Source organism: Setaria viridis, chromosome 1, assembly GCF_005286985.2.
Source record: "Setaria viridis chromosome 1, Setaria_viridis_v4.0, whole genome shotgun sequence".
NCBI lineage: Eukaryota > Viridiplantae > Streptophyta > Magnoliopsida > Poales > Poaceae > Setaria > Setaria viridis.
The window spans coordinates 8,171,811-8,230,969 of record NC_048263.2 but is presented as its reverse complement, the minus strand read 5'-3'; the positions used below and the strand labels follow the sequence as shown (position 1 = coordinate 8,230,969).

At 45.6% G+C, this 59,159-nt stretch overlaps 8 protein-coding genes, 1 non-coding gene and 1 pseudogene across 12 annotated transcripts; 8 read left to right on the top strand and 2 right to left on the bottom strand.

Annotated features, from left to right (window-relative positions):
- Nucleotides 1–2,651: 2,651 nt before the first annotated feature.
- LOC117852558 (protein NLP6) lies at nucleotides 2,652–5,711 on the bottom strand. 2 transcript variants are annotated; one of them, XM_034734724.2, is made up of 5 exons: nucleotides 5,477–5,711; nucleotides 4,835–5,376; nucleotides 4,559–4,603; nucleotides 3,545–4,451; nucleotides 2,652–3,391 (listed from the first exon to the last, which is right to left on the bottom strand). In XM_034734724.2, the coding sequence occupies exons 1-5, from the start codon at nucleotides 5,580–5,582 to the stop codon at nucleotides 2,742–2,744; spliced, it is 2,250 nt and encodes a 749-aa protein (XP_034590615.1). In that variant the 5' UTR covers nucleotides 5,583–5,711; the 3' UTR covers nucleotides 2,652–2,741. The 2 variants fall into 2 exon arrangements, with proteins under 2 accessions (XP_034590615.1, XP_034590691.1); XM_034734800.2 differs by having other exon boundaries at nucleotides 3,545–4,358.
- A 2,307-nt stretch (nucleotides 5,712–8,018) lies between these two features.
- LOC117852681 (protein STRUBBELIG-RECEPTOR FAMILY 1) lies at nucleotides 8,019–12,825 on the top strand. Of its 2 annotated transcripts, XM_034734918.2 has the most exons (15): nucleotides 8,019–8,714; nucleotides 8,819–8,970; nucleotides 9,084–9,213; nucleotides 9,335–9,406; nucleotides 9,499–9,564; nucleotides 9,666–9,737; nucleotides 9,827–9,892; nucleotides 10,255–10,320; nucleotides 10,424–10,863; nucleotides 10,949–11,223; nucleotides 11,317–11,591; nucleotides 11,713–11,836; nucleotides 11,923–12,071; nucleotides 12,161–12,317; nucleotides 12,455–12,825. In XM_034734918.2, the coding sequence occupies exons 2-15, from the start codon at nucleotides 8,853–8,855 to the stop codon at nucleotides 12,560–12,562; spliced, it is 2,118 nt and encodes a 705-aa protein (XP_034590809.1). In that variant the 5' UTR covers nucleotides 8,019–8,714; nucleotides 8,819–8,852; the 3' UTR covers nucleotides 12,563–12,825. The 2 variants fall into 2 exon arrangements, with proteins under 2 accessions (XP_034590809.1, XP_034590886.1); XM_034734995.2 differs by lacking the exon at nucleotides 8,019–8,714 and having other exon boundaries at nucleotides 8,730–8,970.
- LOC117841759 (U1 spliceosomal RNA) lies at nucleotides 8,025–8,171 on the top strand (annotated as a pseudogene).
- A 4,295-nt stretch (nucleotides 12,826–17,120) lies between the features above and the next one.
- Nucleotides 17,121–27,856, top strand: LOC117848038 (uncharacterized). The gene is made up of 21 exons (XM_034729342.2): nucleotides 17,121–18,228; nucleotides 18,796–19,103; nucleotides 19,206–19,273; nucleotides 19,506–19,593; nucleotides 19,696–19,877; nucleotides 20,150–20,286; nucleotides 20,370–20,436; nucleotides 20,613–20,724; nucleotides 20,876–20,987; nucleotides 21,874–21,949; nucleotides 22,041–22,223; nucleotides 22,610–22,770; nucleotides 23,535–23,637; nucleotides 23,969–24,173; nucleotides 24,242–24,528; nucleotides 24,615–24,736; nucleotides 24,827–24,971; nucleotides 25,694–25,786; nucleotides 26,552–26,625; nucleotides 27,085–27,138; nucleotides 27,223–27,856. The coding sequence occupies exons 1-21, from the start codon at nucleotides 17,207–17,209 to the stop codon at nucleotides 27,530–27,532; spliced, it is 3,909 nt and encodes a 1,302-aa protein (XP_034585233.1). The 5' UTR covers nucleotides 17,121–17,206; the 3' UTR covers nucleotides 27,533–27,856.
- A 751-nt stretch (nucleotides 27,857–28,607) lies between these two features.
- On the top strand, nucleotides 28,608–33,196 carry LOC117841721 (uncharacterized). Its single transcript, XM_034722199.2, has 8 exons — nucleotides 28,608–28,820; nucleotides 29,054–29,142; nucleotides 29,867–29,972; nucleotides 30,799–30,987; nucleotides 31,224–31,694; nucleotides 31,815–31,898; nucleotides 31,979–32,071; nucleotides 32,840–33,196. The coding sequence occupies exons 2-7, from the start codon at nucleotides 29,092–29,094 to the stop codon at nucleotides 32,044–32,046; spliced, it is 969 nt and encodes a 322-aa protein (XP_034578090.1). The 5' UTR covers nucleotides 28,608–28,820; nucleotides 29,054–29,091; the 3' UTR covers nucleotides 32,047–32,071; nucleotides 32,840–33,196.
- A 213-nt stretch (nucleotides 33,197–33,409) lies between these two features.
- Nucleotides 33,410–34,759, bottom strand: LOC117841722 (large ribosomal subunit protein uL3c). The gene is made up of 2 exons (XM_034722200.2): nucleotides 34,177–34,759; nucleotides 33,410–33,826 (listed from the first exon to the last, which is right to left on the bottom strand). Exons 1-2 carry the CDS (start codon nucleotides 34,685–34,687, stop codon nucleotides 33,537–33,539), a joined length of 801 nt encoding a protein of 266 aa, XP_034578091.1. The 5' UTR covers nucleotides 34,688–34,759; the 3' UTR covers nucleotides 33,410–33,536.
- Nucleotides 34,760–34,857: 98 nt separating this feature from the next.
- On the top strand, nucleotides 34,858–39,806 carry LOC117841719 (spliceosome-associated protein 130 A). Its single transcript, XM_034722198.2, has 3 exons — nucleotides 34,858–38,049; nucleotides 38,541–39,032; nucleotides 39,277–39,806. The coding sequence occupies exons 1-3, from the start codon at nucleotides 34,987–34,989 to the stop codon at nucleotides 39,412–39,414; spliced, it is 3,693 nt and encodes a 1,230-aa protein (XP_034578089.1). The 5' UTR covers nucleotides 34,858–34,986; the 3' UTR covers nucleotides 39,415–39,806.
- Nucleotides 39,807–39,947: 141 nt separating this feature from the next.
- LOC117853586 (uncharacterized) lies at nucleotides 39,948–41,473 on the top strand (the record flags this gene model as incomplete). The annotated part of the gene is made up of 3 exons (XR_011897327.1): nucleotides 39,948–40,894; nucleotides 40,959–41,047; nucleotides 41,331–41,473. It is a non-coding gene; the product is annotated as an uncharacterized protein (transcript).
- Nucleotides 41,474–43,496: 2,023 nt separating this feature from the next.
- Nucleotides 43,497–44,384, top strand: LOC117853577 (uncharacterized). The gene has a single exon (XM_072290854.1). The coding sequence runs from the start codon at nucleotides 43,568–43,570 to the stop codon at nucleotides 44,315–44,317; it is 750 nt and encodes a 249-aa protein (XP_072146955.1). The 5' UTR covers nucleotides 43,497–43,567; the 3' UTR covers nucleotides 44,318–44,384.
- Nucleotides 44,385–47,378: 2,994 nt separating this feature from the next.
- Nucleotides 47,379–52,944, top strand: LOC117866813 (uncharacterized). 2 transcript variants are annotated; one of them, XM_034751098.2, is made up of 8 exons: nucleotides 47,393–47,656; nucleotides 47,950–48,055; nucleotides 48,177–48,320; nucleotides 49,111–49,193; nucleotides 51,487–51,592; nucleotides 51,711–51,848; nucleotides 52,353–52,437; nucleotides 52,666–52,944. In XM_034751098.2, the coding sequence occupies exons 1-8, from the start codon at nucleotides 47,592–47,594 to the stop codon at nucleotides 52,668–52,670; spliced, it is 732 nt and encodes a 243-aa protein (XP_034606989.1). In that variant the 5' UTR covers nucleotides 47,393–47,591; the 3' UTR covers nucleotides 52,671–52,944. The 2 variants fall into 2 exon arrangements, with proteins under 2 accessions (XP_034606997.1, XP_034606989.1); XM_034751106.2 differs by lacking the exons at nucleotides 51,487–51,592; nucleotides 51,711–51,848 and having other exon boundaries at nucleotides 47,379–47,656.
- The last annotated feature ends 6,215 nt before the right edge of the window (nucleotides 52,945–59,159 follow it).

Here is a 59,159-nt window from a genome sequence, read left to right as displayed (position 1 = left end):
GAATAGTAATTTGGGATGGAGGGAGTACTACTCAGTGGTATATAGTATTTATAATTTTTTTCCGAAATATATAGTATCTATAAGGTATAATTGTTCATTATTATATATAATTGTTCATTATTATAGATAATTTAGTAATTATTATATTGTAAGATGTGATATTTCAAATGGAATGGAACTTGTGTCAAAAATAAAAATTATAGTGATGTTATTTGCATTTTTTACCCTAATGCCCTTATACTACCTATACTACTCGTGTATACTACCCATATCACAGGTGAAGATTTTAGTAGTATGTAATTAATCTTAACCATCGTATGTTTTCATACTAGTTCTTTTCGAAAATTAATATAGCATAGATAGATTGTGTACCGTAAAAGAACTCACGTAACTAGCGCAGAACCAGTCTTTTAATTTATAGCGTATTCGAAAGCGAGCTTGCCTAACAAAACATTCAAACTGATATGGCTTGAAGTCGAAGAAATTGTAGCCAGCATCACACCTCTGGCCAAACTCCAGAGGTAAACATTTTCTGTATACTAGGTTGGCATGGCTGAGATAAACATGTTTTTTCCTCTCACAGTATAGGAACAAAAGTCTGTTAAATTTTTTCACGCAATCAACAATAACAATAACAATATAGACTTTCAGTCCCAAATAAGTTGGGTAGGCTAGAGTTGAAACTCAACAAGAGTCACAAAGCAGGATTCTGGCACATGAATAGCTCCAAGCACTTCTATTCAAGGCTAAATCTTGGGTATATTTCATCTCTTCAAATCACCTTTTGTTGCCTCTTCCGATGTCAATTTTGATTTTCATCTGCCTCTCTTCACATTACTGTCATGCCTTAAGAGTTCCACTATGCACCGGTGCCTCTGGAGATCTTCGTTGGACATCACATTACTGTCACGCCTTAGAGTTCCACAATGCACCGGTGCCTCCGGAGACCATAGTTGGACATTACATTGTCATGTGTCTGCTATTGTCCCCGTTGTCTCTTTTGCTTAGTTCTTGCGCAGTGTGCTGATGCATGTTTCCACATAGAATGTGCAAATTATGGATGTTCCCAGGGTGAGGCAGTGTGCATGGAGTATCCAGGTGACTACGCAAGATTCTCTGCGACTCTGAAGATAAGACCTGGAAGGTTAGTTTTATCAGTTTTTTTTTCATGCTGGTAAGTTCAGTTCTTCACGTAGATAAACTCGTGTGCCTTCATGTAAATTAACTGATTGTGTGCCCCCTGAAGGTACGAGATCAGGTTCTTGGTTGGATGGGGCCTGGAGATTGTCACCTGAATATCCCATCGCTGCCAAGGGGATGACGCAGAAGTATAGAACAATGCTCTAGATGTGGAGTAGCATATTTTCCTCCTCTTCTAGCATATCTGCCTGCCAAGTGCCAAGCAAGAAATCAGTATTTTGTGCAAAGCAAGCCTCCAGTTGCATCAGTTTGTTCTTTACTGTAACACACACACGACTAGTACTAGATCACACTGACCAATTCTTTTAGTGCCCTGGGTCTATACCATCTAAACAACTACAACAGTATGTATGCTCCAGCTTTTGGCTTGAATTTTTCCGAGGTCCAGTGGCGACACGGATCAGTGAAAGCTCTACAAAATGCTTGTAAGGAACATTGTACTACTGAAAAACTGAGCATTGGTTCTAACCCTTAGTACCGGTTAGTTTTTGACCTGATACTGATGTGAGCATTAGTATCTGATCTAATGGCTAGTTCCTCAGGAGCCCCCTGTGACCCCCTTTAGTACCGGTTGGGGGCTCCAACCGGTACAAAAGGTCACCTATTAGTATCGGGTGGAGCCTCCACCCGGTACTAATATACCTAAGGGCTTTTAGTACCGGGTAAAGCCACCACCCGGTACTAATTTTCCTCCTATAAATCAGGCGTCTTCTTCCTCCTGCCCAAGCTATTTCCTCCAGCTCGGGCTTCATCCATTCATAGCGAAATAGGGGAGGTGCTACCGGATTTTTGACCATTTCGTGAGGATTTCACTCATTCAAATGTTCTAAAGGTTAGAAACTTCATCCTCCCTTGATACATGGTTAGTATACTAAGTTTTATGCTTTAGAGTTAGAGTAAATTGTGATTTTTAGAATAAGATACAATGGAGAAATTTTTTATTTATATGTGTGTGTTATTTAGAGCTCATATTTATGATTTTTAGAATAAGCTACAATTTTTTGGATGATATGTTTCGTATTAGTCAAAGAAATTGATATGAGGTTAGAGGAATAATTTCATAGTTTACTCCTTTACAAATATAAGCTTAATAAATTATGGGAAAAATATAATTTGTTCATATTTTAGTCATTTACAAATATGAGCGAGATAAATTGTGGTACATAAAGATAATAAGATGAAATAGAGGTATGCAATTAGTCATTTTTAGAATAAGCTATAATGGAGAAACTTTTCATTTATATGTTATGTTCGAGCTAATTAAATTGTGAGGAAAAAATATAATGGGTTCATAGTTTAGTTATTTGCAAATATGAGCTAAATTAATTGTGATACATAGAGATAGCTTCTGCTGTTGGAGATAATGGTGATGGTGAGGGCGATTATCGTTCCTCTCGCGATAAGGAGAAAACCATAGTTGGTCCTCATGATAAGCTGAAGAAAAGAACACGTAGAAGAGAGTAATGCTTCGTTATTTGCAAAGATATCATAAAGATGTTAGGGCGGTCAAGCGCCAAGGGCCAAGGCTCTATTTTCTGTGACTAATCTGAGCTGCCACAGGAGCTGCCATCGATTTCAGCCAACTCCTGCACCATCAACCTGATCACCGGCTGAGCCGCACCGGAGCCAGACGATGTTGACGTTCCCGACAATGCCGGGACGACGTCGAGGCACTCCTGGAAGTCGGCGTCGCAGGACAAGAGCACCCACTCGTTGTCATCGTCCAGGTACTTGACGTCGAACTCGCTGGCCTCCAGCCCCAGCCTCTTAGCCACCTCCCGCTTCACCGTCGCTACGCCTGCAGAGCTTGGCACCCTGAACCTGATGATGTCCCCTTTGTAGCTGGCCTTGACCGTCACCACGCCAGCGTCCACGCCATGCAAAGGCGTGCGCAATGCGGCGTCCCTGGGAGGAGGCGGCGGCGCATGGCATGAGCCTTGGGAGGAGGCCACTCCCAGAGCACTTGATAGGCATGGCAGGGCATGATCACCACGAGCAGTAGCCACAGCTGGAGCTTGGTGAGAAGCAGTGGCAGCAGGAGTAGAAGCAGCCATGGGGTTTGATGAGCCTGGCACCGACTCAAAGACGCGCTTGATCTTGTCAAGAGAACGGTTCGCCTTGGCGATCTTGCGGAATGGCCATCTGGAGATGCCGTGCTGCCTGCAGATGCGCTTCATTGTTGTCGGACAAACTGCACAAGAACAGAGACATGTTACCTGAGTACCTGACTCATGATCCAACATTCAGTCATAAACAATGTTCATGTTAATGTTCATGACAATGCATGTTTGCGCTTAAATAGTCGAGGAATTCATAGCTGTTCTTGAGACAAGAATTGCCTTACCACCAAGGCTCCTCGCGGCATCTTTCAGGCTCCCTGAGAAGTACCGTTGCAGTACCTCCAAACTGACAGTTTTTTCATTCTTTCTTTTGGTCTTCTTTTTCTTCTCGCCAACTTGTGATCTTGGATCCTCGCCTCCATTTTGATCACCACTGTTCATCTTGGGTGCTTCAATGTCAGCAGTACCCACAGCAGCTGCCAGATGTAGACCCTCCTCATCTGAATCCCTCTCATCTCCTCCATGATCGTTCAGCTCAAACTCAGGGGCATCAGCCATGATCACAGGATCAGGTCGGAGCACGCAATCACCATCTGCATCGATCTCAAAAGACAAATCCTCCAACCCACTTATCACAGTCGCCTTCAGATGGCCATTGCCAAAGTGTTCCGTGATGGTGGCCGCGATGGCGTCCGCCGCCGCCTTCTGCTCTGTGCCGTCTCTGCAGTCCAGCGGGAGGAAGAACTCCAGCACGCACCCTTCCCGGCTGCTGTCATCCATGGACGCGTCGTCGCCATCGCGGCGCAGCTGCACGCAGACGGCGAGGCAGCCGGCGAGGCCGCAGAAGCGCGCGTGGTGCGCGAGCGGGTACACGTCCATGGAGTACTTGGTGACGTCGGCGCAGAAGCGGGGCCCGCGCGCCGCGGCGGCTTCCTCGACGACCCCGCCGCGACCGGGACGCAGGTGGTGCTCGACGCAGTCCTCGCGGAAGCCAAGAAGCCTTTGATCTGCGTCGGCGAGGTAGAACGGCGTGCCGGCCGCCGTCAGGGAGGCGTGGTCGTCCGTGCTGGAGCTGCAACGCTTGCATCTCACCCAGGCCTGCGCTAATGGCAGCTTGTGAGCTTCACCCACTGTGGTCAAGATGTCTGAAACTTCGGACATTGCCATCTCAGCAGCATCGTCGTTGCAGACCTGGTTCGTGAGAAATGACATTGGATTGGATCAGTCGATGGGCATGGCATGACTGTGACAGCAAATGTTTTCAACTTTGCTTAAATTTCATGTGATCGCATTCGCACCTCGGGTGCGGGGCGGCAGATCTCTGAACCTCTCAACGCCACTTCCTGCATTTGCATTTGGTATATACAGTAAACAACAAGTTCGGAAAGCGAGTCATATTTTTCAGAAACTACAAAGGAAATTGTGCCGTGTTTGATCGCGTTGATTCTTCCAGAGGTTTGTGATGTTCATTGGAGTTGGAGGTCGTTGAACATTTCATGCAATAGTGTTTGCATCTTGCAGCAACCAGGAAAGTTGATGTGCAGATGAAGAGCTGGAGCAGAGGAGTAGCTCACCTGGAGGGCCTTGGAGAGCTTGTCGACCTCGTCGGCGAAGCGGATCCTGGGCGAGGTGGTGACCAGCTCGATGACGGCGACGCAGGATCCCGTGGCGGGTTCGAGGATGGGCAGCGCGAGGGCGGCCTGGATGTCGTAGATGAGCGCGTAGCTGATGCGCGCGTACTCGCCGGTGCCGTAGTACTGCACGTTGGGCGTCCACTCTGGCGCGCCGGCGTCGAACACCCGCCCCGGCAGGCCGCGCTCCCCGGGCACGCCGGCGCCGCCGACGGGGAAGGCGTGCGTCAGCGAGACGGTCCGGTACTGGAACAGCCGGTGGCACTGCGGCGGCGCCAGCACGAAAGGCTGGCCGCGGGTGGCCAGCACCCGGCGCCCCCCGTCCCGCGCCGGCGCCCACACCTGCACCAGCGCGCCGCCGCCATCCCCCGCCGCCTCCTTGTAGATCCTCAGCGCCCGCGCGATCCGCTCCTTCACCGCGCCGCCGCCGCCAACCTCCTTCCCCTCCGCTCCTCCGCCGCCGCTCCTGCTCCGGTCACTCGCACCTGCACACCCACGCACGGATCCAGCGAAGCAGCCATGATCAGGCAGACGTTACCTCAAACACCAACCAATCCACTACAAGAGCAACACCGCGACGCTCACATGGATCGCTTCCCCGGCCGTGGCCGTCGTCGCCGCGGTCGAGGCGGAAGTCGAAGCGCTGGAGCACGCCGTCCACATCCACCTCCACCTCCATCCCGACCACCATGCCCAAGCCGATCAACCCCGCAGCCGCATGCACCGCGCCGCAGCAACGTCGAGCCGCAGCTTCCCACCCAAATCCTACTACTCTCCAATCAATTCAACCACCCCGCATCACCACCGAGCAGGTCAGCGTCGGGGCTTCCAGCTTGTTTACTCGCAACTCGCAAGTGGGGGGCGCCAGCTGGCGGGCCGCCATTGGAGGCCCGCGCGGGGATCCACGGAATATGCCGGTTGGGGGTTGGGTTTGGACCGGACCGGGCTAATCCGCAGCTAAACTAATCCCTTGGGCGATTAAACAAGCTTATCTTCGTGCCACTCCGGCTTTGGACTTTTGCAATTTGCATCTCACATCTTGTTGCATTGGGGTGCTGGAGCAAGTACGATAAAAAAAACTCTTTGGATTATTTTGGTATATTATATAATTATTATAAAAAAAGAACGACCACGACAAAGGTGACTAGGCTAGTGTGTTTCTCTTATAGGAAAGAAGAACCAACAAGGTAAGAATAGGTTGGCGCTCACTACTCAACAGACACAAGTACATGCCTGTTGAGTAAAAAGAATACTTCAATGTAGATCTTCTATTCGGATTGAGTTCTTTTCTCTTCATATTTAAAGTAATACTTCTTCCATTCCATAATTTTTACTATGCACCTAGTGTAGATCTAGATGCATAATAATATTTATGAATATGGAAAAACAAAAACGACCTACAATTTGAGGGAATTTTTTTTCATAAGGATTTGGAACTCGGAAGTGATTGGGTGTGGATAGTACCTTTGAAGTAGGTGGGGGGGAAATGTTGTGCCATTAGCCATCAAATTGAGTTTGTCGTGGAAGAGGAGCTGCACTTGGTTTTGAAATGCGGTTAGACGAATTTGAGTAAGCGCAACGTTAGCACTTGACAGGGATTAAAACAGGTATGGGTCCACGTCAGACCTTGCACTCTGTGCTCAAACGCGGACAGGTACAGCACGGCGCTCACATACCCTGGATGGCGGGACAAGTTCGTCACAGCTTCGGTGCGTGGATAGACTCGGGTCGGGTCGACATGAGCGGCGGGCAAAGCGCTTTTCAGATCGTTATCGCTGCCATTTCAGTTTCAGCGGCGCATCCTAGTCAGTTCTCATTGGCTTTTTGAACAGACCAGTAGCCAGCTATAGGTTGTAACCCAACTGCTAATGCACATGACAAGTCCTCTTTTGCCTTTTATATGAGATGGTACCGGGTGAAACACTTTCAGATGTTTTCTCCCCCCATCCAGTACTAAACCAATATAACAGACGTACACACACACGAACTTCAAGATTCAAATTTTTATTTTTTATCAATAAATAGTCTTGAATAATGTAAATTTTGTTTTTATAAATAATATCATTGGATTGAATTAAAAAATATGTGGTTATTATTTTCATGCTATAAACACTACTAGTATGCGATGAATTACGAGTAAAAACTATTTTTGAAGAGCGTACCAAGCCAGACCACAAGCAGCTTCAACAATGCTACTTACCTAGTTATGAGATGCCAACATAAAACTACTACATATGAAGCATGAAGCGTCCGTATTTATTACATGCGAATCATACTGTTTTGAAGAACTCCAATAGATTGGGGCACACATCATTATAAACACATGTGTGTAATCCTTCCCTATAAGTGTCTTCGAGAGATCCACATTGATCTATATGAATACACATATATAACCGTATCTAATGGTGTAACAAGAAACTCAAATTTTACCTTATTAGGGGGAGGAGAGCGTTAAAATTTTCAAAAATGTAGTTAAAATTTGAATTTTGTAGTGGAAATTTGCATGGTTAGGGGAGGGGGTCTTGTCTCTTGCGTCCCACTGCCACGGTATGTTCATATAAGTATCTCCAAGAGACTCGACAAATAGTATTATTAATTTTAAAATAAATAAAAATACTAACCGAGTGAGTTTACAGATAGCATAAAATATTCTATCGTAGACGCTCCTATTTTGAGATGGACGAGCTATTCTTAACAAGATCACGTAATTTATGTTCTCGATTTGTTGAATGACCGTGAAACCACCGAATGCAGCACGCCAGCACCACCACTACCTTTCTAGAATGCATAGATACATTGAATTAAACTTGGTTTGGCCCATCTACTGGCAACTTGGTCTGCCCATCACACAGCCTGAAGTCTATCCACAGATGGCCAGATGGGCCACCGCTCGAAGCTTTCTTTTGGTCAGCCCAGCGAAAAACTTACCAGGCTTGGCCCATATTCTGGCAACTTGGTCGGCCCATGCTTTACCCAGCGCAGCCACGCTCCACTCCGCGGAATCCAACGGAAGCGCGACGCTGCGGTTTCTCCCTGGACTCTGGAGCGCACAGTTTAGTCCCACCTCGGCGCCGCAACCAGACGCGCGCGGGCGAAGCGCCTACATAACAGAGCCCCTGGCCAACGTTGCAACATACTTACCTGGACGGGGTCGATGGGCGATCATCAAGGCCCATGGCCTAGATCAGTGGCCCACATTGCACTTGGTGGGTGCGCTGGTCTACCATCTCCCCAAGTGGGAGAGTGGACGTCATAATTTGTGGTAGAGTGGACGTCCGCGCGGCCCCCGCCAATCCTAAGAAATTAAGTTTTGGTCCTTGAACGTGGAAGGTCACTTCGATTTGGCCCTTTTGTATAATAATAGAAGTTCAGAGGAATTGTTTGTCATTCTTGGGGTATATGTCGTTTTGGAGCACTGCCTTGGGCCCTAGTTGCACCTTTCTTTGTTCCTTCTCGGCGGCCCAAGCAGATTTGAACCAGAAAGACTCTGGGCCGAAAGAAGAAATCTGCGTCGGACCTGTTTTTTTTTTTTGTCCTCTCCGAGGGGGGTTTGCTTGCAACGCCGAGCAGTCAACGGGTAGCTCACCGGCCGGAGCTTGACTCTGCATAACTAGATTGTATTACACTTCATCACCATGCTCACCTGCTGATCAGGATCACATCATAGTTTAGTCCACTCCGTTGCCGAGACAATCTCGCAAAAGCAATGCAAGTGTGCAGCCAGCGACATGTTTCCTCCACAAGCTTGGAAAACCTGGGTCTGAGCCAGCTCATACCTCCGTCTCAGCAGCCATCACTCAGACACCCTTCCTGCTCATGTTCGGTAAGAAGATTCGCTCTCACATATGCCATCACCTGGGCAGCTTGATCATTCGCTACCATTGCTGCCGACACCTACGCCTGAACTTCTCCGTCTGCTTCCTGCAGCTCCGTGCTCTGAAGTTCTGAACTCACACGCCCAATGCGCTGCAGCAGAGAACACCTGGGAGTGACGCTATGGCTCGCCTTCTGCTTGCTGCGGCTGCACGCGTTCCAGTTCCCCATACCCTTCCTCGAACCCTACACGAGCCAGCAAGACGGTGAGAGGAACCGTCAATCTCGCCTCCATCTTTGATTTGAGTGAGGTTTCTCTGCCGTTTTTTTTTCTTGCATTGTGCAGAGGCCAATTTCTGTCAGAATTTTGGAAATGCAGTTGATGCCATCAACGATCTGTACGCGGCACTAGGCTCGCCGGACCTCGACGGCTGGACGGAGGTAGGAGGAGACCCCTGCAAAGAAGCATGGAAAGGAGTGCAGTGCGATGGCCCGAACGTAACCGCGATGTAATACTGCAGTTATCTCCACTGAATACTGATGATGCTCTTCATGAACGAAAATCTTGCATCTGTGCTTTGGTTTGTGAATTTGTTCATGTCCTGATTGTTTTGAGTGCCAACCTGACAGAGAGCTCCAAGGTGCAGGCTTGGGAGGGAAGCTGAGCCGGACACTAGGAGACCTCACTGCCCTCACACTATTGTGAGCATTCATGCACTTTTTTCACTATCTTCTACTACTAGTTCGTCTTTTATTTTGCTTTGATCATCCTGTAATCGTCGCCGCCACAACAGAGACCTGAGCAACAACCAAATCGGCGGCACCATACCACAGAGCTTACCACCTGCACTTACACAACTGTGAGAGAGAACTCTGAATTTTTCCTTCAGTATCATCAGCAGACCGCCAGACCCTATGGTGTGCAGCTCACAGATGTTTACTCTTTGATCCTGTTTTGCAGAGATCTTTCTTCAAATAGCCTCAGCGGCGAACTTCCGGATTCCATGGCAAAGCTAAGCTCACTGTCAACATTGTAAGTACCATCCTTATACAGACCTTTTACTTTTGGCTGACTGTGCAGAAGTGAGTTTTCTGAATTTTCTACGTGTTTGCAACTTGCAGACATGTGCAGAACAATCAGCTATCTGGGACACTCGATGTGCTAAAAGATCTTCCCCTGACAGACCTGTAATTTCTTCATCACATTTGCACTCAGGCCTTGTTTAGTTGCCCGACAAATCAAAATCACTGCGCCAGCACTGTAGCATACTGTAGCGTTTTATTTGTATTTGTGAATTATTGTCCAAATATTGACTAATTAGGCTCAAAAGATTCGTCTCGCAAAGTACAACCAAACTGTGCAATTAGTTTTTGATTTTGTCTGCATTCAGTACTCCATGCATGTACCGTAAGTTTGATGTGATGGGGAATCTTCTTTTTGCATAGTGCCAAAGTTGGGATTTTGGAGTAACTAAGCAGGGCCTCAAACGTCTTTAGTTCCTTTCTGTCAAATAAAAACTGCACACTAGCACTGACACTGAAATTTGCAGGAACGTAGAGAATAATCAATTCTCAGGGTCAATCCCAGAAAAGCTTCTCTCTATCCTCAAATTCCTGTAAGACATTCATCATTTACTTTGACAAAACTACCTCCACATGTCTATCACAGGTACAATTCACTGCCTGTCTGACAAAACTTGCCTACTTGATTCCCTGCAGAAGAGATGGCAACAAATTCAACATACCACCGATCCCCGGCTTTTCTCCAACTCCGCCGCCGCCGCCACCTGTACCATCCACATCACCTCCTTCTCCTCCAATTCCTCCTAAGCATGTGCCAGAATCAGCTGCACCACAAGAACCTCCGGTCCTTTCTGGTTCACACCCTCCCATATATGTGATTCCAGCTACTCCACAGGATGCCCCTCAGAGACACAACAACAAGGTGTCACCGGCGAAAGCCGCCGGGTTCAGTATCCTCGCCGCCGGTTCAGTGAGCATTACTGTGGTTGCAATCGTGTTAACGGTATCGAGATGGCGCCAGAAGAGAACTCTCCGTGTAGGATTCCTTAGAGGAGTTGAGATGAGCACGCCGGGTTGGGTGAGGGAGCCTCCTAGAGTGGGTGCAGTTGCCAGACCAGAGAGAGAACGCCATTCAGGTACACAAAAAAGGGCATAACTGTCATTTCATATGCACTTGTGCAGTCTCACTCAATGTTTTTTTCTATCCGATGATTACTGAAGGTGCTGAAGAGAAGATTCATTGGCCTCCGAGAGATTATGTTAAGGCGGCAGGATCCTCGATACACCCATCATTCAAGAACAGCAACAAGGACATCACTGTGTCAGACTCAGATACGAATGTTCAGGGAAGTTCAGAAGGCCAACCTCAGCAATTTCCTTTCACATTCTTTACTGTTGCATCCTTGCAGCAACACACCAACAGTTTCAACGATAAGAATCTGATCAGGGAGACCTGTTTCGGCAAAATTTATTTAGCAGATCACCCAGGAAGCAAGGTAACCTTAACTGCAAAAACACTAATTCTGATGCCAGTTTCTTCGCTCCTGATTGTGACATTCTCGCCTGAACCATCTCTCTGTATTCTCTAGTTTTCAGTACTGAAGCTTGACGGTGGCACCACGAACATGCCGGTGGCCGAATTCCTGAAGATTGTTCAGGGCATCTCCGAGCTCCGGCACCCGAACGTCGAAGAACTTGTAGGGTGCTGCGTGGATCACGGCCAGAGACTACTCGTCTACAAGCACTTCAGCGACAACACCCTCGACGACATGATGCGTTTCGAGCACCGGGCGTCTGACGCAGCTGAGACGCTTCCCTGGGATGCCCGGGTAGCTGTCGCTCTCGAAGCTGCAACAGCGCTGGAGTATGTCGTGCCAAGATCATCTCATCTCGTGCTTGCTATTTTGCTGTTAATGTGTTAATGAATCCAAGTGTTATGCTGATGAATTTGTGCCTGATCGAAAAATTTTGATGTTCTTTCCAAGGTATCTTCATGAGGGGAGCCACAAGCAGGTGGTTCACCGGCATTTCAGGCCAGAACACATCCTCGTCGACGGCGAGCTCCGGGTGTCTATCTCCGGAGTTGGCCTTGCTCCATTTGTGCCTCAGGTAGTAGTAATCTGGAAAAAAAAATTCAGACAGGAGGTCGGTTTCTTGAGTTCCATCATGTCTGTTGATGACTGTTGTCTGCTCAGCTTCAGATGTCAGACTACTGCAGCGGCGCGCTGAGCTACGAGCCGCCGGAAGCGGCGGACCCCGCCGCGGCGTGGACGGCCAAGGGCGACGTCTACAGCTTCGGCGTAGTGATGCTGCAGCTCCTCACCGGGCGCAAGCCCTACGACAGGTAAACTCTCCTCGATCCGTGGCGTCGCCTGCCGCCGGCGTTCAGCACGAAGAGCTAGCTAATCGATGCGTTGTGCGTGCGCTGTGCAGGTCCCGGGCGCGGGGCGAGCGGCACCTGGTGCCGTGGGCGAGCCCGCGGCTGCACGACCTCGCCGCGCTGGGCAAGATGGCCGACCCGCGCCTCGGCGGCGCGCCGCCGGTCAGGTCGCTGTCGCGCTTCGCCGACATCGTCGGTCGGTGCGTTCAGGTGAGCCGTCCATCGCAAACCCCCCTATCTGCGCACGCGCGTGCGCCTCAACGCGGCGCGCGGCGCGGCCGATCGATGGATACTGACGTGTGAGCTTCGTCTGCTTGGCACGGCGTGGCGTCGCATGGCGTTCGCAGCAAGAGGCGGAGTTCCGGCCCGCCATGTCGCAGGTGGCGCAGGACCTGCGGCGCGCGCTGGAGGAAGCGCGCGGCGGGGCGGGGAGCGGCGGCGCTGCACAAGTTTAGCTAGCTGCTGTGCTCACCGATCGGCTCGCTCGGCAGCTTCATGGGTACGGTGGGTGGAATGGAAGTGCACGGTGGTGCATCATGGCAGTTAGCTGACGCGATGCAAGCATGATTGTAATCGCGTAGTAAATTGATTGTGTTCTTCACTTTTGTAAAGATTAAGTGATAGCAAAGCGGGCAAAATTGAGCATTTTCACCATAACAATTATGTAGCATATTTCACATGTCATGCCATTGCTATACATGATTCGTTTTGATTGCAACTGTTTTGTCATGAGTTCATAATTATGCCCACCCCACCTAGAACAATTAAGAGAGAGATGAGCAAGAGATTAGTCCAAAATTATTTGGTGCTCATGTCTTCAAAATGTTCTCGCTAAACACTGTTGATTTTACATCCCCATTTTGGCACCCTTTGTCCCTAAAACATTCATTTCCCTGTGAAGACATGAAGGTGGCATCAAGGTGTAGAGCACACCACTCGCAAAGAAAAGGTGTAGAGTAGATCTCAGCAAACTACGAACCGCCCGATCAAAAGCCCGGTTTCTTTTAGACTAAAATATCTACCCAAACCCATCCATAACCCTATCGGGCCAACAAAATCGGGTCCAATTTGGACCGTGCTTAGGACCTTCTACGTCATATTTTATAGTACAAATATAATTGATTTCATTATTCAGGTTGGGCTCGAGCTAGCCTGATTTTTTTGGCTGCCACCAAATTCAGCACCACCAAGGTACTAAATAGCATTCGTAGCGAACGCAATAGCATGTTTGGACTTAGCGGCCGCTATTGTCCGCTATTGCTCATGTTAGTCCGCTATTCGCTATATTTACAGTTCAAGTGACATACGAATATAAATCAAATGGTAATAATAATGTTTAAAATGGTTATTTAGGTAATGGCGAAGAGCTATTGGATGAAAAATGAAATTTTTTATTTATTGATATGGAAATTTAATGTTAATATATATCCATACATCTTAATTATACCTATTTATTTGTGATTCTTACCATGTTTCATGTAATGGCTAACTTAAAACTATAACTTTTTATAAGTAAACTTGATGTTAATATTCATATATGCTCTAAGCTTGTGACTATTTTTTTGAATTCCACTATTTGGACTTAGCGTCCGCTATAGCACCCGTTATCCGCGATCCGCTACACCGACACTAATCCGCTACCATACCGTTAAATGCTATTTAGTACCTTGAGCACCACGCCCAACCCTAAATGAGTGTCGGTTCGGGCCTCTTTTGCTTAGGTTCAGGGCAAATTACGAAGAGCACACCGATATCATTTTTCCCTTCATCTTTTCACAGAAGAACCAAACACCCTTTCTAACCACAATAATTTGCACTCTGAATCGGAATTAAAAAAACACTTGACTCTCTTGCCCTTCCTCTTCTCACGCCAGAGCTCATTAGTGAGCCTCCCCAGTGCTTGCGCTGGTCCGAGATGAGCAACTTTCTTGTGCTCTCTAATTGTCTTTCGTATTTGAATTCAAAAGCTTCAGCCTTTTGGTTGTTGGATTTATTTTTCTAAACGAAAATTGAGGCTTGGGTTTTACTAATGTAGCATATGAGCACATAAGCCTCTCTCTCTTGCGATTCCAATTCCAATTCTAATGTGATGGCGACTACCCCTTTTTACAGCTGCTCTAGTGTTAGGAAAATTGGGTCATGAGCTGTGAAAATCGAACTTTATACATTGTAACATTTGATTTGTTGTGTGTTAGAACTCATAAATTTGACTCCTAAATTTGCGCCGAATCAAGACATTAAAATAACCCTCTAGCTTTAATGTATGCTATCATTGGGGATGTGGCCATCGGTTAGAGAGATGGGCAGCCCCACATGCTTTTATTTTTTGATATGTAGCCCATGAAAGCAACCTTCATGCAAGATGAAGATGACATCATTACTTTGGATACAAACACCACAATTGATCCTACAACGATTACTACATTACAAGGACCCATTAGACAGGACCATGCACGTAGTTTAAATCATAAGGTGAGCATGTTACTCACTGCCCATATGAATATTTGTAAGGATGGAGTGTTACTAAATTATTATGATGTTTTAATGCTTAGAAATATAGGAGTATCACTTTTGGATCAGGCGGCCTTATCAGGCTACAAGTCATCTTCGAGAAAGACTTACGAGTTTGGTTCCGAGGCAGCAGACAACCTCGCACCAAAACGGTCATATCTCCTTCACACAACACTCAATTGAGATATTCTTTAATGCTTTGGAAGTTAAGGATGAACTATTTATTTTGGTTATGATCCCAGCTCCAGAAGCCTCATGGATATTTCTATGTTATCAAAATAATGTGTTGCATCACTAAATTTGGAGCCCGAATTGTGAACGTCGAGTTTCTCCACCAATCGGTTCTACCCTATTGTTGGAAGATGGGCCAATACATCATCATGGGAGGTAATAGACTCTCTGCCATTGATCAAACTTTACATTCCCGAATTGATTTTTTTCACTAGAGCTGCCCTTACAAGGTTTTATTTTTTAAGTCATGAACTTATTTTATGTATCATATGGGTTGGAAGACTTCTCTCTTTCAATTTCCAAAAGAAGCAATTGGCTTGTTTCATAGCCCTTCTCTTAATGGTTAAGCATAGCATAGCCTTCTCCTCCATGTGCTTATCTACGTTGCACCACATGCTTCTTAAAATAGGCTCCAAGTGGGGGCATGTTGCCCCCAATATGAATCTAGAATCTAGCTTAAATTTGTGATGTATGTCATGCATGCTTTATTCATATATATCCTTATGGTAAAGCACTTTTTGGGATTGAACTCCGCGACATATCAACTACGGCATTGGGATTAGTGACATGTTCACCGGCATTGGGCTCGCACGGCCCAGGCTCGGACTTCGACAGGTGCATGGGTTCAGAAGGATCGTCAATCTTCGAGAAATCATATGACAAAATATGATAACCTTTTCTTACGACAAATTTCAAGAAGGAAAAGTTTTTCTTCGATATATGATGTATAAAAAAATGATTAGATAGGACCAAACTTCCAAACAAGAAAAAGTTATGAGATGACAGGATCATCTTTCGCCCATACTCAATATTGTGGTAGATACACTAGCTAGACGCCACAGAGATGACCATGTAACATGGATAATTCCAGACTTGGAATCTGAAGTGTTGTCTATTCTATGATAACGATACCATCTTTATGGAACATGATGTAGCATATGCCAAAAAAATGAAGCTCCTCTTTTTGTGCATTGGATAAAAATTCGGACTTAAAAATCAATTTCACATGAGAGTGATCCTTTTCTGTTATGGTAAGCTAAAGGAATGTAAACACTAATTCTTCCAAATTTTTTTCTAGCGTGTAGTATTGGTTCACTGGTTGGAAGCAAGTACGGGGGCTCATGCCCCTCCATTCCCGCCCCGCGCCCCGCAAGATCCGTCTTTTTAGTCGTTTTGTCCTTTTATATGGATCACCAACATCTTCGCCTACATATGAACTATCGATGCCTATTCCAAGTCACTAAATCGTGAAAAGCATATCAGATCATGAATTGTTGTTCAGCAGTACTAGAGGCATATACAAAAAGGTTCAATATGAAGAAGGGTTATCCACACTATTTGAATTCATCCTTTGACATCATGTCAATCTATGGCATCCTAGAAATTCTTTTTGGTAACTATGTCTTTAGACTCGGTAGCATGTCGAGATTTCTTATCTAGGTTCTAGCATGAGCTTTTTAAGCCTTGCCAGGTGTCCTGTACATACTCACATTATGGATAATATAGGACTTGCAATATTCGCATATGGTGGTACGTTTCTCTTTGAGAGAAGTAGGAAAAATCATGTTAACCCTTATTTCTACATTCACATTGATTTTCTGTGTGTGCAGACCAACAAAGCTAGCAATGACCATTGTTGCCGATCTTTATCCTTGGGAGGAAACAAGGGTGAAGATAAGTAACTTCCAATTAATCATCTCTGGTTTAATCCTCCCATTCTATGAAGCTAGGAGAATAGGGGCATGCAAAAGCACTCTCAAAATATTTCAATGTCGAATGCAGCCGACTGCGTTCAAAATAGAGACATTGCACTATGATTCAAAAATCCAAGTGGAGATATATATACCATACTAAGCCTTATTTAGCCCATGTTGTTCATCTTTATATTTTTTGTTGTTTAGTTAATGCACTCTATGTTTTAGCTTGCTTATTCGAGTCTATTCGAGTGACATAATGCAAACTCCGTGATGAATTATATCGGATGTCTAGAATCCAATTCCCAACATTGAGAGAATACTCAAGTCGGTAATGTGTTGGCCTTCAACGGCTGCACAAAGAGAGGGCGGTACACAAACAACCAATCGGCGCAACGAATACGTTTGCGCTACTCGCCACATAGGATCCCATCAACACGTGTGTACGACTCGGAGCGGTGCGCGAATCTCAGAGCAGGCGGAGATTCACTTGCGACGGATCAGATCGGATCTCGTGGTCCGACAGGCCGTACCGGCCTTCCATTCCACGGGAGAGCGGAGACCCGAGATCGAGACCCCTGTTCAATTCCCAATCTGAAATGGTGATCCGCGGCGAGATCTGAGAGAGAGCCCGCCGTTCGTTCCCCCCCTCCCCTCCGCGCGATGGCGTCCTCCGCCGGGCCGCCCGCCTCCCCGTCGTCGCGATCGCACGGCAATGCGGCCGGCGCCGGCAGCGCCACGGCGATGATGCTCCCGGGCCCGCCGGGCCGTGGCAACGGCGGCTGCATCGACCTCAGCCCCGCGGGGCTCCTCGCCCACGGCGCCGGGAGCAGCGTCGTCGTCTCCGACCCGCGCTCCATGCAGCTCCTCTGCGTGCTCCCCATGCCCTCCTCCGCGCTCGCCTCCTTCGTCACCGCCGTCCGCTGGGCGCCCCCCGCCGCCGCGCCCTGCTCCCTCGCGGGGAACGACGACGACGACGACGGCCGCCCGCTCCGCCTCGCCGCGGGGGACCGCCACGGCCGCATCGCCGTCTGGGACGCCCGCGCGCGGGCCGTGCTCTGCTGGCTCAACCTCGACGAGGCGCGCGGCGTCGCGCCGGGCTCCGGCGGCGGGGTGCAGGACCTCTGCTGGGTCCACCACGCCTCCGGATGGCTCCTCGCCTCCATCCACGGGCCCTCGCTGCTCTGCATCTGGGAGACGTCCAACAACCCGCGCGTGCTCTGGATGTTCGACGCCGCGCCCGAGTACCTCTCCTGCCTCCGCCGCGACCCCTTCGACGCCAGGCACCTCTGCGCCATCGGACTCCGCGGGTTCCTCCTCTCCGCCATCCCGAGGCACGACTCCGACATCTCGCTGCATGAGCACCGGGTCACCTGCAACGCAGGGGACGTCGCGGAGCTGCAGAGGCTGGAGAAGGAGATAGCGGCGCCTGCGCCCGCCCCCGCGCTAGCGGCGTTCCCGCTCTTTGTCACGAGGATTTGCTTCTCCCCGCTGTGGAGGCAGATCCTCTTCGTCACGTTCCCACGGGAGCTCATTGTCTTCGACCTCAGTTACAGTACTGCACTCTCTGTTACTCCATTGCCCAGGGGATTTGGCAAGTTTTTGGATGTTATGGCCGATCCTGATCTCGACCTGCTCTATTGCACACATGTTGATGGCAAGCTGAGCATCTGGAAGCGCAAGGAGTAAGTTTCCAGTCTTACCATTTATGTGGCTAGTGTAGGATTAGAGTTCAGCAAAAAAACACATAAATCAGAGCTCTTACTGAATGGCCAAAGTTATGCAAACTTAGTTTGTTAGATAAGTGTGATGGTAGATGTTTATGGTTTGCATGCGCAGCTGTATAAAAATGCTATCAGGGCCCTAGTTGTCTGAATTCAGAGAGAAAACAGAGTTCAGTGCAGCAAATAGTAAACTATGGGATAAACCTCAGGAGCGAACTGACAAAACATAGAACACTTAGAAATGAATGTACAGTCAGTTTGTGTGTGCACACTATTCAGTAAGGAAAGCTTATTCTTTCCCATCAAAATGAATCCCATTAAATGGAAGGACATACTGTTATTGAAACCAGACATTTTATGTGTCATAACCTCTCCTCTATCTTGAAAAATGTGTAATATTCTCAGTAGATTGACATGCGTGCAGTGTACACCAACATATTCATAATTTCACTACATCTGCACATCAGTGAATACTAGCAATGCTATTTTTCAAATATTTTGACGTTTCCCTTCATTTTTTGGTTGCAGGGGTGAACAGGTGCATTTATTGTGTGCAGTGGAAGAGCTCATGCCATCAATTGGTACTGTTGTTCCTCCTCCGGCTGTTCTTGCAACTACAATATGGCAGTCAGAGTCTATTTTCCGAAACATTGATAAACAGTGTCAGGATTTGTCACAGACGAACGCTTCACTTTCTTTCATCACTGATACAAATTCAGAGCAGAATGTTTATAAAGGGACTTTGACATATGTAACATCCATATCTGAAGATGGCAAGATCTGGTCCTGGCTTTTGACATTTGACAAGTCTGCACATCCTAACAAAGCTAATCTAGGTGCGAATCTACGTAGTCATTTCAGTGCAAATGCAATTATCTATTCAACTGTCAAACCAACTAACGTTTCCATTTCTGTCACTAATATTGGGAAGGAACCAGGTAGACTGAACCATAGCCATGCTGCAACTGCCAACACAGGCTCCAATAGACCTGATTTTACAATAAAGGTTACTGCACAAAACTATTTCTCTTTGTTGTCATTATTAGATAATTGCCATAATTAAGAAGTAGGATCAATAGTTCAGTTGTAGTGAGCACCTTAGTCCGGGTATAGTCACTATGGTTTAGATGTATCTGTTTAGTTATTTAAATATTGGCCTTATGTAATTCCAGTGTCTATATCCTCCTGTGTTCTATGTCTTCTTTTGCTGATTTGCTCATATTCATTATGCCCTACAGATTAATTTGATGGGACAGCTTCATCTTTTGTCCTCTACTGTGACTACACTAGCAGTGCCATCCCCTTCATTACTTGCAACAGTAGCTCGTATGTCCTTCATGACCATCATGCCCCTTGCGTTTTATTCAGAAATTTTTTCTAGCCATTTAATTTCACACTTCCATAACTTAAAACAATTCTTATCTGAAGGTGGTGGAAACAATCCTGCTCCAGCAGTACCACTTGTTGCTCTAGGGACTCAGAATGGAACTATTGAAGTTGTAGATGTTGTGGCCAATGCAGTGTCTGTCAGTTTTTCTGTTCACAGCAGCACTGTGAGGGGACTGAGATGGCTTGGAAACTCACGTCTTGTTTCATTCTCATATAATCAGGTGCTTCCATGTTCTGATAGTTTCAACTCCTGTATATTGTGAATTGTGTTTGCAATCAAATGTTTCTATAATTTGCCAATGGGATTGCTAGGTCACTCTTGCCGTCAAAACTAGTGCTGATGTTTTTTCTAAGTTGCGTACTTATTGGGTTCAGTTTGCGGTTATGTTGTCGTATTACTGCAACTTCATACGCTCTTGTATAACTTGAATATTGGTATTCATTGTGTCAATATATTACTTCTCTCTTTGGTTTGACACTTTGACTACTTCAGGTTAACGATAAAACTGGGGGATACAATAATAAACTTATTATTACATGCTTAAGAAGTGGGCTGAATCGCTCATTCCGTGTGCTCCAAAAGCCTGAACGTGCACCAATTAGAGCATTGAGGGCTTCTTCATCAGGAAGGTTGGTTATATGTTTCTACTAACCTATGCATATGCACCAGTACTATTTTGTCTTGATTTTTCAAGCATAATATATTTTTTCAGATACCTTCTGATTCTGTTTCGCGACGCTCCTGTTGAAGTGTGGGCTATGACAAAGAACCCCATGATGGTACTACTTTCTTTTCTTATACTTATGTAATTATGAAAAGCAACAACTGTTAAGAGCTGAGGTGAAAATTCAACTACAGTATATCAAAATTCCTCCCTTTTGCCGTGCTATTTTGTTTGCAAATCAGTTCTTTCAGTTGGCGAAAGGTATTCATGATTGTTCTGTACTTGGTGTAGCTTAGGTCCTTGGCACTTCCTTTTACAGTATTAGAATGGACACTGCCAGCTGCACCTCGGCCAGGTCAAAATGCATCATCAAAGTCGTCAACCTCCAAGGAGCGATCAACAGGTACAATTTTCAGTCACTAGCAAAACTATATAAACTAAATAGATTGCATTCTTTATTAATTTATTAAAGAGATTCTAAACTTTCTGGATCCATTTTGACCAAACACTCACCAACTATACTGTGAGATGACAGGATCTATTCTTGTTTGCAGAGGCTCCTGGTGCAGAAAATTCTGATGAAACATGTGAAAGTTTTGCTTTTGCATTAGTCAATGGTGCTCTTGGTGTGTTTGAAGTCCATGGGCGGCGAATACGAGATTTTAGGTACTCCAATTGCTGTCCTTGTAGATCTCAGCTATTAAAGTAGAATCAAGTGAGAATGCATACAATGCCCCTTTTTTTTCAAGCATCTATCATTAGATTAGCACCATCTGATTTATTTAGTCATCAACTTGGTTCCACTAGAGCACTGGCATCGGGTACATCACTTGATTTGATAGACCAAAAATGAAATATGTGTTGACAGGCTCAGAAAGTAAACACTGTGCGTTATTTTTGAATGATGCACTTGCTGCTACCTCGATCTGTTTAATTTTGCAAGCAGCAAATGGTGATCTTTTTTTCCTTTTTTTGTTATTTTTAAATTTCATATCGAAAAAGTATCAGGACATTTGATTTTTGTGTGCATATTGATTACAAATTATAAATCATGCTGTTCCTTCAGTTTACCATATATGCGAAGATGTGCTGGAATTTCCTGCAGTGATGCCTCTTCTCTTGGCTTTATTGAGCCAGGTGGGGTATGCTTACAGTTACAGATGGATTCCTATTAGGCATTAGCTCTGTGTGTGCTATACATCTTGTTCTTAATGAAATGATACATACCTCTCCTGCGAGTTCGAGAAAGAAAAGGTGGGCGATGCTTGGCGGTTGGCGCTTTTAGGGATAAATATGATTGAGTTTGGTATTTAAGAAATGTTAGTAACTGAAAAGCTAATGATTACATATCGATTTGTGGTTTCAAACGAGGCTGAATGTAACCGTGAAGTTTAACATAGCAGGATTGAAAATAAAGCAGATTTGGACTCTCTGCTTAAATGCATTCTGCAGTTTCTTTTAACTTCAAACATTATCATCACCATGTTCCAATGTGCATGGCCTTCATATGTGTATGATCCTTGTTAAATGTGTTTTTATTTCTGTTTTGCAGGCCAAAGTGGCCCTCATCATCATTTGCATCTTCAGATGGTTTGGTTACTGCTATGGCGTATCGGCTTCCCCATGTTGTATGTATATTTAGCATTGTATTTCTTTTATAAGGTCCGCACTTCCATTTCCAAGGCAGATTCATTCTGATCAGATGCTATTATCTATTAGGTAATGGGGGACCGATCAGGCAACATTAGATGGTGGGATGTTACAACAGGCCTTTCTTCGTCTTTTAGCACTCACAGGGAAGGCATCAGGAGAATAAAGTTTTCTCCTGTTGTTCATGGTGATCGGAGTAGAGGACGCATTGCTGTGCTCTTCTATGATAATACATTCTCAATATTTGACCTGGTAAGTACAAGCAAATGCTGCCAGCATATTATCTTCGATTCTTCTGGATCTTGGACTAATACATGTGCATATGATTTGTGTTATCTGATTGCAATGTTCGATTTTAAATGATGTTTTGCTGATCACCTTCTTATGGTTTTATATACCTTGAATGTTGATATATTGTAATCACTTGTTGCCATTTGATTATAGAAAAGATTGCTTGTGTTGGACTGTCCTAGTATAGTTTCATAAGATGATGCTTTGCTGCACTCTTCTTTCATCCTTATTCCTCAACATAATTCATGCATGGTTTATTGTTTGTTTCCAATATTGCTGTCCTTCTATGTCTCAACATAAATGTACAATTATCTCATATGGTACTGACTTTAGGAACTATGTTTTAGGATAGTCCAGACCCCTTGGCGAATGCCCTTCTTCAACCACAATCTCCTGGTACCCTTGTCTTGGAGCTTGATTGGTTGTCAACCCGAACAAAGAAGGATGAGCCACTTGTATTATGCATTGCCGGAGCTGATAGTAGCTTCCGACTGATTGAGGTTAACATGTATGTCATTTTAATCATGCATATAAATAGTTGTAATACCATTGTAGAATTGCTCTGTTTATTTATGAGATTTAAATATGTTCCTGTACTGGAACTCTATCAATATCTATAAACAAGCCTTCATAATACCGTTGGACAGTTTTACTGATCCTCTTCATGACCTGTTAAGGTGTGTTATTAATGCATCTATCATACAGTCACCTCCTTTGGCATGCTTATGAGCTCAGTATGAATTCCTTTCTTGTTAGAGCATGCTAAAGAGATTACCAACATGTAACACAAAAGAAGGACAACTACACAAATGTAAGAATAATACAAAAACATCTTAAGAAATTAATTTCAAGAAAAATTTTCTAGTCATTATCTCCTCTCATTATTCACAAAAAAAGTATCGTCAACATGATAGGACACTAGTTTAGCAAAGTTGTTTCTTTTCCACTAAATTCTCCCACCTATTAATCGTTCCCTTCCTTTTTTCTTGGCTGTTGGTGTCTTATAAAACTGAGGGTGTAAATGCTGAAAGTCCTACACATTGTCGTTTCTAGGTAGGTAGCCCCAAAAAAATTAATTGTAAATGCTGAAAGTCCTACACATTACCGAACTTCTAAAATTGTTTATGACATCTTTCTTTGATGCTTTTGAGCTTATTCATTTTAACATGATGCTTTTTTGATGTGGCTGATGACCTTACGTCTGATGCTTTATTTTCCCTTTTCAGAAAATTTACACGTGGCATGTTTTTATTTTCCTTTTTATTTCACCAGTGACTCCAAAGGCGGTTCAGTTTCAAAGCCAGTGGCTATGAAAGAGAGGTTTCGGCCGATGCCATTTTGTTTGCCAGTATTATTTCCAACAGCTCATGCTTTGGTAAGGTGCATATAATATCTAAATATTCATATTTTTTAATTACTATGCATGAACTCTGCTGCATGGATATATTACTTCAAATTTGCATCCATTTATTTAAGTGATGCTTAGATTTGTTTATATTCTTTTCTTCACGAAGAATCATGTTACAAGTAATTGTACGATCGTCAGTCACCTTTCTAAAATGTAAAATCAGTAGCTCAGGTTTTCACAAATCGTTTTTTGACTAGTTTCCTCAAGTAACCTTGAAAATGTGCATCACATTTTGTCCTTTTTAATGATCAAATTCTGAACCACAAATACTTGGCCGCTTATGCTTTTTGTGTCCCAGGCTCTGCGTATGATTCTTCAACTTGGTGTGAAGCCTTCTTGGTTTGAATGCAATAATAATGATAAATTAGGTAGCAGCAGCTTTAAGGTAGCACCAGCATTTGGAGATCTTCGTAGTTACATGATTGAGACAACACTTCCTCCTATTGGCGATGCCGTTGTGGCAGAATTGCTCCTTAAAGTGTTGGAACCATACAGAAAAGAGGGTATGTCAACATCCTTAATTGTTTTTCAAGTAGATGATTTGCATATTGACAATACTTTTGTTCGGAAGGTTGCATTCTTGATGATGGACGAGCCAGATTATATTCAGCTGTAGTGAACAAGGGAGCGTATGCAAGGTTTGCATTTGCTGCTGCGATTTTTGGTGATTTCGAAGAAGCACTTTTCTGGCTACAGCTGCCTCAAGCTCTTCGCCATTTCCTGGATAAATCAGCAAGTAGATCAAGAGATAATATCTCACAATCAAGTTTACATCGTGATTCTGAACAAGGCTCCGCATTGAATCGGATAGTTTCAAGAGAGAGATCTGCTTCTGGAAAGTTCGCAAAAAATGCTGCGGTAATAGTTGAATCTGATTCACTGTAATTTTAACTCTGCATGAATATACCTACTCTCTTGAATTTAGCAGTTTAACCATTATGCAGAATTATGGGCAATTAAGCTCAATGGCATTTAAGCAAGAGCAATTGTGGTTCAATGCAAATGAAAGGATACCATGGCATGACAAGCTCGATGGTGAAGAGGCTTTGCAAAAACGTGTTCATGAGTAAGAACCAATTGTTTCAAACCTGTTCGTCAGTAAGATATATCTCGGTAATTGTTTGTGGCATGTGTTTATCATATTCTATGAACACAGGCTTGTCTCTCTTGGGAACTTAGAAGCTGCGGTCTCACTGTTACTTTCGACGCCCCCTGAAGGATCAAATTTTTACCCAAATGCATTAAGAGCAGTTGTGCTGTCATCTGCGGTTTCACAGTCCTTGCATGAACTTGCAGTGAAGGTGAGCAGCCATAAGACGCCATTCTTCAGTACAGTTTGTTTGTTTTTATGCAATATACAGACTCTGATAACAATTAGGGGGCAAGCGCATGAAAGGTCTGCATGCTTATTTATCTTTAGAAGAATGGTGCTTTGTATGCGTGCTTATTTTGACCATTGGTCTATTTAAATTATTGATGCTCACCATGAGCCAAGCATATGAATTATTGATATCAATAATATCAACTTTTCCCTTAACAAAATGGTGGTTGTAAAGTAAACTTGCAACAGGAAAAACAGTTTAGGTTAAATGTATTCCTCAAACATGGAGAATTATAAACTGTAATAGGGTTAAAGATCAAAAGGAATAACAGAATGCATTATTCATTTCGCAATTGTAGGATGCAAGCATTGCATTGTTCAGCTGTGTTCTCAATCGCAGAATGTAAAAAATTAAGTGTTCTCTACAGGGTGCCCATCAGCATGAATTAAGCATCACTACTTTATACAGTCTAGTGGTGGTGTCCACACAAGCATTCATGATCCACATTAACTCTTAGTTGTTAACCCTTCACACTTTTTGTGATATATATTGTTTGGATTTCTTTGTAATCAGAACCCAAAAATGAGATCTAAGGTATCTATACTTTATAGCTGTTGGGTCTCCTTTTTGGCAAATTCCATGATGTCTATAGCTGTTTGTATTCAGAGGATGGTCTTTTTCTAAGTTACGATCTTATGTAGGTTGTTGCAGCCAATATGGTTAGAACGGACAAATCACTATCTGGCACGCATCTTCTCTGTGCTGTGGGAAGATATCAGGAAGCATGTTCACAGGTACTATTAACAACTATACACTTTACATCTTATATTCTTATGTTTAGCTTTTTCTTGGCTCAGTTTTGCAAAAAATTGGCTTATCATGCTGTTTTGCCTATCCATACTCCATATCTTTACTTATCAAATATGAAATAATCTACCATTTGGTTTTAACAAATATATAATGTTTTTAAAACAAAAAAAAACATTTGGCCTTGTTCCTTCAATATTAAATTTCTTACCTTACATCATGCTGTTCTCGAGTCAAGTAGTCTCCTAAAGTAGTTCTGGCTCCAGTATCTGTTAAAGGAACAATATTGGCACCAAAGTAAAGGCTCTTTATGTCACTATCAACTTCCAGTTTGTAAGTCACATGGGCAGACAGTATGTTTGATTTCATGTAAGGTGAATTTGGCTATGACACTCTACTACTCTAGTAGTGCACTGTCATGTCTATATCTAAAACTGTGGTGGATAATTACAACTGTTAACTCTTGAGAAGACCTCTAGTAGTGTCACTGTCATCTCTAGATGTAGCTAACAAAATGCGTGTTAAACAATGGGACTTTATTTTCAGTGATAGCTGGGGTTTCGAGAAAATACCGATCTGTTTCTGTTTACAGAATGCTCCCTTTTTCTGACCAATATGCCCTTCAAACTTTTATCCTATCAAAGGAGCCTTTTTAATAATTGCGATATTTGTTTTCTAAATTTTTTTTTGTGCATAATGTGAATCAAACTGACTATAAGTCGAACCACATTTACCGTTTGGTTCTGTTTCAGCTTCAAGATGCTGGGTGCTGGATTGATGCTGCTACTTTAGCCGCAAGCCATTTGCATGGATCTGACTATGCAAGGTATAATTTAACTATGGCAATTTATTATATGCCGGTATATGAATAGATTCATGGATGCTTCGTGCTCCCAAATTGCTTCTGAAAATCACCTTGTTTTTGCCATTCAACTTATTTAACCAATATGGCTTGGCCTATTGGTTGCAAATCTCACAGCCAAGGTGAATGGAGTATGAGTGTCAAACGGCTAGTGACATCAAATTTATGATCTAGTCATCAGTGTAGATAACAACCTGATATATCTGTGTGCCTGTGGCACTGCTCCACCAAATATGATTGATCTAAAATTGTTGATGCCAGACCTGGAATCAGAGATAAATGGGCACATGTTTTTCTGCAGCACATGGTGACACCCAAATTTAGCTTTGCTATTTCTTGAAGCTGCCATTAGAGAAACACTCTCCTCTTTTTTTCATTTTTTTGGTACTGACTTAACTCATCCATGGTGCTTGATTCACACAGGGTACTGCAGAGGTGGGCAGATTATGTTCTTCGTGGTGAGCATAATATGTGGAGGTAAAACTGGACCCTAGCAGCTAACAGGATTTGATTGTTTATTCCTCTTCCTGGTTACCAACACATTCTTTGCGCTTTCTGTAGAGCTCTAATACTATACGTTGCTGCTGGAGCCCTGCCGGAGGCTTTGGATACACTCCGCAAGAACCAGCGGCCAGACACCGCAGCCATGTTCTTGCTAGCCTGCCATGAGATCTACTCACAAATCACGGCGGAAGCAGAGCCTGCTGACGACACATCAGGATCAGAACTGACACCGGAGCAGAATGAGAAGCTCCGGTTCCCTTCCAAGAATGTGGCTGACGAGGATCTGATTGCAGTTAGCGAGGTTTTCGGGCAGTACCAGCAGAAACTGGTTCATCTTTGCATGGACACCGAACCGAGTGCTGATTGATCCTCACACACCATGTTACATGTCCACCTGCTCTTGTAATTGTAATTGTCCGTGTCTAGCTTTGGCTTCAATTTTGTGAAGCTTCTCAACAGGTTGTAAGTTGCTTCCAAGTTTATGCGAAGTTTTTTTTTTTTGTTGTCTGTTGGTACCAAAACACGAGATTAGGACTGCTGATGTGGCAGAATCTGGTGGCAGGAGACAGGAATAGGCATGCAGTGTTGTATCTTAGGTGGCAATGGTTGGCACTGTTTATATATATAAATATACGCGGTATATTGTATTCGGTACGATTTGTATATTTGAGTTAAAAGAGAGTGCAACGAAGTTTGCTTGGCCTGCTGGATGCATTAAACTGCACCTGCATGAAATTTCATAGAGATAATCATATATCCTTATCCGCGTATGAATTGCTTCACGGCTTCAGGTCTTGGAGCCGTCGCTGTCATTGGATCAATCGGCCTTGCTAATCCGTGGAGACATTGTTTTGGAAGCTCGAAAGCGACGTTCTTGTCCACATCGAAGCATCCATGATTGTGTGTTTATGGATAACATTTTCTCCTTAAAAACGTGAAAGATAGGAACTTCTACCCGTATCATCATCTTATATCATCGAGCTTGTCAATGCCATTATCTCATGATCCTTGCCACGGCAGCCAAATGTCTAGCATTGCCAAATTTGTCACGGTAGATTTGGACAGTTTTGCTTATGGTAACAACCAACAGTAGATCACCCTGTCGTTTAGCTGTTTATTCGAACTAAATAGATATTTAAACGATCATTAAATAGATTAAACGAGACAAATGATTGATTAAACGGATACGGCCAGACGACGCGTGTAAACGGACTAAACCGCCGTGTGAAGAACAAACAGCGGTAAAAACATGGGTCGGTAGAAACGGATAAAAAGAAGGTAAGAGTAGATAAAAGAAGGATGCTGGTGTCAAGCTCTCAGTTGAGAGGTGAGCTGACCCGCGGCAGCACGGAATCGGGGGTGTGTCCGTCCGTCCCACTCGGCCTCCACTTCCCCGTTTTGTTAAGCCGGATAAACACCTACATAACCCGACGGGATTAGCATCCCACCAACGACAACTTGGCCGCTTCCCCCCTTCGGTTTGGTGCCTCCAGCCTCTCGGCCTGGCTGCGCCCCCACCTGATCGCCGGAGCCGTCGCCTTCGTCCCCCTCCACCACCCCCCTTCTTCTCCGCCACCGCCTCTGGGACCCGATCACACCCGCAAGCACACCCCCGTCTATCGTATCCCGCTCCATCTGCTCCCCTCCGGTTCAAGGTAAGAGAGAGAGAGAGGGAGGGAGAGAGAGAGAGAGAGAGAGAGAGAGAGGCGACACTTGTGAGATTCCACGGCGGGGCCAACTGGATCAGATGATTCCTGCTTTGTTTCCCCCTTCTTTTATTTTGCCGGAGTTTATCTGGGTTGATTATGCCGTGTGATTAATCGTCTTTTGCGGCGGTTATTTTTATCTATTTTTGTTTGTTTAGTTTTGCTTTGGCTTGGCGTCGCAGGGAGATTTAGTGCAGAGGGGACGCGAGGAGCGTCAGCCATGCCGGGAGGGGAGGACGTCCGCAAGGTCTCGCGGCAGGACATACAGCTTGTGAGCACCCTCATGATCCCACCCCCACCCCCCTTCTTCTCGTTCATCCTGCTTTTGTTTTTTTTTTCTCTTTTGGTCTCTGACTCCCTGTTGCGGTTCTTAATCGCGCATCATGCAGAGGCAACGTTGAGTTTGATTGCTTGCATTTTTGGAATTTTTTCCCTGTATATTTTATTACCTGATAGGGTTGAGAAGTAGATGGGATGGCTTAGGGTTACAAATGGTTGTGTTGTTGCAGCAACTGTATGCCCTCATTAAGGCTTTGCTTGCATGCTAGATCTTGCAGTAGTGCTGGGATGGTACCGGATTGATTTAGGGGAAGAGGCGTGCATGGGGAAGATAGGAGTGGTGAATTTATGGACGCCGCTAGGGTTTGCCTGCCACCTGTAAGAATGATGTGTATTAAAGCCTTAAAGGAAAAACCGTGTGTTCTCGTTGTCGCTTTGCTCTTTTGGATGTATATATTTAGTAACTATCCTTTATCATAACTTGTGCTTAAACTCTCATTTTGTCTTGGGCGTTACCACATACAGATATCTGCCTTTTATGGTTCTGAAATGTGCCGGCATCCATTTATCTCATCTATGCACAATCAGCAATGGCAGCTTATGGTTTTGTTTTGTTGTAAGAAGTTGTGATTGAAATGTTTGTTACTCAAGATAGGATGCGCCAGTTCTCTTTTGCACTTCGAGCAATAAGTCCTCATGCAAAAACTTCTTTGCAGGTCCAGAATCTCATCGAACGTTGCCTTCAGCTCTATATGAATCAGAAAGAAGTGGTTGATACTCTATCTTTGCAGGCAAAAATAGAACCTAGTTTCACTGAACTTGGTAATGCTCTTGTATGCGCCATAAGTCCCTTCTTTTTCTCACTTTAGCTTATTTCCAAGTTTTTGTAAATAGCAATTTTGGTGTGGGCTCCGCCACTGCAGATTCATTTGGCATAATCTTTCCTTGAAATTGGAGGAACAATGGTCATCATATTTGAATGTGCTTTGTTTATTTTGTTAAAGCTTGATTGCCATTATGATCTCAGGAGTCAGGAAGTTCCTTTTTAATGATATATTGGCTGAGAACAACTATTACCATCAATTGGAACAAAAACATCTCTTGCTTAGTTGATACTCCCTCTGTCCCAAATTGTAGGTCGTTTTGGCTTTTCTAGATACATATCTTTTGCTACGCATCTGCATATGGAAAAAGCCAAAACGACCAACAATTTGAAACAGAGGGAGTATCTTTTTCTTTTTGTTGTTTTGTTTAATTTCAGAGTGCATTAATTTCATTTTTATTGGATCATCATTTTATCATCCCTTTCTCTTATAGACTTGGGGCAACTTGAAGAAACATGCATGATCTGTAAACCAGAAACAAAAGGATGTTGTCATGGACCTAGAATCAATGACTCAGCACAAATGAGACCACCTGTCAACCAATTTGTGTCTTATAATTAATTTTTCATCGATGTGTAATTTGCTCTGTGCTCTAGCTTATTGTCTTTGGATTTTACGAATGGTTTGGGCTAGTGCTTTTTCCATTGTTGTGAATATCTGCCTTTCTCATGGAAATTTCAAGGACATTGTTGCCATCCCACCATTATAATATAAACAATAGTTGCTTCATTTTTGGTTTATTTACTCATTATTCTTTTCTCCAGTCTGGCAGAAACTTGAGGAAGAGAATCGTGAGTTTTTTAAGGCATACTATGTGAGGCTAATGCTTATGAATCAAATAGTGGCCTTCAATAAGCTCCTCGAGCAGCAGTATCAGATTATGAGTAAAGATCATCCTTCTGGAGTACCTTCTATGCCTCCTACTGCTCCTAATGGCTCAAACTCTAGCACATGTAAGCTTCTTTTTTGTTTCAGCAGCTATACATCTATACTAACTGGCAGCAGTTACAATAACTTCTTTTAAACTATTATATCATTATGGAGCTTGTTTATTCTCAAGGCATAAATACATGGATACCATGGTCATTTCCATTAACCATTTACCATTATCTTATATTAATGTTAAATATGGCTTATAAGACTAATGGAGGTTATAAGTTCTAATATAGTCCAATCTTGCTTGTCCCAGTGAACCAAAATGTGTCCTTTCTGGCAGACACTATCCCCAGTGCTGCAATGCAAGATAGCTTGTTGCATAATGGAGGTTCTAATGGTATAGTAAATGGTGCCTCTTCAAGTGACCAATTTATGTATCCCAGTAAAGTTGTTCATGGCCTTGCTAGTGGCATGGATGCTTCATCAAGCCTGCTAGCAGCACATAATTCAACCGTTGGGCAGTTTAATGGACACAATGGAGCAACAATAAAGACAGAGTCTGGCTACTCGAGCAACTCAGATTTTGGATTCGGCAATGAGAATGTGTTCCTAGAGCAGTCGGTTGGAGATGTATCAGGAGGATCCTTTAGCAGCTCTGAGTTGAATGGACCACAATTAGGTGATCCAATTATGGACATGGATTCATCTTCATATGGTTTCTTGAGCCAGATTCCTCGTAATTTCAGTTTTTCGGATTTGACAGAGGATTTCAGCCAAAGTGCAGGTACTTTTGTGCGATATTGCTGATCTATATTTTTCTAATGTCTGCTTTCTTCATTACTGCTATTTTATATGTTTGTTGTGTAATGCATGCATAAAGGCATCTTTTATCTTTCATGTGCAGAAATACTAGAGAATTATGGCCGATCCCCTTTCATTCCTTCCGAGGCAAATAACTTCCCAGAGTCAGCTGCTGGAGAACATGCAGGTTAACCATCGCCCTTCCCTCACCACTTGAAGCAATACCACATTGCTCCATTTAGCTAATGGTTTCCTTGTTATTATCAGAAATAGGAAATAGGCGGCTAGATACAATATCTGAGGGTGTTAACTTTGAAGATTTTGGAAGTGATTAATCAGCCTGTGATGGTACTGCATGAGGTAACTTCATGACCAACTGTATGATTTTTGCAATTATGAGGCAAATATTTACAAGTAGACGTTCTTTTGCTTTAGCTTGCTTATTTTATATTCCTGGTCTTGGCATGGATTTATTTGGTGGGGTTGTGGCAGAAATGTTAAAATTAAACAGAAACCTGTGGCAAATCTTAACATGGTTGTCTGCAAATGTTAAGCAAAGTTCTTGTTTCCTTGGTGGGGCTTGGTCTCTCAAAAGCCAGAATGATACTCCTTTTTGCCTTAGGACTGTCTTTTTATTGCCCCTAGCATCATTGTTTAAGTAAGGTTAAAACACTGTAGATACATTCTTTTACATTTTGTCCACCAAAAGCTGTATGCTTCAGGCCCTAGCTAACGAAGAAATTGTAAGCGAGTTGGAATCTACTGTTGCATAATTAGGCAGTCAACTCAGTATCTTGGACCACAGAAACTCCTGTTAGATGGGCTTTGGTAACAACTAACAAGTATACTTGCTGCTTGGCCTTAATTCTGAACAGAAGAATATTAATCCAGCATTAGACTTTAGAGTGCTTTCTGTTCATCAAGTCCATGAAAGCCACATAGATGAAATTGCTGGTATCAATACTGAATTGCTTGCTCTTAAGTCTTAACTTACTCGTTAAAGAAAAACCATAATATGCATTTACCTCGAATTTCCAAAATTTACTTAAACTTAAAAATAGTGATGGGGATATGTGGCAGTTTTTATACTGTTTGTAACTTGTTTGGTTGTCCATTCTTTCTTTGCAGGTTAAGAAGTGATGTGCCATCTGTACATACTATTTTGGGCAGAAAAATATCAACCATTGTGGTCAGGGAACTAGCTGATTTGGCAGAAACTGTTTCTTCTTCGGTTTTAGGTTTTGTGCTTTTTAGGCAACAAGCATGGATAACTTGCATGAGACCTTGTTAGACCAAATAATCTGCCATTGAAGGATGCAAAAAAGTCCATGTTTGTATCGTCGCTGATAATATTGTGGTAGTAATCTGCATTTGTTCGTTTAAGCTAGCATTAGCTGTGGTGGAAGCTCTAAAGTCGTTGTCAGAGTTACCCTTGACTTGTTCCTGTTGCACATATTATATCTGCAATGTTTCTTGTTTGTTACATTTCCTGGCTCCTTTTTCGTTGCATTTGGTGATTTCCAATCAGAGATTGTTGCATGATTAAATGCCTCAGATCATACTGTGTGGCATGTTTACTTATTCTTTGGCAATTCCTGGGCAACAGAATCTGCTTGCAGATCTATCACACAAGCATCTGGTGAGAGATTCTATTAGCTCAGTGCAAATAATGCAAATGAACAAGCTGTCAGCAGAACGGATGACAACGCTCATATGAGGATGTTTTTTGCTAATCTTCGTGTGTACAAAAACTGTCAATTGGCGATGAAATTACATCCATTTTGCAGCAGGGTAGGGAAACACTAAAAAATCAGTGAAAACAATTCTAGTTCTTGGGGATGTTCTTGCCAACAATCTTGGCAGGCGCGATGCGGAGGAGGTTGCCGGGCTTGCCTGGCACAGCGCCCTTGATCATGACGACCCGGAGGTCGTTGTCAATCTTGACGATCTTGAGCTTCCTGATCTTGGTCTTGGTTCCTCCCATCCTCCCGGGCATCTTCTTCCCCTTGTACACGCGCCCCGGCGTTGTTCCAGCACCAATGGAACCCAGCTGCCTGTGGCTCTTGGAACCGTGAGTCATCAACCCACGCTTGAAGTTGTGCCTCTTGATACCACCTGCGCAACGTCACAAGTAACCGCGAACCGATCAAGAACGCGGTATGCAAGCATAGGCCTTACAAAGAGTGGCATTGCAATTGCAAATGCAAGCGCCTGGAACTAGAACCTAGCCTTGCCAAGAACTGCAAAGCATCCAATTTTCAGCTAATTACAGTGCTGGTAAGCATGCCAAACCAATGGCATTGGCAGTGAAGTTGCAAGATCAAGAATTGCAACAAGCACGTTGATGCTGCTACTTTCATTCTCTAGGAAATGGAATGATACAGCCGGAGGTTTGCGGATAATTAGCACAAATGTGGGTAATCGTTGCCGTTGGCAATGCAATTGGAGGTGTAAAATTGCTGTACCTTGGAACCCCTTGCCGATGGAGTTGCCGGAGACGTCGACGAGGTCGCCCTCCTTGAAGAGCTCGGCGAAGTCGAGCTCCTGTCCGGGCTCGAACGCGTCGACGGTGGTGAGCCTGAACTCCTGCAGGTGGCGCAGCGGCGGCGCGCCGGCCTTGCCCAGGTGGCCCAGCTCCGGGCGCGTGAGCTTGTCGTCGCGCACGCCGTGGTACCCGACCTGCACGGCGTCGTACCCGTCCGTGGCCGCCGTCTTCACCTGCGTCACCACGTTCCCGCCATCCCGGAACCCGACTACCGTCACCGGCACCGGCTTCCCCGTCTCCGGGTCGAAGTAGGTCATCATCCCCACCTTGGTCGCCATCACGCCCACCCCGGCCTCGTACGACGCGCGCACCGTCACCGACGCCCCCGCGCGCCTGAACGACACCGCGCAGCCGCCGCCCCGGCGGCCACGCTGCTGCGGGAGGAGGAGCGCCAGTGCGCCGCCGGCGATGCCCACGGCCGCCATGGCCATGCTTGATTTGAGTTGGGGGAGTGGCTGCTCCTGCTTGTGCTGGGCTCCCTCTCTAGTTGAATTCGATTGGGATGGGGGGCTCTGCTTGCGGCCAACTCCCCCTTATCCTCCCGCCTGCTCGGAGGCGCCTTCTGAAAATACGCCTTCGTTAGAGAGAAGCGGAGAGGCGTATCCACCTCAACTCCCCATCAATCGAACGCCGCCCGCCGCACGCTCCGTCCCGCCACCCTCCCCCGCGCCCCGTCGCCGCCACCGTCTCCACCTGAGGAGGAGGAGGAGGAGGCGGCCTCGGCGCCGCCATGTACCTCTACAGTCTGACGCTGCAGCGGGCGACGGGGGCGGTGTGCGCCGTCATCGGCAGCTTCAGCGGGCGCGACGCGAAGAAGGCGGCGTCCGGGTCCGCGTCGACGCAGGAGATCGCCGTGGCCCGGGGAAGCACGCTCGACCTCCTGCGCTTGGACCCGGAGACGGGCCGCCTCCGCACGCTCCTCTCCGTCGACGTCTTCAGTGCCATCCGCTCGCTCGCGCAGTTCCGCCTCACCGGCGCCAGCAAGGACTACCTCGTCGTCGGCTCCGACTCCGGCCGCCTCGTCATCCTCGAGTACTCCCCCGACCGCAACCGCTTGGACAAGGTCCACCAGGAGACCTTCGGCAAGTCCGGCTGCCGCCGCATCGTCCCCGGCCAGCTGCTCGCGGTCGACCCCAAGGGCCGCGCGCTCTGCATCGCCGCGCTCGAGAAGCAGAAGCTCGTCTACGTCCTCAACCGCGACGCCGCCGCGTGCCTCACCATCTCGGCCCCGCTCGAGGCGCACAAGTCCAACACCCTCACCTTCTCCCTCACCGCGCTCGACTGTGGGTTCGACAACCCCATCTTCGCCGCCATCGAGCTCGAGGATGCTGAATCTGACCGCGACCCAACGGGGCAGGCTGCGAACCAGGCGCAGAAGGTCCTCACCTTCTACGAGCTTGACCTGGGGCTCAACCATGTCTCCCGCAAGGCCTCTGAGCCGATTGATAATGGTGCCAATCTTCTTGTGACTGTCCCTGGTGGCGGCGACGGTCCGAGCGGGGTTCTTGTGTGCTGTGACAACTTCGTGCTGTACCGGAACCAGGGGCACCCAGAGGTTCGTGCTGTCATTCCACGGCGTGCTGACCTCCCTGCTGAGCGTGGTGTCCTAATTGTTGCTGCTGCTACACACAGGCAAAAGACTTTGTTCTTCTTCTTACTACAGACCGAGTATGGTGACATCTTCAAGGTCGACCTTGAACACAGTGGGGATACTGTTACTGGGCTCAGGATCAAATACTTTGACACCGTACCTGTAACATCAGCTATCTGTGTGCTGCGATCGGGTTTCCTCCTCTTTGCTGCTTCAGAGTTTGGCAACCATGCACTTTACCAGTTCCGTGACATTGGCCGGGATGCAGATGTCGAGACCTCTTCAGCAACATTGATGGAAACAGAGGAGGGGTTCCAGCCGGTATTCTTTCAGCCAAGGGCACTAAAGAACCTCATGCGCATAGACGACATTGAGAGCCTCATGCCAGTCATGGATATGCGTGTTGCAAATTTATTTGATGAGGAAACACCCCAGATATTCACAGCCTGTGGCCATGGTCCACGCTCCACACTTCGCATCCTGAGGCCTGGCCTTGCCATCAGCGAGATGGCACGATCAGTGCTGCCTGCAGAGCCTATTGCTGTGTGGACTGTCAAGAAGAATATCAATGACATGTTTGATGCCTACATTGTTGTGTCTTTTGCTAATGCTACACTTGTGCTCTCTATTGGTGAAACAATTGAAGAAGTCAGTGACAGCCAGTTCCTGGATACCACTCACTCGCTTTCAGTCACTCTCCTCGGTGAGGACTCTCTCATGCAGGTCCATCCAAATGGTATCAGGCACATCAGGGAGGATGGCCGTGTCAACGAGTGGAGGACGCCTGGAAAGAAAACTATTACAAAGGTTGGATCAAACCGGCTCCAGGTAGTAATCGCACTCAGTGGCGGAGAGCTCATCTATTTTGAGATGGACATGACTGGTCAGCTCATGGAGGTGGAGAAGCAGGACATGTCTGGCGATGTTGCATGCCTGGCCATTGCACCGGTCCCTGAGGGGAGGCAAAGGTCCAGATTTCTCGCTGTAGGATCCTATGATAACACCATCCGTATCCTCTCTCTGGACCCTGATGACTGCCTGCAGCCTTTAAGTGTCCAGAGTGTATCATCGGCACCAGAATCACTCCTATTCCTGGAGGTCCAGGCATCAGTTGGTGGTGAGGATGGTGCCGACTATCCTGCCAACCTTTTCCTCAATGCTGGTTTGCAAAATGGTGTTCTTTTCCGGACAAATGTTGACATGGTTACAGGTCAGCTATCGGACACACGATCTCGATTCCTTGGCCTGAGACCTCCAAAGCTATTTCCCTGTATAGTTAGCCACAGGCAAGCAATGCTCTGCCTGTCCAGCCGTCCCTGGCTGGGCTATATACATCAAGGTCACTTCCTCTTGACACCATTGTCCTGTGATACGCTCGAATCTGCTGCATCCTTTTCTTCTGATCAGTGCTCAGAAGGTGTTGTTGCTGTTGCTGGAGATGCCCTACATATTTTCACCATTGAACGCCTGGGAGAGACTTTCAACGAGACAGCCATCCCTCTGCGCTACACCCCGAGGAAGTTTGTGATTCTACCAAAGAAAAAATATATTGCTGTCATTGAGAGCGATAAGGGTGCATTCAACGCAGAAGAGCGAGAAGCTGCTAAGAAAGAGTGCCTCGAGGCTTCTGGTGCCGTGGAGGATGGAAATGCGAATAATGCGGATCCAATGGAGAATGGGGACGGGCAAGAAAATGGTGCTGAGGATGGCAACACATTTCCTGATGAACAGTATGGTTATCCGAAGGCAGAATCGGAGCGGTGGGTTTCCTGCATTAGGATCCTTGATCCAAGGAGTAGGGACACGACCTGTCTGCTGGAATTGCAGGATAATGAGGCTGCTGTGAGTATTTGCACTGTGAATTTCCATGATAAGGAGCACGGCACTCTTCTTGCTGTTGGCACTGCCAAGGGATTGCAGTTCTGGCCAAAGAGGACCCTTGCTGGTGGGTTCATCCACATATATAAGTTTGTGGAGGATGGGAGGTCACTTGAACTTCTACACAAGACACAAGTGGAGGAAGTACCTCTTGTGTTGTGCCAATTCCAAGGACGGCTACTTGCAGGTGTTGGTTCAGTGCTCAGACTATATGATCTGGGGAAGAGAAAGTTGCTCAGGAAATGTGAAAACAAGCTTTTTCTAAAGACAATAGTGTCTATTCATACCTACCGTGATAGGATCTATGTTGGCGATATGCAAGAGGTATGCTCTCATTCTTAGCTCAATTCTGTTGCATTCCCTTTCTTGTGAGTTTTGTCACATGGATGCACTTTATGTATCTAAGGTGTAGCCAAGAAGACAAGTGTTTAAATATTAAATTATGCATAACATCTAGTTGTGAACCTCTAGGCCTGGTTGTGATGTTCACAGTGATTGAAGTGTGACATTTTCATATTTAATTAGACTTAGCAGGATATGATTTCTTTTAATTACTAATGTGAGAGTTTGAATTGGATTGTGTGGCTCTGGCATACTTGAGTCATGTAGAATTGTGGATATACAGCATGTATCTTCTAGGTTATTTTTCATGATATTTTTCCCCTTGAGTTTTCGTATATTCTGTTGTGTTACATTTATTGTGATTCACAGAGTCCCTGGACCATTGTTCAGTGTTATGTTTTTTCACCAGATTACCCCTGGCCTCCTTGCTTATATTTCTAATATATTTCTTTTATGGTGCCATTTCCTTGCAGTCATTTCACTACTGCAAGTACAGACGGGATGAAAACCAACTATACATCTTTGCTGATGACAGTGTTCCCAGATGGCTTACCGCAGCTCAACATATAGATTTTGACACTATGGCTGGAGCAGATAAGCTTGGGAATATATATTTTGCTCGTCTTCCTAAGGATATTTCAGATGAGATCGAAGAGGACCCAACTGGAGGAAAGATAAATTGGGAGCAAGGAAAGTTAAATGGTGCCCCTAACAAAGTTGAGGAAATCGTGCAGTTTCATGTCGGTGATGTTGTCACATGTTTGCAGAAGGCCTGTTTAATTCCTGGCGGAGGTGAATGTCTTATTTACGGAACTGTGATGGGCAGTGTGGGTGCACTGCTTGCATTCACTTCCAGGGAAGATGTTGACTTCTTCTCTCACTTGGAGATGCATCTCCGTCAGGAGCATCCACCATTATGTGGAAGAGATCACATGGCCTACAGATCTGCTTATTTTCCAGTGAAGGTAAAAAAAATTTTCTGACCTTTCTTTAAAGTTCATCATAGATATGCTTATTTGATCATGTCATTAAGTCAATTGTTTAGTAATATCAATACACTGTCAAGCCATTGCTCACCAGATGGTTTCGTATAAGATAGTAATAGTATATGTTCACATTAGCCCACGAAATTTATTTGGATGTCATTACAGCTGAACTGCAAATGCAGTTTGAAACACACTGTTACTGATGAAGTCTGTTCTGTTACAGGATGTGATAGATGGTGATCTCTGCGAGCAGTATCCGACCCTACCAGCTGATATGCAGAGGAAGATCGCTGATGAGCTCGACAGAACACCTGGTGAAATCCTGAAGAAGCTAGAAGACATCAGGAACAAGATCATCTGAGCCGAGCCCACAGTATAGTTTGAAAGAACCAGGGTAGCGGTAATGCAACTGTCTGGTCCTCGGATGCTTCAAAAGTTGGATCCAGCTTGACCTGTTGCAGCACTTCAAGATGTGATGCGGCATTCAACAAGTTGGGAGCAAGCTCGTGATGTACCCTTTCTTATGCTAACTGGTCCTGTCTGCATTTTAGAGCCAATCAAGCGTAGATTAGATTACTGCACCAGAGTGGCCTTTTGCATCCCTCAAAGCAGATTCAGCTGACGCATTGACTGTTTGTTACTCGGTAGACACTGCGGTAGGCGGTAGCTACCTTGGCAACGATGTACCATAGAAAATTTTCCAAGTGTTAGATGCCTTGCATTATATTCAGAACATTTGCTTTTGAAGCACCATTTGCTCCTCGTTTCAATTGCATTTCTAATTTAAAGCCCAGTTCAATTACATTTCTAATTTAAAGCTCCTTGTTTTGGTTCTCTCTCTTCTATTCTCCATATGGTACGGCCTCTGCTTATATCTTGTAGTGATGGCACAAAACTCTGGTAAAATTCCAAGAACTTGCAAGGCGCCGCCGCCTCCCCAATTCCCCACTCCATCGAAAGTTGGAAACCCTAGTCTCCTACACCGTCTCATCGGAGATTTCCGATAATCTCCTCCCGGCGACCGGAGCAGGATGGGACGCCGGAGCAAGGTTCCTAAAGGAAGAGCCGAGACCTACCCGCAGCCATTGCCATTCGTTAGCGATCCAAAGCTGGAAAACCCACCCCGATCAGCCGGGGATTGGCGGCCGGAATCGGTCGGTGTACCTTGCGGTCTGCCGCCGTGACTGGTTTTCTTCTAAACCCTACTACCCCCTGTACAAGGTGGACGTCGCCTCCCTCCGACTCCGACGAGTCATCCCCTGCAGCCAAGAAAACCCGAGTCGCCAAGCTGCGAACCGACGCAGGCGGCAAGACCTTCGTCCCCTGCAGTCACGGTGGATCGTCGGCGTCGGGGGCAATCCCAGCGGCACCGTCATCTACGACACCACCAAGGACAGGGTGATCCGCGGGTCGGAGCTGGTGGCCGCCAAGGGACGCCCTGTCGCGGCGACCGTCGGGTACAGAGTTTACGCCCTCTCCAGCCTCCCCAATTACATCGGCGACCCCGATTCCGTGCCTTGGTTCGAGGTCCTCGACCTCAAAGATGCAGTGATCACGGAGGCGGCGGCGGATGGGAGCCTCAGCCTGGATGGGTGCTCCTGGGAGCGCCTGCCGAGCCCACTCTGCTTCCCTGGTAAGCTCACCCCGATGGATTACCATCAGGCCACCCATCATCACCGTCAGGTCCTATGTGGTGGTCGGGCGCTACATGCTGGTATCGCTCGATCCACCAAGCAGCGGCACCTATGCATTTGACACCCAAGAACACGAGTGGCATAAGCTCCACAAGTAGCACCTACCTTTCGTCGGCTCTGCGACTCCGCACGGGCGCAGCGGCTTGCGTTTTTCTTGGTTTATCACGGGAGAACGGGCCTGTCAGTGCTTACCGCATCTGTGTCTCATCAGCTTCAAGCAGCCCAAGCAGTAGTGTCTCTGCCGAGGCAGGAGTATCTCACAAGGGCGGTGCTCTTAAGCTATCCATCAATGTGATATCGGTAAAAGGCAAGGAACATGAAGAAGTTGATGCAAACTCAGGGCACAGGGCACTACTTGACGTCCTTGGACAGGGAGAACTTCTCTGCACTGACTTTTGAACTTGACAAACGCAAACGCAGCAGGACTTATGATGAGACGGTCGATCCTTTAGTTCCAAGGAAGTTGTTTGCAAAGTTGGTAACTTATCGGATAGAGAACCCTGAGATCCTGGAGGAGGCTCTGGACGAAGAAAAGCTGCGAGCCGTGATGCCTGAGGTTGCAATCTGAAGCCAACTGGAACAGTCCTTCAAGATTTCCAGTGACATTGGGTTTTCTTCCCCACCCATCACCTTCGCTTTATCTATATAAGTAAGCACCATCTACGCCTTTTATTTCACAGTATGTTCCTTAAGAACCGGCCCTTAGAAAATTACTATGTACCTCGTTTTGCCTCTCACAGTTTTGGAAGCTTTCCTTGTACTGGATTATAATGCTACATCTCATACCTTGCCAAGTTGGCATGTTGGCTATGGTCATATATTATTACCGTTAACTTGTAACATAGGCCGCAACTCTGTTCTATTTGCATGAGAGAATTAACTTGGTGATGCTAAATTGTAAATTACCATGGCTTTTGAGGCTGGTATAAATTATGCATGTGTGTTATTTATAGCAAGGTTGGTTGATCATGAGTTCATGACACAGCTTGGCTGGGCTGTTATCCTCACACTTTGATTTTTAGACATTTAGTTGAAAAAAAAAGTATGTATATCATTTATAAATGTTAGCTCTCAAGTCTTTGAAGGATATGGGGACCAAGATATGCAATCTCATGCTCATCTGAGACAGATTTAGCATGACCAAAACATTCTGTCTAGCAGTATATCTGTTAACCTTTTCTGAGCAGGACGGAAGAATTGCATGTATGAGAATCTGTAATGCTGGTGTACGTTTAGTATACTAGAACTACTGAACTCTCATGTGCTTATGTAGGACAGTGGGACGATTGGAGAGAGATAGAGGAAGATGGAGCGTAGGGTGCGCCAATTTCTGTGTTTTAGCATGCATGATATGAAAATTACTTGCATGATCTAACATGTTAGGACTTAGTATACTACCATGCTGCCTGGAAACATTTCGGCAGCCCAGGTGGGCTCGGCGCTGGGTAGAACCTGACTGCCTAGTTATAGCCTTAGCTTTGTCGAAACATTGTGCAACATTCATTTTATATATGCAGTTTCCATTTGTTAGTCACTAGTCAGATGTGTTTAGAATGATTGTATGTGTAATTATGCCTTCATTCCTCACAAATGACAATGTACGGCGCACTTTTCTAGTGGGCTACAATCCTATGACCCATGTTTGAGAATTCATATTTTTATCTCACTAGTTGTGGTTTAATTGGTACATGGTTTCAGGCACAATTTGGTTTTATTATTTAATCACAAAATCTTCAAGATTCTAAATTTGGATTTTGAAATTAAAAGAAGGTTTTATGAAACGTGGGGCGTGTCTGGGATCTTGATTGGAATGCAAGGGTGATTGTGTTGCTTGTTAAATCTAGTTTTGAAAATAAAAGTGTGACAGAGTAACAGACTAACAGTACCTACTAATTAGCATATATAGTTGGAATGTTTCATGCTGCTGGAAACTATAAAGTAAGTCGTTTACCCTTTAATTAATGTGGTGTGGATTGGTTACATATTTCTCTTTTAAAAAGAAGCATTGGTTCGAGGACGCATAACGATGCTATGATCCACTATATTCCCCCTTTTTTGGTATTGATTATTTCTTTTTTTTATTCAGAGATTGCATCCAATTAAGCACTGGCTGCGTCCGCGGGGATGTCCTACTTGGTGCGCGTTTTCCTCGCGTTTTCTGGGACAGGAAGCACTTTATTTGTATGCTAGAAGCAAGCACGCCAGAAAGCACTGTAGTGTACTACACTGATCGTTTTGCAAGTGAACAACTTGGGCCATGTTTGTTCTAACTATGATAAATGTTGTTGCAATCTGCAAGCCTGCACGCCCTATGCGTTTGATATTTTGTGGATATATATATTTTTTTCTAAATATTTATAAATACTCAAAATAGATAGCATGTTTTTTTTTTCTAGTTTGATAGGCACACAACTCTCGTTATGGCAAAGCAAACAACTCTCGCAGCAGCGGGAGAGTCCTGCTTGTTCCGCGCTTCCTAGGGCACGGATGCAATCAACCGGCACCGCGCTTCCTCGTTCACCGCCCGCCGCCGCTCCCCTCCCCTCCCCTCCCCTGCGGCCCTGCCGCAGTTGATGGAGTCGAAGAAGGTGACCAAGCGGCGGCACCGCGGCGATACGGCAGGTTCACCACCACCCAAGCACGCCAAGCCGGGCGACGACGACGGAGTTCGCCAAGTCGGTTTTCCTTGTGGGGGCGCTCATGGCCGAGCAGCCGTCGTCCTACTCCGTTTTCATGGTTGACGCTGCTGCCGTTGCCGGAGGTAACGAGCCGCCGCCGAGCGCCCGCACTCTTGCCGTCTTGCCTGGCGCCGAGCACGGCATGTCCTTTGTCGCCGCGCATTCAAAGCACGGCACCTGGATCGTCGGCGTCGGTGGGCTAGGAGGGAGCACCATCATCTACGAACCGAGCACGCCGGCCGCCGGTACGCTCCGGGGCCCGGAGCTCTCCGTCCCCAAAGAAGAACCCATCCTGATCTCGCACGGAGGCAAAGTATACGCCATCTCACGCCGCCCCAAGGTCCATCGCAGATTGAATCTCGACTTCCCGCCATGGTTCGAGTCCCTCAGCTTCAAGAAGGGTGTCGCCTGCATCTACCACGACGGCTGTCCCTCCTGGAAGAGCTTGCCGCCACCTCCCTGTTTCCCTTGCTCCCTGGATCCATGGGATTTCCGGTACCCGCCCGACATCTCGGTCTCATCCTACGCTGCCGTCGGCTCCCACATGTTGCTTTCGCTGCAACAAGAAGAGACGGGCACCTACGCTTTCCATTTGGTGGAGAAGACGTGGGAGAAGGTCTGCGACAAGAACCTGCCTTTTGTTGGCCAGGCTGTGCCCATTGGCGGCAGCCTCTTCGCCGCCTGCCGCGTCATGCCCAACAGTGGTCTCCACACCACTGGTGCCGGGCAAGCTCACTACCAGCTTAATCCAAGAGTTCCCGGTGGCATCGGAGGGAGAGATTCCCAGGCTGCTCTTCTGCCCAATGGGAAGGGGCAGCTTCTGTTCCACCAGGCTTGGGTCCTGTCGCCAAAGCCGCAAAGCCAAATACTAAGGATCTGCAGATTATCTTGACGGCTTTTCAGATGGACAATGTTGATGCTATCCTGACTGCCTGTCAGACAGAGAGTGCCAAGGCTAAGGATTTGCGTGGTTCAGTACAAGTGAAGCAAGAAAATCAGATATACAAATTCAAGAACGGATCTCGATTTCTGGCTTCATCGCATATGGGCTTCATCGCATATGCCTGTGGTTGCTGCACTGTCCATGTAAGCATCTGAGGAGCCTAATCTATTCTTTATAATTCTGCTTCTGCTACTAGATTAAGTCTTCCACATCATTGCACTGTAATAGTGTTCTGATTTCAGTTTTCGTAGGTAAAAATTGCAAATTATGTGTGTGTACAATTCTGTTTTGCTAAGACTGCCATCACTACTTAATATGGCTTTTGATCTGCAACAATTCAAATTTCTAGCACACAATGCTTTCCCCGCTTGTCTTGAACACTAGCAACGGATTAGAATGCTGCGATTTAGGCAGTACTAACAAAGTTTATGCACCATGGAGGTTTAGTCGTCTGCCACCTAAAACATTATCTTAGTTGATTGCCGTAATTTTGATATCAGGTAGCATCTGGTTCCGTCATGCCATGCGTTTTATGCATGGCATCAGCTGTTGGGCAATGATTGGTCAACTTTGCGGATCCCATTGGGGTTACATCTGAAAAGTTTAGCGGCATCGAATTCATTTACTGAGAAATGAGTAAAGTAAATCATCTTGGTGATTACATTTACAAGCCGTTTGGTAATAAACCTTCCATCTGGCAGTGATGTGCAAACTTTGCTACATTGTTAGAAGTTGTAGAATCAACAATTAAGTTACCAAATACTGTGGGGTTGCTGCAATTCCTTTGGTAGTGCAGAGTAATTGATTATTTGAGAGATTGAAAGCAACCACTTTGTTTTGTTGCAAAATTCAGCGGATGTTTGTTTTGACAATAAATAATAATTTCATCTTTTCTCTACTATGATCACTCTGACGCATCGGTATGGTGATAATTAATATGTTGGAACAAGCAATCTAGCATAGCAGATGGTTGGGGTAAAACCTGAAGGAAAAAATAGTTGAGCTTGGCATGAGCTGCCCATTCTTGAAGAAAGGAAAAAAATTGTTCGCTAAGTAGTTGAAGTTCCTTAGCATCTTAATTGCTTTTCGTAACACATGCTTGCTTTGTATTCCTGTGTGCTAGACGTCTTAGCATTCCCAACCAATTACCTTTTTTCGGGAGCTAGCAAGTGACATTCTGTTACAAGTGATCCATGCCATGGCTGAACCTGTGAATGCCATTGGTATCCCCTTTGTGCCTCTGGCAGTTCTGATGTGATCCACGCTAACCCAGCCTACCATTTGCGAGTTCCAAGGGCTGCACCTCCCATGCTGTAACAGTGTTCTCTCACCAAAATTCACCATGCGAGAGCTATTTATTCTTTCTTTTGCTAATGCTGCTACTGTACATTTGATATATGTAGTTTTCATACCATAAATATATGTAGTTTGAGTCGTCCAGGCTTGAGAGCGATGGTTGTGTTGCCTTTGTTAAGAAAGCAGGGAGGAGAGGAGGAGCAGGAGGTCGTCGACGGCGCGGCGGTGGTCAGCGTCGGCGTCGGAGGACGTGGAGGAGGTTGGAGAGGAGGGGAGGAACGCGTCGAGGTCGAGCTCCTGACGCGGCGGCGGGTGCTGCGACGCCATCGCCGGCGACGACGGCATGGGGGCAGGCGCCTTCGCGTCGAAGGTTTTTTCTGTGCTGAAATTTTGCGAACTTCGGGTAAAAGGTGCCAGTTAGTTTGCTGACTGTGTAGCGAGGAACTGGGCCGAGGCCCATTCTGTTTGTCCGTGTTACGAATGGGTCCGCAGTTTGTATCAGCGGTGTCTCTTAAAAAAAAAACAGTGGGCTGAACTGGGCTTGGGCTAAACAGTTTGTATCATACCATAAATATATGTAGTTTTCTCTATAATCTTCGTCAAGCTTAAAAAAGTTTGACTTAGGACAATCCTAAAATGTTTTGTTTTATGAATGGAGGGAGTAGTCATCACATTCTTGTCCACTCTTAGGTTGAAGAGTTGCAATTACTGTCTTGCGGTCACATCATTTAAGGCCTTTTCTTTGTGAGAGTTGCACTACAGTTTCGATATTAACATTGCGATGTCATCTCTCTGAATTATTAAAGTAATATAATTCAAATATGCAAATAGGCCTACTAATTGGCATGTGTGCTATAGTATTCTTGTCCAGCTTCCCTTGAAGGCTGAATCCTGGTGACAGTTACTGCCTTTTATTTTTACATTTCAGGTTCAACGGTGTGAAATGAAACTAACATTACACTAACTCCATTTCACATTATTTGTCCAGTTCACATAGATAGGAGGCTCAAAAGCTAACTTAGTTTTTTACAAGTCAGATTGTCCTTGGATCTTATGTGTACCATTGATCTATCCAATGAATATGAAATGTACATTGGTTCTCATCAATTGCAGATACAGATAAATTTTTGACTCTGGTAGTATTGGATGACCCTTGCTTACTTAGCCACATGGACCTGATATTTGCTTTGGTCGTAGTATAGTATACTTCATTGATTGAATATTCTTTTCAGTCTCTGCGTGCTTATTATGTCAGTGCATGCAGAACTGCAGAGATTGTCATGTTATCGCGAATGGTGCCGGTTTCTGTTTCATGCTAGTACTAAAATTGGCAGGCAATCCTGGACAAACAAAGCTGTCGTGTGTCTCTGCGTGTTTTGAAGTGAGAGAATGCCATCCAAATCGATATCGTTCTCCTCCGTTCTAACTATTATCAGTTGTTTTAATTTTTCTAGATTCACAAATTTTGCTTCAGTTACATTTCTAATTTAAAACACACCGGCCTCTACTTATTTAGCGGCGATGGCAGCGTAACTCCGGTAAAATTCCAACGACTTGCTAAGTTCATAACACCCTGTGAAAATGAAATTAATCCTGGTAAATAAATTCAGAGAATGTCCTCAAATGTTCCACGGTCCCACCAGTGAAGCGTAAGTCAAGTCCCGGGTTCGAGACGGTCCACGTTCCCTAGACGGCCCCCGGGCCCACCCGCAGTGACGACTCGCGGCGACGGAATCGGCGGAGACCGGAGGGCGGTCGACGCCTCTCCTTCCCTTCCGCCCCTCCCCCACGTTTCCCAAGAACAACACTCCTCCAGTCCTCCTCCACGTCCGCGACCCCCGCTCCGGCGTCTCCATCACCAGACCGTCGGGGCAGCAGCGGCGTTGGTGTCGCGGGCGCCGACGGGGAGGACCAGCTGGTGGAGGACATGGCAGCCCCCTCAGGAGTGGACCGGCAGTTTGTGATGCTACGGACCACTCTGCGCGGAAAGATGTGAGTTTTTTTAGATGGTTATGTGAGTGCTTATTTGTGTTGACGTAACTAGATGCAACACTATTTTGTAGTCAGGGAATTAAAATTGTAGTAGGAGTAAGGAGTTAGTGAGGATCGGCTGGCCGAACGGCAGCATATCCTGAAACTAAAAATGGCGAATGCCTAAATGATTTCTTATCCATAATTACTAAGGAAAAAAAATGGATGATGCACTGTGGCTGATTTTGTAAACCAAATAGTAGGTACATGACTGATTGACTGGATTCCGTCTTTTACCATCCTTAAATGGGCAGATTCGAGCTAACAGGAAGGAAACAAATGTCGGTCCGGTGGCGGAAGCGGTTGCTAGAACTGGCGAAGCGGCTTGAGGAGATCTTGTATAGAAAATTCCCAAACAGGGTATTGCTCTCTTTCCTTTTCCCTTTTGCAGATCTTGTCTACTAGTAGTGATCAAGTACCTTTCTGGGGATAAAAATGAACTTGATGTTTCTGTGTTTCACCATTCTGGTTGTTTGAGCAGAATGACTACTACAATATGATGAAGGGGCCAATTAAGCCACACTTATTGTATGCTGTTAAGACTTTGAGCGCTCAGAACCGGCAAAATCAACAGAACCCACAAATGGCAAGGGATACAGCATCTTTGTCCGCCACAATGACTCTGGTATTTCTTTTTCTGGCACATTACGTTCCAAATTTTGACCGGGACCAAAACTATTTGCCATTTTGTCCCGCTAGGATCTTATCAGCGCTGTGGATGTTGAACTTGTCTGGCTGTCAACACACTGAACATGTTGGCCAGAGGGCTGTGTGAGAGGGGAGGACTGAGGAGGGGGAGAGGAATCGGATGGGGGCATAATGGGCATTTTGAGTAATGGTTAGTAGATTACATGTTTTGAGATGGCTAGGTCTGGGATTGGAAGAATTTCAGTGGCAAAAATTAAATATCTCCGTATAACTAAATAGGGGTTCGCTTGACCATTTGCTATGGAATTTGGGGTTACAAGTCATTGTTTGTTGCGGGACTGATGTTTTAGCAAGAGCTACAAAACCGAAAATCCACAACATCTGTTCCATGCCAGAAAACTTCTTCACATTTTTCTTTAATAATGGGAATGCAGTTTGAAATATGCTGTACTGGTTTTTATTGTTGTCTGTTACAGGTTGGGAAACATGATGCTCTCTGTGAGCAGTCTGCATCCCTCCTGATTGATATGCAGAACAATAATGCTAATGAGTGCGACAGAACTGGTGAAATTTTGCACTAATATGTCATTACGCCTGCTCTATTCTTGCTTGCATTCAAAACATCCCTGTCCTGATTCCTGAAAACATACAAAATGATTCGCACACTTGGTCTGCTCTTTGCTTTGCCTCTGTTCTATTCTCCACAGACTTGGTAAGTGAAAACGTCAGTGTCTTGTGTTTCCATGTCTGACACGGGGCTCCTGCAGCACCAGCAAATGGAGGACATGGCAGCCCTCTCAGGAGTGGACCAGCAGTTTGTGATGCTACGGACCACTATGCATGAAAAGATGTGAGTTTTTTTAGATTGTGTGAGTGCTTATTAGTGTTGACTTAAGTGCAATATTTTGTAGTCAGGGTATTAAAATTTTTTGTGCTGATGAGTTAGTGTTCGGCTGGCCGAACGGCAGCATATCCTGAAACTAAGTGCCAAATCCAAATCGCTAAGATTTCTTATCCGTAATTACAAAAGCAAAAATGGATGATGCACTACTTAGTTATTGACTTCCCATTAATTTCTGAATCTGTTGAGTCCCCTTCCCAAGCCACCAGAATTTCGGTCTATGGCTTATTTAGCTTATCAAAATCATAATGCAATGCTGCTTTTAGTGTGTTGTAAAATTCCAGAAGATTAAATTGGTAAATGTTCGCATCTAGGTCGATTGTTGAGATATTGATAGTTGCAGCTAACATCTTTTGTAGATCATGGTGCAACAGACCAATATAATGGGCTGATTGTCATGGGCATACTTAGATGGCTCTGGACCCAAGTGGCATGACCATGCCGATGCTCAGCGGCCAGCGGCTGCACCACAAGGGCAGGATAGGGGGGCTAACCCTAATAGACTGATATTCTTCTTGCTTAATCAAAACGGATACAAACCCCATCTATATATAGATGAGATGACTTGACCTCAAAGAAACCTATCTCTAGAATTAAGGAAACAGATAACAACTCAAACCAATCTGAACTAATCTCTAATGGAAGACCCTCCCTGAACCCAGCTTGAACAGTACCGCACGGTACTATTCATGTGAACATTACCACGTGTGAACAGTAACGCACTGGCCCTAGGGGATGTGGTTTGCCGCTCCTCCTTTGCATGGGCCCTAATGGGTTGGACATGACACTGATAGTAAATGCCTACGAACAAAAATGATAGTAAAGGCCTGATTAGACTTCTGTTTGGATCTTTTCCTTTTGCAGTTCGTAACAACAACTTGAATACTAGTAATTGGATGCAAATCCTCAAAATCATGCTGTGAAGCATACTGTGTCAGGTATTTTGATCGTATGACTTGAAAAGGACTCCTACATTCATTAATTTAGACAAAAGGATCTGGCATTTTCAGAAATATATTAAACCTCAAATTGAGCAGCAGTAGATTTAGTGGAATCTAAGATATCTGTTTCTTAGACCAATCTGGCAGTAAATTAATGAAGAGCGGGAGGGAGGGAGGGAGGTGGGTGTAGAGATCCAAATATGTATGTTTCCTGAATGAACAAGCAGATAGTTTACATTTTCTAGCGACCACTGAACTGAACACAGCTAGGAAGAATGAGATGTTCATGAACTGATGCAAGGATTCAAGACCTGCCAAATTTCAAGACTAATTTATGAAAGAGACCAATTTTGTGCAAGTAATGGTATTTCTCTGTGAACTACTATTTTTAGCTTCGTGTTAATTCTACAACCTTTGAATGAAGGCACAACTACCAACACTTCACTTGTACACTCGTAGCTGCCTATGGTTGTTGCAGATTAACATTGCAATTCATTGGCAATTTCATAGAAATAACCAACCTTACACGAAGAATGATTTGCTCCTCGTTTCATTTGCATTTCAAATTTAAAGCACACCTGGCCTGCTCTTTGCTTTGGTTCTCTCTCTTCTGTCCTCCATAGTCCGGCCTCTACTTATCTAGTGGCGATGGCAGCTGACACATGAAAAGTCTGGTAAAATTCCGACAACTTGCCAGGTTCATAACACCCTGTGAAATGAAATTAATCCTGGTAAATTCAGAGCGTCCTCAAATGGCCCAGCCAGTGAAACGTGGGGCACGTTTGCAAGTTGGCGCAGGCAGTACAGTCCATGCTCCATGTACAGCAAGCCCCGGGCCTACCCGGTCACGACGACCGAATCTGCACAGACTGGAAGTCGGTCACGCCTCTCCTTCCCTTCCGCCCCTTCCCCACATTCCCCTAGAAGGCCAGAACACGCCTCCTCCAGAACACCCCTCCTTCTCCGTGACCCCAGATCCGTCGTCTCCATCACAAGACCATCGGGGCAGCAGCAGTGTTTGTGTCACCGGCGCCGATGGGGCCTCCACAGCACCAGCCGGTGGAGGACATGGCAACCCCCTCAGGAGTGGATCGGCAATTTCTGATGCTATGGATCGCTATGCGCAAAAGGGCGTGAGTTTTTTTTAAGATTGCGTGCTTATTAGTTATTACTTCCCATTAAATTTTGGATCTTTTGAATCCCCTTCCCAGGCCACCAAATTTTTGGTCTGTGGCTGATTTTGCAAACCATATAGGAGGTATATGACTGGATTTCGTTTTTTACCATTCTTAAACTGGCAGATTTAAGCATATAGAAAAGATACCAATGTCGGCCGAGTGGCGGAAGCGGTTGCCAGATCTGGTGAATCGGCTCGAGAGGATCTTATATAGAAAATTCCCAAATAGGGTATTGCTCTCTTTCCCTTTTCCTTTTGCGTCTCTGATCTACCTGTGATCAAGTACTTTTGTTTGGACAAAAGTAAACTTGATGTTTCTGTGTTTCACTATTCCGGTTGTTTGAGCAGAATGACTATGACAATATGATGAAGGGGCCAATTGAGCCACAATTACTGTGTGCTGTTAAGACTTTGAAGAACCGTGTAAATCAACAGAACCCACAAATGACTAGGGAGACAGCATCTTCATCCAGCACAATGACTCTGGTATTTTTTTTCTTCTGTCATATTACGTTTCAAAATTGGACCGAGACCAAAACTACTTGCAATTTTGGCCTCATGGGGTCAACACCATTATCAGCGACGTGGATGCTGGATTTGTCTGGCACTGAATGTGTTAGCAAGGTGGTGATGACATGGGTTTGAGGGGAAGGAGAGAAAGAAGATGAGGGGGCATGCTGGGCATTTCCACTGAGAGGATTAATGGGATTAGATGTTTTTCGATGGCTAGTCTGAGGTTGGATGAATTTGCAGTGGCAAATCATCAAAATTTTCCTAGAATTAGTTGGCGGTTTGCTTGACCTGTTCCGCCTTTGTAGCGTGGGTTACAAGTCATAGCTCGTTTTATGACTGATATCTTAGCAAGAGCTACAAAACTGAAGACCCAGGACAACGGTTCTGCGGCAGAAAACATATCCACATTTTCTTTAGATGATGGGAAGACGCAGAACAACGTTCCATGTTACTGATTTATACTTTTGCCTGTTACAGGATGAGAACCATGGTGATCCCTGTGAGAAATCTGCATCCCTCCCGGCTGATGTGCAGAACAATGCAGATGAGCCCGACAGGACTGGTAAAATTCTGTACTAATATGTCTGCTCTATCCTTGCTTTCATTCAGAAGATCATTCCATTTGATAACACTGGACAACTGAACAAGTGCAAATGTAGTCCAAACTTGCCAAGTTGCCATTAGCTGCTTTTTTGGATTGATTCTGATGGGGAGCAAGATGAATAATCCCTGTCCGAGAAAAAGACCAGGAATGCGATAATTTATCATGAGCTTCTTTTTCCTAACGCAGAATGACTACCTTGCTATGATGAAGAGAGCGACTGAAATACAGCTAGGGTTGCCAATAAGGCCCTCAGTACTCTTGAGTATCCGATACCTCCAAGCAATAAGCACTCCCTACTTTGGTGTCAGGAGGAAGGTTGACAGATGCATAGTAATATGTTTCATATTTGAGGGAGAGACCAAGAGTTTTACTCTACTGTTATCCGCTTGAGTAATGGAGATGATAAGTACAATTAAAACCATATCCTGAGCTCTCATCAGCTGTGTTAACATGTTGTCTTCCTCCTGTTTGTCTTGTCTAAATTTGGAGCACCTATTTCCTGAATTGGTTTTGCCCGGTAACCAAAATTTTCCATGCAACCTTATGCCACCTGATATTGACCACCTAAATGTAGCTTATTCATGAGCCGACTCCATCGTTGCGCGCGTGTTTTATTTGTGGCGGTCGTCAGCTCTGGTGTAAGTGCGGTTGTTGGGCCGTTGGTGCTGCTTGGGTACGAGTAGCATTTGGTCCGAGGGATCCAAGGGCTAATGGACGAAAGAGTTTAGCACCTATACGTATTAGTCCATCCAAACATGAGAACTATGGGTGGGCTAAAGCCCACCTAAAAAGGTGCAAAAAGCATTAGCGGGCCGGGAGGAGCTAATGGGTGTTAATAGCTTGTGAAAAGATAAAAAAGGGAGCGGGCCGGGAGGAGCTAATGGGTGTTAATAGCTTGTGAAAAGATAAAAAAGGGAGAGAGAAATGGGTAGGTGAGGGGATAAAGGGGTAAAAGTGACATTTTATGGATTTTAGCTTTATCATTAGCCATGTCTCCAAATGGTGGATGGTAGTGCTAAATTTTAGATGGGCTAAACTTTAGCAATAACATATCCAAACTGTTATTCCTTCGAGTGAAATCCACTGGCAATTCTTGCTTCTGATTTCAGATTTCAGTCAGTTTTTAGACGCGTTGTGACACATCAGCATTGCAAAATAGCATGATCAAAAGACCAACAAAGATACGGTAAATCAATCAGAAAAATACAGTAAAGAAAGGAGGGAGAGAAATGACTGAAAAGGGGGTGGAAATGTTCTTCTAAGAAAGCTGCCGTGATCTGCGTTTGATATTAACGCACCAAATTTTGTTACCCTTAACTCTAAAATGATCCTCAAACTTGAAGCACTGCACAAAAGCATTAGGAAACAGAGATTTATACATGCCTTGCTGAAAGGATCATATACATTATACACCGCGGCATTCTTGTTCGACTTCCACGTCGGTGCTCTCGATTGCTAGAACATCGATCGGTTTCTCACCAGATCTTTGATGGTTTTCTTTTCTTTGAGTTAAGAAAGTTCGGATGTACAGCTTACTGGTTCTTGCTACATCATTCCAATCAAGGAAAGAAAAGAATGGATTGGTGACTTGACCTGCTGCGTCTGGATCGAGGGTTATCTTTGGTACTGGACACTGGGAATCTAGTTGCGAGTTGCGAGTTGGACTTGAGGCCATGTAGATAATAGCTACACTACTGTGCTATGGAAAACAGCCGCTCCGCTCCGTTCGTTGATTTCAACGTATCAGCTGGTTTATTAGTCACCAAACAGTATTTTTCTCTTACAACAAATCAGCCGTTTCAACTTTTCAACCGGCTAAGTTGAGCCGAACAGGCCGAGCATGCTTCAGTTGTACTCGAGGAAAGATAGCAGCGGAAAGATGGCCATGGCATTGGTCTTATCTCGGCGCCACTGTCCTCCATCAGAACTGGCATCGGAGGCATGGATGCTTTGGAAGCTCACCACCTTCACGACCATGTAGTATCGCAGGGGCATGATTTCCCCTGTGACGTGTTTGGCAGAGACGCCTTCACTTTTCAGCTCGTGGCGGTGGGGTGCCGCAGTCACGGCGACGCCGCGCCGTTCGTGCGGAAGGCCCGGAGGGGGCATGGCCGATTTGCTTGTGGCGCGCGGTTGGACCACCTGCTCGGAGGTGTCCGTGTGAAGAGGGGCAGAGGGCGGCCTCTGAATCTGATGGATGGCAGGCGACGGCGGTGGTGTTACCTTACCTGCGGGCGAGAACGCGCCGGCGCGGGCGCGGCATGCTACAGACGGCGCGCGCGTCGCGGAAATGCCAGGCAGAGCCGCTCGAGGTGCGCCGCTCGAAGGATCCTCATGCGCGCGCGGCGGGACGGGACGACCGGGTCCCATCACCGACGGCAGGCGGCGGGAGGCCGGTGGACCGCGGCGGAGACGGGGATCGGGGGGCGGACGGTGTCTCGCTAACCGACCGGGTGGACGGTATCTCATTTACCGTCCACCCCCGGAGGCCACGGAAGCCGTCGGATCGAGAACGAGCGGCAGGATCCGAGCCGGCGGAGGCGAGCGGGAGCGTCGCGTGGGCCGATAGGAACCAGCTCGGCCTAGTTTACTGCCGAGGCCCAGAGAATGAATCGCGCGCAACGTGGACGCGCACGCGAAACTGCAGGATGGAGGTGAGGTGAGCGCGCCACCGGAGAGGGAGGAGATGGTGGCCATGGAGGTACTGTCCTCCAATGGAGGCGTTGTTGTTTGCCGATGCTTCAAGTCAGGGGAAAGGAGCACATCGGTGGCTGCCATGGTGAGGGCAAGGAGGTAACCAGATGAGGCGGCCGCTGTCTTCACACCCATTTTAAGGGTGTGTTTGGCATGGCTCTGGAGCTGAACTCCAGCAACTCCTACCAATTTTCCAGCCAAACACCCAGCTCCAAAACTCTATGAAGCTGCCAACTCCATGGAGCTATAGTGCAAATGGGGGTCTGCTCCAAAACCACCCAATATGAACCTCCTCGTGGAGTTGGTGGGTAATTGCCACTGGTTAAAAAAATGGTTCGCTTCTTTTCTCCCAAGCCCCCCGCGCCGTGACTCCCTCCCGCGCGCCTGTTCCTCGCCTCGCGCCCACCTGTTCCTCCCCCGCCGCCGCCCATCGTCGTCCACCCAACCCTCCTGTCAATGCACCGCCGGCCGACCCTTCCTGCTGCCCTTCTCGACCGCATTCGCCCGTGTGCTCACCATGGCCCCGTCGGGCGCGCCGCTAGCCGACCGCTGCCCTCGTCCCACGGAGCCGCCTACCCTGTCCCGCGGAGCCGCCGTGGCCCCGTTGGGCTCGCCACTGGCCCGGCCGCTGCCCCCATCCTGCGCGGCGGCATCCACAGCCACGGCCGCGCCGGGACCGGGGCGGCGCTGGAGCTGGAGGGAGTAGCGCCAGTAGGCCGGCCACCAACCATCTCTGGAGCGAGCCATTCCTCGACCATCTTCCCGAACTCACCTAAAGCTTCGCGGCCTGTCACTTCGCCCCGCAAGCGCCAAGGTCAGCGGTGTGCAGCGCCTGTCGCCCAGCTGGTGGCGTCTTGCTGAGTACGATGGAGGCGCGAGCCGCGTGGCACTGCTGGAATTCATTGCCGCCGGCGAGGTCAACAGCATCTTTCGTGAGCCACTTCCCAAGGTGATGCTCCCGGCCCATCCACTGCCACTCGAGGTGTGGCCCATCCGCTATAAAAGATGAGCGCAGCTGCGCATGGGAGGTGCAGAGGTGGCTGCCGCCGCTCATCACCTGCCACAGCTTATGCAAGCTAAGGTGCCCTATAGGTGTTCGATGAAATGCTCAATGGATCTTGCAGCAACATGCTCACAGTTGTGCCTATGGCATATGAAAGCAACATAAAAGTTCCACCCTGCTGCCCCGCCGCATCCTACCATGCCATCGTGCCTATCCTATCGCGCTGCCACCTCAACCATGCCTATCCTGCGCGAGCTACTTGGCTACCTGAGGAAGAAGAAGAGGGGAATAAGAGGATGACAGGTGGGATCATGAGTTGGGGGCAAGAATAATAATTCATCTTCAAACTCCTCTTTTCTAAAGCTGGGGACACCCTCCCAGCCAAACACCTCCATCAGACAGCTCCAACTCCACTCAGAGCTGGCTCCACCTGGAGTTCTGGACTGGAGCAGCTCCACCCAGAGTTGGAGCCATACCAAACAAGGTCTAAGTGTCACACCCTGAAATTTTTGGAATTCCAGGAGGGGATTAGAAAAAATAATTAAATAATCATTTTCTCATGATTTTAAAAATTTTCAACATTTATTTTCTTGACAGGAAATGTAGTATAGGAAAAATAATTAGTTGTTTTTCTAAATTAAAAAGTGTTGTTTAGTGTGTGTTGCATTCATGCTAATGCATCTTGGTGTTTCTTGAGTGAAAAGGTTTAAAAGTGCGTTTAGACGACGGTTAGGTTCTTCTAAGAATTTTTCAGTTTTTTTTGGAAATTATTCTCATTTTCCTAGAGCTAAGTCTATTTATTAGAGGGTTCGAATTTCTTTTTTCACGAGCTCCAAGTATTTTATTTGGACTCCTCGTGGCCCAAACTATCTCTAGGATTTTCCTGGAACTTTTGGTATTTTCAGAGTATCTTACGTGATTTAAATGATTTATCTAGAATTCTCTGGATTTTTCTTTACACGAGAAATTATTTCCGGAAATAAAAATAAAAGGAAAGCTATCCTATCTTTTTGGGCCGAGCTCGTGGCCTCGACCCGCTCCAGTCCAGCCCATCAACCGTTAGCCCGCTTTGGCCCAATCGAGGTTGCCTGTCGCCTGCTCTCCAGGTACGTTGCGCCTACACCACCGTCGCCGTTCTTGGCGTGCATGCGCTACACGCCAGGGCATGCCCTCGCACCCTATAAATAGCATGCCAAGCCCCTTCCCTCGCATGCCGCCACCGCCGTCGCTCGAGTCGTTCGCCGAGCCGAGCGCCGTCGGCCGTCTTCCGTGCTCGATTTCATCACGCCGCCGTCAGAAGGAGTAAACGGACACCGCGAGGAGCTTCACGACGCCGAGCTGCAGCTCCTCCACCGCCCCCCGTCAACGAATCGCCACCGAAGTACCGCCCCCGCAAGAAGGCTGAGACTCCGCCGCCACCGTCCAAATCCCCGACGGCTCCGTCCACCCCCGCCGCTGGTGAACATGACCACGAGTTTCCCTCCACCTCCTCTCTCCAATGCACCACCCGCTTGAGCCTCTCGCAGCCCGGAATGCTGGCGATTTGATCCGCCAGAACCACCATCCGCCATGGCCATTAGAAGCCAAGCTTTTGCGAGTTGGTCCCTGGAAGATCCTGTGATGATTAGATTAGTTCTTGTGTCTTGCAAGTTTCTCAGGAACCCCCTAAACCTTTTAGATCCTTGCAACCAAGCCCTAGCCCTATCCTTTTGCCAATCTAACCATGAGGATTCATCTATTTGCAGTGACTATTCACTGAGTCTAGAGTTTCTTCTCTGCTAGCCCCTAGAGTATATGGTTAATCACGATTAGATCCCTACAATATTTAGTTAACCATAGATATCGCGTTTTGTATCCATTTAAGTTCATTCTCACTGTGTTAGTTTCGTCTCAATATAAAGTACGCACTAGTCATGATGTTTACCCTAATATGTGTTTTAAGAATTTACTTTAAAATCAAATTAGATTAATATCTATTTGAATGTCTTTTCTTAATAAAATTTAATTAGGGTTTACATGTCGGTTTTTCCTAGTTAATATTAATTTGACTAATACAATTTAATGGAATTTTCTAAATAAAATGTAATTAGAGTTATACGTCAAATTAAATTGATTATTGTTTATTCAATTTGCTTTCTAAATAGAAGTTACATTTGTTATAACTCGAGTTTTCGTAATTAAATGTTAATTTAGCCAATTATACATATAAATGTATTTTTGAATTATAATTTGGTTAGTTCAACACGAATCATAAAGTTATGCGCTTAGATGTTCCCACATATGTTATTTTTCAAAATTAAATGTTCAAAGTGGTATAAACTAAACATGAACATTTGTAACTAAAATTTGACTAAGCTTTACTTCGTGTTTGCAAAATATAAATATAATGTGAGTTAATTCTAACATAGGATATTTCTCTGAAATATGATCTACATTAATTTTTAAATTTAAAATGTATGAAGCACATAATTCTTTTCTTTTATAAACCCTAATCTTCAATAGTGTATCTTCTCAACTAAAGCTTCATTTTAGTCGGTTCTTGCTGTGTTAATCTTCTAATCGTAAGCTCTAGTTTAGCAACATTGTTTCGCCATGTTTCGTGTTTTTAATAATAAATATGATATTACTTTTGATTAATACTTATTTACTCATCTTTTCTAATTAAAAGCTAATTAGGTTTATACATCGGTTTTCTTTAAGCAAGTGTTAATCTCATTAATATCAACATAAATGAGTTCATAATTATAACTTGTTTTAGTTCAATGCGACATATAAAATTATTGATTAGATGTTATTACATATAGTTTATTTTCCAAAGTTAAATGTTTAAATAGCATAATTTGTACATGAATATTTATAAATAAAAGTTGACTAGGTTTTACATCATCTTTTCAGATACAAATATAATTGAATTAACTCTAACTTAGGATATTTTCTAAAAGTATTCCTTTATATATGTTTTCTGATTAAAAATAACTGCATC

Coding starts and splice junctions, on each gene's coding strand:
- LOC117852558 (XM_034734724.2), bottom strand. CDS start 5,582: ATGGTGGTCGGGATGGAGGTGGAGGTGGATGTGGACGGCGTGCTCCAG. Junction 5,377..5,476: donor CGGCCGGGGAAGCGATCCAT/GTGAGCGTCGCG, acceptor GTGGGTGTGCAG/GTGCGAGTGACCGGAGCAGG. Junction 4,604..4,834: donor AGCTCTCCAAGGCCCTCCAG/GTGAGCTACTCC, acceptor ATGCAAATGCAG/GAAGTGGCGTTGAGAGGTTC.
- LOC117852681 (XM_034734918.2), top strand. CDS start 8,853: ATGCGCTGCAGCAGAGAACACCTGGGAGTGACGCTATGGCTCGCCTTC. Junction 9,738..9,826: donor CTAAGCTCACTGTCAACATT/GTAAGTACCATC, acceptor TGCAACTTGCAG/ACATGTGCAGAACAATCAGC. Junction 11,592..11,712: donor GAAGCTGCAACAGCGCTGGA/GTATGTCGTGCC, acceptor GTTCTTTCCAAG/GTATCTTCATGAGGGGAGCC.
- LOC117848038 (XM_034729342.2), top strand. CDS start 17,207: ATGGCGTCCTCCGCCGGGCCGCCCGCCTCCCCGTCGTCGCGATCGCAC. Junction 20,437..20,612: donor TGACAAAGAACCCCATGATG/GTACTACTTTCT, acceptor TACTTGGTGTAG/CTTAGGTCCTTGGCACTTCC. Junction 24,972..25,693: donor TGCATGAACTTGCAGTGAAG/GTGAGCAGCCAT, acceptor GATCTTATGTAG/GTTGTTGCAGCCAATATGGT.
- LOC117841721 (XM_034722199.2), top strand. CDS start 29,092: ATGCCGGGAGGGGAGGACGTCCGCAAGGTCTCGCGGCAGGACATACAG. Junction 30,988..31,223: donor TGGCTCAAACTCTAGCACAT/GTAAGCTTCTTT, acceptor TGCTTGTCCCAG/TGAACCAAAATGTGTCCTTT. Junction 31,695..31,814: donor GGATTTCAGCCAAAGTGCAG/GTACTTTTGTGC, acceptor TTTCATGTGCAG/AAATACTAGAGAATTATGGC.
- LOC117841722 (XM_034722200.2), bottom strand. CDS start 34,687: ATGGCCATGGCGGCCGTGGGCATCGCCGGCGGCGCACTGGCGCTCCTC. Junction 33,827..34,176: donor CATCGGCAAGGGGTTCCAAG/GTACAGCAATTT, acceptor GACGTTGCGCAG/GTGGTATCAAGAGGCACAAC.
- LOC117841719 (XM_034722198.2), top strand. CDS start 34,987: ATGTACCTCTACAGTCTGACGCTGCAGCGGGCGACGGGGGCGGTGTGC. Junction 38,050..38,540: donor ATGTTGGCGATATGCAAGAG/GTATGCTCTCAT, acceptor ATTTCCTTGCAG/TCATTTCACTACTGCAAGTA. Junction 39,033..39,276: donor CTGCTTATTTTCCAGTGAAG/GTAAAAAAAATT, acceptor GTTCTGTTACAG/GATGTGATAGATGGTGATCT.
- LOC117853577 (XM_072290854.1), top strand. CDS start 43,568: ATGTCCTTTGTCGCCGCGCATTCAAAGCACGGCACCTGGATCGTCGGC.
- LOC117866813 (XM_034751098.2), top strand. CDS start 47,592: ATGGCAGCCCCCTCAGGAGTGGACCGGCAGTTTGTGATGCTACGGACC. Junction 48,321..49,110: donor TGTCCGCCACAATGACTCTG/GTATTTCTTTTT, acceptor GGGCTCCTGCAG/CACCAGCAAATGGAGGACAT. Junction 49,194..51,486: donor ACCACTATGCATGAAAAGAT/GTGAGTTTTTTT, acceptor TTAAACTGGCAG/ATTTAAGCATATAGAAAAGA.